Source organism: Oncorhynchus masou, chromosome 13 (assembly GCF_036934945.1).
Source record: "Oncorhynchus masou masou isolate Uvic2021 chromosome 13, UVic_Omas_1.1, whole genome shotgun sequence".
NCBI lineage: Eukaryota > Metazoa > Chordata > Actinopteri > Salmoniformes > Salmonidae > Oncorhynchus > Oncorhynchus masou.
Window position 1 is genome coordinate 36,761,497 of NC_088224.1, and position 70,642 is coordinate 36,832,138.

A 70,642-nucleotide genomic window follows, 5' to 3' on the forward strand; every position below is an offset into this window, starting at 1 on the left:
GCATTTGGAAAGTATGTAGACCTCTTGACCTTTGCCACATTTTGTTGTGTTACCCTTATTCTAAAATGGATTCAATTGTTCCCCCCTCAACTACACACAATACCCCATAATGACAAAGCAAAAATGTATTTATTTTTTAATTAAAAGATATTGCATTTAACATAAGTATTCAGACCCTTCACTCAGTACTTTGTTGAAACACCTTTGGCAGTGATTATAGCCTAGAGTCTTGGGTATGATGCTACAAGTTTGGCACACCTGTATTTTAGGAGTTTTTCCCATTCTTCTCTGCAGATCCTCTCAAGCTCTGTCAGGTTGCATGGGGAGCGTCGCTGCACAGCTATTTTCAGGTCTCTCCAGAGATGTTTGATTTGGCTCAAGTCCAGGCTCTGGCTGGGCCACTCAAGGACATTCAGGAACTTGTCCCGTAGCCATCCCTGCATTGTCTTGGCTGTGTGCTTAGGGTCGGTGTCCTGTTGGAAGGTGAACCTCTGCCCCAGTCAGGTATTTGGGGCTCTGGAGCAGGTTTCATCAAGGATCTCTCTGTACTTTACTCTGTTCATCTTTCCCCTCAATCCTGACTAGTCTCCCAGTCCCAGCCGTCCAGCAAAGTTTGGTGGTTCCAAACAATTTAAGAATGATGGAGGCCACTGTGTTCTTCAAATAAAAAAATCTAATCAAACGTTATTTGTCACGTGCCGAATACAACAACTGTAGACCTTACCGTGAAATGCTTACTTACAAGCCCTTAACCAACAGTGCAGTTCAAGAAGAGTTAAGAAAATAAATTCAAGTAAAAAATAATAAAAAGTAACACAAAATAACAAGAACAAGACTATATACAGGGGGTACCGATACAGAGTCAGTGTGCGGGGTGCAGGTTAGTTGAGGTAATTTGTACATGTAGGTAGGGGTGACGTGACTATGCATAGATAATAAACAGCAAGTATCAGCAGTGTACAAAACAAATGGAGGGGTAGGGGTGTCAATATGTATAGTCTGGTGGCCATTTGATTAATTGTTCAGCAGTCTTATGGCTTGGGGGTAGAAGCTGTAAAGGAGACTTTTGGTCCTAGACTTGGCGCTTTGGTACCACTTGCTGTGCGGTAGCAGAGAAAACAGTCTGACTTGGATGACTGGAGTTTCTGACAATTTTATGGGCTTTCTACTGACACCGCCTATTATATAGGTCCTGGATGGCAGGAAGCTTGGCCCCAGTGATGTACTGGGCCGTATGCACTACCCTCTGTAGCGCCTTACGGTCAGATGCCGAGCAGTTGCCATACCAGGCGGTGATGCAACCGGTCAGGATGCTCTCAATGGTGCAGCTGTAGAACGTTTTGAGGATCTGGGGACCCATGCCAAATCTTTTCAGTCCCTTGAGGGGGAAAAGGTTTTGTCATGCCCTCTTCACGACTGTCTTGGTGTGTTTGGACCATGATAGTTTGTTGGTGATGTGGACACCAAGGAACTTGAAACTCTCGACCCAATCCACTACAGCCCCGTCGATGTTAATGAGGGCCTGTTCGGCCCGCCTTTTCCTGTAGTCCACGATCAGCTCCTTTGTCTTGCTCACATTGAGGTAGAGGTTGTTGTCCTGAACCCACACTGCCAGTTCTCTGACCTCCTCCCTATTGTCTCATCATTGTCGGTGATCCGGCCTACCACTGTTGTGTCGTCAGCAAACTTAATGATGGTGTTGGAGTTGTGTTTGGCCACAGTCGTGGGTGAACAGGGAGTACAGGAGGGGACTAAGTACACACCACTGAGGGGCCCTCGTGTTGAGGATCAGCGTGGCGGATGTGTTGTTACTTACCCTTACCACCTGGGGGCGGCCCGTCAGGAAGTCCAGGATCCAGTTGCAGAAGGAGGTGTTTAAGTCCCAAGGTCCTTATCTTAATGATGAGCTTCATGGGCACTATGGTGTTGAACACCTTTTCAACATGTAGCATTTCACTATCCCTCGGTTGATAAGAAACCGTCACTAGTCGTGGTGGCTCTACTACCATTCCTTCTTCCCCGACACTCGTTCCTTCTAATCTTTTCACTGCCTCCATATAAGAGAGACGCTGGACGCTCCTTACCCTCGCCACCTCATTCATCTCCATCATAACAGAGAGACTCTTCATCAAAGAACAGTAGCAAGGAAGAAGTGAAATTTTTTCCGTCCACCGTACAGGTCAGTCACCATGCACCAACCACTTTATTTCTTGCTCCACACCAGAAATAACCCCCTTGATAGGCACCCTGTTACAAAAATCCACGCAGGAAACATTCCACTCCAATAACTTTTTGAGTCTTAACACGCTTATTCTGCTCTGCAGACACACAAATCAAAAACCACTTCTTGTGACTCACCGACTCACACTTTCTTCCAACACATCCCAGATATTCCTGGATATGTTAAACAGATTTCCCAAGTAGCATTGATCCTAAACCCTGACTGGTGGTTTATTTTTTTCCAACATAGCTTTACTTCTCATGGCATTACTTCTCCCTTTGCCACTTGTAAACCCACCAATTCTCACTTTCTGTACCTTTAGCTTCACTCGACTCACTAGCAGTTTCAATCATTTCCTAGCAGTTTCCGCCATTTCCGTCTACAACCAATGTCTAAGTCTCCCGCTCCAACAAAGAGCCACTTTCCTTCCTCTGATATGCACTGTCAACTGTGGGACTTATATAGACAGGTGTGTGCCTTTCCAAATCATGTCCTATCAATTGAATTTACCACAGGTCGACTAGAATTAAGTTGTAGAAACATCTTACGGACAATGAATGGGAACAGGATGCACCTGAGCTCAATTTCGAGTCTCATAGCAATGGGTCTGAATACTTATGTAAATAAGGTTTTTCAGTTCCTGTTTTTGCTTTGTCATTAATGAGGGGAAAAAAATATTTAATCAATTTTAGGATAAGGCTGTGCCGTAACAAAATGTGGAAAAGTCAAGGGGTCTGAATACTGTATGCACTGTATATATCAAGTTCGCAAGGCATATGAACTAAAAGGTTATAATGCAAACGACGCAATTATCACAACACAGGTTGTAACATGGCTTTTCTTTCTGGCTTGGCTTCCCCAGTGATTTTACCCACGCACCGCAACTGTCCTTGAAAGAAATTATATTAAAAGGATGAATGACTTTTAACAAGTATCAAATCTGATTTCATTCATCACATGCTTCATTGAAACAGATGTAGACTAACAGTGAAATGCTTGCGGGCCCTTCCCAACAATGTAAATAGAAAAGGTAATAACACGTAATAATACAAGCTATAATAAATACATAATGAGTGATAACTTGACTAAATACAGGGGTACCATTACCGAGTCGATGTGCAGGGGTACGAGGTAATTCAGGTAGATACAGTTGAAGTCAGAAGTTTACATACACTTAGGTTGGAGTCATTAAAACTCGTTTTTTGAACGACTCCACAAATTTCTTGTTAACAAACTATAGGAAAAGGTAAGATTTAACTTCCTGACTGATGTCTTGAGATGTTGCTTCAATATATCCACAGAATTTTCCTCCCTCATGAAGCCATCTATTTTGTGAAGTGCACCAGTCCCTCCTGCAGCAAAGCACCCCCACAAAATGATGCTGCCACCCCCATGCTTCACGATTGGGATGGTGTTCTTTGGCTTGCAAGCCTCCCCCTTTTTCCTCCAAACACAACAATGGTCATTATGGACAAACAGTTACAGTTTGTTTCATCAGACCAGAGGACAATTCTCCAAAAAGTTCAATCTTTGTCCCCATGTGCAAACAATAGTCTGGCTTTTTTATGGCAGTTTTGGAGCATTGACTTCTTCCTTACTTAGCGATCTTTCTGGTTATGTCGATATAGGACTCGTTTTACTGTGGATATAGATACTTTTGTACCTGTTTCCTCCAGCGTCTTCACAAGGTCCTTTGCTGTTGTCCTGGGATTGATTTGCACTTTTCGAACCAAAGGACGTTCATCTCTAGGAGACAGAACACGTCTTCTTCCTGGGCGGTATGATGGCTGCGTGGTCCCATGGTGTTTATACTTGCGTACTATTGTTTGTACAGATGAATGTGGTACCTTCAGGCGTTTGGAAATTGCTCCCAAGGATGAACCAGACTTGTGGAGGTCTACAATTGTTTTTCTGAGGTCTTGGCTGATTTCTTTTGATTTTCCCAAGATGTCAAGCAAGGGGGAACTAAGTTTGAAGGTAGGCCTATACATCCACATGTACACCTCCAATTGACTCAAATTATGTCAATTAGCCTATCAGAAGCTTTTAAAGCCATGACATCATTTCCTGGAATTTTCCAAGCTGTTTAAAGGCACAGTCAACTTAGTGTATGTAAACTTCTGACCCACTGGAATTGTGATACAGTGAGTTATGAGTGAAATAATCTGTAAACAATTTTTGGAAAAATTACTTGTGTCATGCACTTAGTAGATGTCCTGACCGACTTGCCAAAACTATAGTTTGTTAAACAAGAAATTTGTGGAGTGGTTGAAAAACAAGTAAGGTATCAAGGGACTATCCTCTCAGTCACCAGTGCCATATGTTAGGTAATGGTCCAGCCAGGGTATATGAGGTCATCTTCTGAATGGAATGTAGGTACCTCGTATCTGAAAAGTCTTAATCTGAAAAGTTTTCATTTGAAAACAGGGTCCCTACCAAATGTGTTCCTGACATGGATGTAATTGTTGTTGTCTGGCGCCCTCCACTGTATGAAGTAGGCTAAGTAGGTTACTGTATGTCCAAATTCACAGATAAGTCACTCTCAGAACCATCTCTGGTATGTCTCGAGAGCATATCCAAATGCACAAAACTAGTAGGAAGTATTTACTACTGTCATCATTCTAACAGCATTGTTTGGAAAGTCACTCTGCACGGGTCCCACCTGGTTCAGATCTGTACTCACAGAGATCATTAAACGTGGCCTAGCCCTAGTGTGAATGGCCTCTTATTTGCCAATCAATCTGGCAGAACCCTATTGCTGCCCTGTACAGTATCTAGAAAAGCCAAGCAGAGGTGGTTCTTCAAGAAAGATAGTCATGCAAAACAGGAACCTATTTCGACTCTGTTAAAAAATGGAACCGTGGAAAGGGAGAGGGAGGACCCACAGAACAGGTTTTCCTTTGATGAAGATGGAGCCCTGCGGAACCTCAATCTGCATCCAGGGGTCTCTGGAGAGAACCTGTGTAATGGGGAAACGGCAGCTAAAGTAACAGTGTTGACAGGTAGAGCTTTCCAAATAGCATTTTATCTATTTAATTGTCCGTGTTTTATTTTAACACTGACATTTTCATTTAATTAAAAGATCAGGCTCAACAATCAACTTCATCACTTCCTAGTAAAAAGCAGTGAGAGAAAGCGTTGGGGGAACCACACTTTAGAGACCCTTCTAATGCCATTCCCCTTTCATTTAAATGCCATGCTTATGCCTGACTTGATTATTAATTTATTTTTGCAAACCCAGATCACCTCAACATCCAGAATACCACTACTGTTTTGAAAACAGGTAACACACAGCAACACTATGCAATTCTTATCACAAGTATGAAAGTAACACTGTGAAAGTAAATTCCATGACCTATATTCTTCACCATATATTTTCAGATGTTGTTGGGAGAGATACAGTGCCTTGCGAAAGTATTCGGCCCCCTTGAACTTTGCGACCTTTTGCCACATTTCAGGCTTCAAACATAAAGATATAAAACTGTATTTTTTTGTGAAGAATCAACAACAAGTGGGACACAATCATGAAGTGGAACGACATTTATTGGATATTTCAAACTTTTTTAACAAATCAAAAACTGAAAAATAGGGCGTGCAAAATTATTCAGCCCACTTAAGTTAATACTTTGTAGCGCCAACTTTTTCTGTGATTACAGCTGTAAGTCGCTTGGGGTATGTCTCTATCAGTTTTGCACATCGAGAGACTGACATTTTTTCCCATTCCTCCTTGCAAAACAGCTTGAGCTCAGTGAGGTTGGATGGAGAGCATTTGTGAACAGCAGTTTTCAGTTCTTTCCACAGATTCTCGATTGGATTCAGGTCTGGACTTTGACTTGGCCATTCTAACACCTGGATATGTTTATTTTTGAACCATTCCATTGTAGATTTTGCTTTATGTTTTGGATCATTGTCTTGTTGGAAGACAAATCTCCGTCCCAGTCTCAGGTCTTTTGACTCCATCAGGTTTTCTTCCAGAATGGTCCTGTATTTGGCTCCATCCATCTTCCCATCAATTTTAACCATCTTCCCTGTTCCTGCTGAAGAAAAGCAGGCCCAAACCATGATGCTGCCACCACCATGTTTGACAGTGGGGATGGTGTGTTCAGGGTGATGAGCTGTGTTGCTTTTACGCCAAACATAACGTTTTGCATTGTTGCCAAAAAGTTCAATTTTGGTTTCATCTGACCAGAGCACCTTCTTCCACATGTTTGGTGTGTCTCCCAGGTGGCTTGTGGCAAACTTTAAACAACACTTTTTATGGATATCTTTAAGAAATGTCTTTCTTCTTGCAACTCTTCCATAAAGGCCAGATGTGTGCAATATACGACTGATTGTTGTCCTATGGACAGAGTCTCCCACCTCAGCTGTAGATCTCTGCAGTTCATCCAGAGTGATCATGGGCCTCTTGGCTGCATCTCTGATCAGTCTTCTCCTTGTATGAGCTGAAAGTTTAGAGGGGCGGCCAGGTCTTGGTAGATTTGCAGTGGTCTGATACTCCTTCCATTTCAATATTATCGCTTGCACAGTGCTCCTTGGGATGTTTAAAGCTTGGGAAATCTTTTTGTATCCAAATCCGGCTTTAAACTTCTTCACAACAGTATCTCGGACCTGCCTGGTGTGTTCCTTGTTCTTCATGATGCTCTCTGCGCTTTTAACGGACCTCTGAGACTATCACAGTGCAGGTGCATTTATACGGAGACTTGATTACACACAGGTGGATTGTATTTATCATCATTAGTCATTTAGGTCAACATTGGATCATTCAGAGATCCTCACTGAACTTCTGGAGAGAGTTTGCTGCACTGAAAGTAAAGGGGCTGAATAATTTTGCACGCCCAATTCTTCAGTTTTTGATTTGTTAAAAAAGTTTGAAATATCCAATAAATGTCGTTCCACTTCATGATTGTGTCCCACTTGTTGTTGATTCTTCACAAAAATACAGTTTTATATCTTTATGTTTGAAGCCTGAAATGTGGCAAAAGGTCGCAAAGTTCAAGGGGGCCGAATACTTTCGCAAGGCACTGTAAGGACCTACAAATGGTAGGTTGTCCACAGACATTCAGACACAGATTAGACTGAATGAAAAGTATATCAAATCTCTGTTTTTGCTCTTTGTGAAACTAAAATGGCAGTGTGTGAGGGTCTAGATAAACAAGAACATAAGTGCCACCCAGCTTTATGTTTTCCGTTAGCAACCCTCCGTGCTGTGCTCACTACAGAGAGCATGAACTTTCGACCTGCTATCTTTAATACAGGTGACATTTTCACATATTGAATTGTGCTGTTGTCTTTCAGTTGTGGTGATGAAAGCTGTCGTTGGACTATGCGTCGTGGTGCATTTGGCTGGAATACTGGGCCTTTTGCTGATTGAACAGGAAGAAAGAATTACAGTACAGGTAAAAATGTCTAAAAACTCTGTTACATTATGTACCTCTAATGTTGTTTGTACAAGCTTTTATGTCCATATTAAGATATTACGTTGGCCTATGTGGTCATGCAACAACCTTTTTACAAACATGTGATACGATCACCTTATTTCCTATAGTGAGAGGACACAAGCAGGAAGGAGCTCCAGACTAGGTGCTTGTCAAATCTAGGTAAAGAACACTGTCTAATTGTTTGCTACCAGAAAAGTCCCAAAAGTAGGGTTTGTGTGAAAACAAGTTATATTTTCATATTTTGTCTTATATGGTCTGAGATCACACAGGGTGATGGGGAAGAAGTGAGTGCAAATGAATACATCTCATTGTAAACTGAAAGCATTGCTGAAATGAATGTTTGTGTCTCAGGGCCCTTCTCATGTGGAAGACACTGAGGTTCAGTTTGCATCTCTGGGTCGGCAGAACTGGAGGGAACAGGGTACAGGGAGACCTGCATCATGTCATCTATTCCGCTGTGGTCACTGCTAGACCAGCATTCCAGGGTTTGAAGAGAATAACACATTGATTTGACGGTTTGACTCCTTAACAGACAGTTCGTATCTTATTTAGTTTTATTACAGTACAACTACATTTTACAAAAGTTGCTCTGTAATAATATAGTACATTTATTTCTGCCTTTCAAGGTATCCAAGATATGATTATTTTATCCAACGAATTCTATATCCTGTTGCCTTAAAATGTTTTTATTGAGATTCTTTGGAGAACATTAACAATAATTATTACATTAGCCTTTTCAACATTTACAGAGACACACATACATGCATGAATCAAAATACAATCTTATTTCCATCAAGAATGGATATTCCAAGAACCATGTCAGAAGTACATGTGATGTATCATGTGCCTGTGTGAACACATTGGGCCACTGTTGCATAGGTGACATCCCCCTGGGCCAATCCTGGCACTCGCTGATCAGCGGGGCGGGCCTTACCAATGCGCTTCAGACTGGCATATTGCAGACCCACTTCCTGTGAAAAACATATCCTTCATGATTAGAGATGAAATATTACCATCATGCAATCCAAACCTCTCGGCCGTACATTTACAGTTAGATAAGGTTTAGTCCTACCTGTTATGACTCAATCATTTACAGAAGTACTTTTACCTTGAGACTTGAATTCCTGTTCACACGGGTGTTGCACAAACATGTTGTTTTACCTGAAAGAGGGAACAATTTAGTTTTAAAGGGGCAATCTGCAGTTCAAACTATAAGAAAAAGGTAACCCCACCACTGCTTTGGTAAATAGGTGAGCAATGGGTCTGGAGAGATGGAACCACTCAAATTCATAGGCAGAGCTACGGATGCAAGGACTGACCATCCATGAGATCAAAATATATTTTCATCATGTTTTGAGGATATACCGTGTTTGTTACAATTACAGTGTTTATAAGCATTGGAGTAAAACAATCTTATATTTGGGGTTTTGATGGGGTAGGACAGTTGAACTAAGCACATGAGGCATTTATAAGTGATATTCTTCAATAATCAATGGCGACATATTGTTACTTTTAAAAGTAAAAAAATGCATGAATCAACTGCAGATTTGCAATAGACTAACTTTGGTTTTGGAGCATAATGTCTCTTTAAGTAAACTTGTCAAACTTCTGATACGCTCAAAGTATTAACTATTTGATTGTGTTTACATTTACCATTCAACCAAAGCAAGAATGGGAATTACCAAGATTTGCACATTATCTTTCTATGCTTACAATACACTGTCTTACTTGCCTTTCTTGTCACTGCAGCAGAAAGTGAATGCAAAGTTAAAATTGCTCTCCACAGCTCAGTCTATGTATAGAAAGTACAAGAGCAGACACCGTTGTGCTGATCACACGGGAAGGATTTTTTCATTCAGATTTACGAGTTTTTCTGCCTTCTTGCTCTCACTATGCCAAACGTAAATCTCATCTTGGAGGCTCTGTCTACTGTCTTGGGTTGCAGGGTGGAATCAGCCACCATGGGAACACTTTCACTAACCCCACAGGACTTTGTCAATGTGGTCGCACTAAAGGAGTTCAACTCCCAAGAGGGCCTTCTAGAGCTGTAATACCCAAGTTTGTAGACATTTTCTTTACCACGTGCCTTAGATTTACCAGATGCTTTTCCATTCCACAAACCACTCTGTGAATGTGAATGAGTTCCTTGATTCTAGGTATGACTACGACTTTACAAATGTTAAGGATGGGGAAACAATGTTTACTCGGGGGAAATGAGCTGTACGTCAGACCCTGTGGCTGGAACCACATTGCCCTGAAGGTTTTTAACAAATACAGGGATGGAGATGGATGGTTGGGGACCGGAGACGAGGCTTGGCCAGTGTCCTTCTACAGACCTGCTATGGACAGATCCCAGGGCATCATCAGGAATGATGGAGATGGTGCTACTTTAGGAAGAGGAGTCTACTCAACACCGGACATTAACATAGCTGAGTAGTTCTCCAAGAGATTCACGTCCAAAGTAGATAACAAAACCTACAAGGTGGTGCTACAGAATAGGATCAACCCCCAGTAACAGAGAGAGAGTTACTGGCTGGTCTATGTGCCTGAGGAATCATCTCCGGTTCAAGAGCGCTATTGTGGAAAACTACACCCATCCATATGGTCTGCTGCTTAAGGAAGTGTTGTAAATCCATTAAGACAATGTTTGAAAGATAAGTAAATAAGTTGATCAGAAAATGAAGAGATGTATCATCAGATCAATACTATACATTTCTATATCAACTAAGTAACCAGGTTTATTTGTTTTAGTCATAGGATTAGCATAAGATTGAGTTTTTTTCCAGTGTAAATATAGCCTTTTACCTGACAGGCTACTATTATGGATGTGTGTTCAAGGGTAATAAAATTACCTAAAATAAGAGCGCATTTTTTATTTACATTATAATTTATTTCCAGTGACCCTGCCTTATCTAACCACATATTTTAAATCAGTTATCCTGTCTGGGAACAGGGTTCCGCTAGATGACACTCCCGGGACAACATGTTACACAATACATGTATGTTTTGTTCGATCAAGTTCATATTTATATCCAAAAACCTCAGTTTACATTTGGCTTTGCCTCCAAAACATCCCGTGAATTTGCACAGAGCCACATCAATTTACAGAAATACTCACAATAAACTTCGACAAATTATACAATTATTATGTACAGAATTATAGACATACTTCTCCTTAATGCAACCGCTTTGTCAGATTTCAAAAAGCAAACCATGCAATAATCTGAGTACGGCGCTCAGAGACCAAAACAAGCAAAACAGATATCCGCCATGTTGTGTAGTCAACAGAAGTCAGAATAGCATTATAAATATTCACTTACCTTTGATGATCTTCATCAGAATGCACCAAAGAAATCCCAGTTCCACAATAAATGTTTGTTCAGTTCGATAAAGTACATCATTTATGTCCAAATACCTCCTTGTTGTTCACGCCTTGAGTTCACAAATCCAAATTCATGATTCGCGATCACTAGGTCCAGATGACAAGTCAAAAAGTTCCGTTACAGTCTGTAGAAACATGTCAAACGATGTATAGAATCAATCTTTAGGATGTTTTTAACATAAATCTTCAATAATGTTTCAACCGGAGAATTCCTTTGTCTGTAGAAATGCAATTGAATGCAAGCTAACTCTCACATGAACGTGCTCTGACAGACCACTGACTCAAAGAGCCCTCATTCCTCCATCCTTCACAGTAGAAGCATCAAACAAGGTTCTAAAGACTGTTGACATCTAGTGGAAGCCTTAGGAAGTGCAATATGACCAATATCCCACTGTATCTTTGATAGGCAATGAGTTGAAAACCTACAAACCTCAGATTTCCCACTTCCTGGTTGGATTTTTTCTCAGGTTTTCGCCTGCCATATGAGTTATGTTATACTCACAGACATCATTCAAACAGTTTTAGAAACTTCAGAGTCTTTTCTACCCAAATATACCAATAATATGCATATATTAGCAACTGGAACTGAGTAGCAGGCAGTTTACTCTGGGCATGCTTTTCATCCAAATGTGAAAATGCTGCCCCCTATCCCAAACAGGTTATTTTGGTAAAAGTGTGCTTTTTAAGTACATATAACTTCACTATTGAAAAGCTGTAGTCACAGCATCAATATTGGATAATGCTACCTAGTTGTATTCTTGTGGTATTCCTTTTCCATTTGTTTACTTATATGAACAATTAGCCTCATGATAATTAGTTAGTGTTTTTATTAGTAGTCCACACTGAACAAAAATATAAACGCAACATGCAACAATATCAAAGTAGACACCCACTAGCCAAAATTGCCTTCGCATAGAATTGATCAGACTATTGATTGTGGCCTTCGGAATGTTGTCCCACTCCTCTTAAATGACTGGGCGAAGGTTGGAAATTGGCGGGTACTGGAACACACTGTCATACACACCGATCCAGCGCATACCAAACCAGCTCAATGAGTGACAGGTCTGGTGAGTATGCATGTCATGGAAGAACTGGGACATTTTCAGCTTCCAAGAATTGTGTAGAGATCTTTGCGACATGGGGCAGTGCACTATCATGCTGAAATATGAGGTGATGGTAGCGGATGAATGGCATGACTATGGGCCTCAGGATCTCATCACGGCATCCCTGTGGATTCAAATTGCCATCGATAAAATGCAATTGTGTTTGTTGTCCGTAGCTTATGCCTGATCAAACCGGGGTTCATCCTTGAAGATCATACTTCTCCAGCATGCTAGTGGACATTGAAAGTGAGCATATGTACACTGACGTTGGTTACCTGCAGTCAGGTCAAGACTCTGGTGAGGACGGAGATGAACTTCCCTGAGACGGTTTCTGACAGTTGTGCAGAAATTCTTCAGTTGTGCAAACCACAGTTTCATCAGGTGTCTGGTGGCTGGTCTCAGACGATTCCGCAGGTGAAGAAGCCTGATGTGGACACCCTGGTCTGGCGTAGTTACAAGTGATCTGCGGTTGTGAGGCCAGTTGGACATACTGCCACATTCTCTAAAATGTTGTTAGAGGCGGCTTATGGTAGAGAAATTAACATTCAATTATCTGGCAAGAGCTCTAGTGGACATTCCTTCAGTCAGCATGCCAATTGCACGCTTCTTCAAAACTTGAGACATCTCTGGCATTGTGTTGTGACAAAACTGAAAATATTACAGTGGCCTTTTATTGTCCCCAGCACAAGCTGCACCTGTGTAATGATCATGCTGTTTAATAAGCTCCTGGATATGCCACACCTGTCAGGTGGATGGACTATATTGGCGAAGGAGAAATGGTCACAAACAGGGATCTTAACAAATTTGTGCACAAAATTTGAGAGAAATAAGCTTTTTGTGCATTTGGAAAATTTCTGGGATCTTTTATTTCTTTTAGTTGTGTCAAAATGACTGGATGTCCTTTGAGAGGTGTCCAATGCTTGATACACACGGCAAACTCTTGCATGTGGAAAAACCCAGCAGCGTTGCAGTTCTTAACACAAACTGGTGTACCTGGCATGTACTACCATACATTTACATTTACATTACATTTAAGTCATTTAGCAGACGTTCAAAGGCACTTAAATCGTTTTGCCATGCCCATTCACTCTCTGAATGACACATATACACAATCCATGTCTCAAGGCTTAAAAATCTTTACTTAACCTGTCTCCTCCCCTTCATCAGCAGGGATTGAAGTGTATTTAACAAGTGACATCAATAAGGGATAGTTTTCATCTGGATTCACCTGATCAGTATGTCATGGAAAAAACAGGTGTTCATAATGTTTTGTACACTTGTGTGTATAGTCTGTAATAACCGGACAGTTTATTAGGTACACCACCCATTCACGAGAATGGATCGCTCCTACAGACAGTGGGTCATGTGGCCGTGGCTTGCTATATAAAGCAGGCATACAGGAATCGAGGCATTCAGTTACTGTTCATTTGAACGTTAGAATGGGCAAAACAAGTGACCTAAGCGACTTTGAGCGTGGTATGATTGTTGGTGCCAGGAACAACAGATCAAGTATCTTAGAAACGGCCGCCCTCCTGGGCATTTCACGCATGACAGAGTCTAGGGTTAAATGAGAAGGGTGCAAGAAACAAAAACATCCAGTCAGCGACAGTCCTGTGGGCGAAAACAGCTCTTTGATGAGAGAGGTCGAAGGAGAATGGCAGACCCTAGACCCACTCTAGTTTGCATACCGCCCCATCAGATCCACAGAAAACTTGGTTGCCTCTGCCAGGAGGCTGACACTTGGCTGCAAGTGGAACTTCCAGCGGGACAATAACCCCAAGCACACATCAAAATCCTCAAAGAAGTGGTTAATTGACCACAAATCAACATTTTCGGACTTGAACCCCATTGAAAACCTGTGGTTTGAATTGAAGAGGGCCGTCCATAAGCGCAGACGAAGGATATCAAGGATCTGGAAAGATTCTGTATGGAGGAATGGTCTAAGATTCCTCCTGATGTGTTCTCCAATCGGATAAATATTTTAGAAAAAGGCTCTGAGTCATTATGCTCGCAAGGGTAGGGTGATGGTGTGTTGTAAACAGGGGTGCCAATAATTTTGACTCCTATCTTTTTAAGAATTTTGGTATTACTTGCTAAAGAAAATCTCTTTCTCTAAAATAATATACAGTGGCAAGAAAAAGTATGTGAACCCTTTGGAAATACCTGGATTTCTGCATAAATTGGTCATAAAATTGAACCTGATCTTCATCTAGGTCACAACAATAAACAAACACAGTCTGCTTAAACTAATAACAAACAATTATACATTTTCATGTCTTTATTGAACACACCGTGTAAACATTCACAGTGCAGGTTGGGGAAAGTATTTGGTTGACCCTCCTTTGGCATATGCTTCTGTTTGATGCACTGATGAGAAATAAGTGCAAACTTTCCTCTATAAATATAGGGCGGCAAGCCAAGGAATTGCAGAAAGCTCACCTGACCGGAAACAGAGTCCAAAGAGACAGAGGGTGCCAAACAGGACTGAGACTGGAGCAACACAGGCCAGGAGAGTCCAACACGACACCAATTCCCTCTCTGCCACCTCTGCATCTGGAACACAAACCACACAGCGGTTACCACACACCAGCCCAGGGATAGGGTTGCTGTGGGAGGAGAGCTGAGCAGAAACAGAAACCTCAAACAAATCAAATCAAAATCAAATCAAATTTGATTGGTTAGCAGACGTTATTGCGAGTGTAGCGAAATGCTTATGCTTCTATGTCCGACCGTACAGCAGTAATATCAACAATTCCACAACAAAACCTAATACACACAATCTAGGAAATGGATTGGAATAAGAATATATAAATATAAAAATATATGGATGAGCAGTGACAGAGCGGCTAAGATGCGATAGATAGAAGAGATAGTGTAGGATTCAGTATACAGTCTATACATACAGTATGAGATGAGTAATGCCAGATATGTTAACATTCTTAAAGTGGCGTAATTAAAGTGACTAGTGTTCCATGTATTAAAGTGTCCAATGATATCAAGTCTGTAAGTAGGCATCCGCCTCTCTGTGCTAGTGGTGGCTGTTTAATAATCTGATGGCCTTGAGATAGAATCTGTTTTTCAATCTCTCGGTCCCAGCTTTGATGCACCTGTACTGACCTTGCCTTCTGGATAGAAGCAGGGTGAACAGGCAGTGGCTCGGGTGGTTATTGTCCTTGATGATCTTTTTTGCCTTCCTGTGACATCGGGTGTTGTAGGTGTCCTAGAGGGCAGATAGTTTGCCCCGGTGATATGTTGTGCAGACCGCACCACCCTCTGGAGAGCCCTGTGGTTGTGGGTGGTGCTGTTGCCATTTCAGATTGTCGGTGATATGTACACCAAGGAATTTAAAACTTTTCACCTTCTCCACTGCTGTCCTGTCGATGTGGATAGTGGGGTGCTCCCTTTACTGTTTCCTGAAGTCCATGAGCATCTCTTTTGTCTTGCTGACATTGAGTGAGAGGTTATTTTCCTGACACCACATTCCGAGAGCCTTCCCCTCCTCCCTGTAGGCTGTCTCGCCGTTGTTGGTAATCAAGTTGTGTCATCTGCAAACTTGATGATTGAGTTGAAGGCGTGCATAGCCACGCAGTTGTGGGTGAACAGGGAGTACAGGAGGGAGCTGAGAACGCACCCTTGTCGGGCCCTAGTGTTGAGGATCAGCGGAGTGGAGATGTTGTTTCCTACCTTCATCACCTGGGGTTGGCCCGTCAGGAAGTCCAGAACCCAATTGCACAGGGCGGGGTCGAGACCCAGGGTCTCAAGCTTAATGATGAGTTTGGAGGTTACTATGGTGTCGAATGCTGAGCTGGAGTCAATGAACAGCATTCTTACATAGGTATTCCTCTTGTCCAGATGGGATAGGGCAGTGTGCAGTGTGATGGCGATTGCATTGTCTGTGGACCTATTGTGGCGGTAAGCAAATGGGAGTGGGTCCAGTGTGTCAGGTAGGGTGGAGGTGATATAGTCCTTGACTAGTTTCTCAAAGCACTTCATGATGACCAAAGTGAGTGCTACGGGGCAATAGTAATTTAGTTCAGTTACCTTTGCTTTCTTGGGAACAGGAACAATGGTGGCCATCTTGAAGCATGTGGGGATTGCGAGTGTTAACACGTTTAAATGTTTTACTCACGTTGGCCACGGAGGAGAGCCCACAGTCTTTGGTAGTGGGCCGCGTCGGTGGCACTGTATTGTCCTCAAAGTGGGCAAAGAAGGTGTTTAGTTTGTCTGGAAGCAGGATGTCAATGTCTGCGATGGGGCTAGTGTTCTGTTTGTAATCCATGATTGTCTGTAGACCCTGCCACATATGTCTCATGTTTGAGCCGTTGAATTGCGACTCCACTTTGTCTCTATACTGACACTTTGCTTATTTGATTGCCTTATGGAGGGAATAACTACACTGTTTGTATTCAGCCATATTCCCAGTCGCCTTGCCATGATTAAATGCGGTGGAACGTGCTTTCAGTTTAGCGCGAATGCTGCCATTCATCCACGGTTTCTGGTTAGGGAAGGTATTAATTGTCACAGTGGGTACAATATCTCCTACACACTTCCTGATAAACCCGCTCACCGAGACAGCGTATACATCCATGTTATTCTCTGAGGCTCCCCTGAACATATCCCAGTCCATATCCCAGTGATTGAAACAATCTCGAAGCGTGGAATCCGATTGGTCAGACCAGCGTTGGATAGACCTAAGTACGGGCGCTTCCTAATTTAGTTTCTGCCTATAGGAAGGGAGCAACAAGATGGAGTCATGGTCAGATTTGCCAAAAGGAGGGTGGGGGAGGACCTTGTATGCGTCGCGGAAGTTAGCGTTGCAATGGTCGAGCGTGTTACTTGCTCGTGAACTGCATTCGATATGCTGATAGAATTTAGGTAGCCTTGTTCTCAATTTAGCTTTGTTAAAACTCCCAGCTACAATAAATGCAGCCTCAGGATATATGGTTTCCAGTTTGCATAAAGTCCAGTGAAGTTCCTTGAGGCTCGTCTTTGTATCGGCTTGAGGGGGGATATACACGGCTGTGACAATAACCGAGGAGAGTTCTCTTGGGAGATAATAAGGTCTGCATTTGATTGTGAGGAATTCTAGGTCAGGTGAACAAAAGGACTTGAGTTCCTGTATGTTGTTTACGATTACACTACGGGTCGTTAATCATGAAACATACACCCCCGTCCTTCTTCTTACTGGAGAGATGTTTATTCCTGTCAGCGCGAAGCACTGAAAATCCCGTTGGCTGTACTGACTCCGACAGCATATCCCAAGCTAGCCATGTTTCTGTGAAACAGAGTATGTTTACAATCCCAGAAATCTCTTCGGAAAGCAACTCTTGCCCTGATTTCGTCAACTTTGTTAACTAGGGACTGGACATTAGTGAGTAATATACTCGGAAGCGGTGGGTGGTGTGCGCGCCTCCAAAGGCTAACTAGAAGACCGCTTCGGCACCCTCTTCTCCGGCGACGTTGTTTTGGGTCAGCATCTGGAATCAGTTCAAATGCCCTAGGAGGTGCAGACAAAGAATCTGCTTTGGAAAAGCTGCATTCCTGGTAGTAGTGCTGGTTGTGCTGGTAAGTTGACGTCTCTCTGATATCCAATAGTTCTTCCAGGCTGTATGTAATAACACTTAAGGATTTCTAGGCTAACAATTTCTGGGATAACGACCTCTTTAATTTTTCCACATTTTGTTACGTTACAGCCTTACTCTAAAATTGATTAAATTGTTTTTTCCCCCTGATCAATCTGACTTGCCTAGTTAAAAAAAGGTTACTTTTTTTGTTAATACATCTACACACAATACCCCATAATGACAAAGCAATTTACGTTTACAAATGTGTAAAGAATAAAAAACTGAAATATCACATTTACAGAAGTATTCAGAACCTTTACTCAGTACTTTGTTTGAAGCACCTTTGGCAGTGATTACAGCCTTGAGTCATCTTTGATATGACGCTACAATCTTGACACACCTGTATTTGAGGAGTTTCTCCCATTTTCAGGTCTCCCCAGTGTTCAAGTTCCAGTCCAAGCTTTGCCTGGCCACTCAAGGACATTCAGAGACTTGTCCCGAAGCCACTCCTGCATTGTCTTGGCTATGAGCTTCGGTTTGTTGTCCTGTTGGAAGGCGAGCCTTAGCCCCAGTCTGAGGTCCTGAGAGCTCTGGAGTAGGTTCTCATCAAGGATCTCTCTGTACTTTGCTCCGTTCATCTTTCCCTCGATCCTGACTAGTCTTCCAGTCCCTGCTGCTGAAAAACATACCAACAGCATGATGCTGCCACCACCATGCTTTACCGTAGGGATGGTGACAAGTTTCCTCCAGATGTGACGCTTGGCATTCAGGCCAAAGATTTCAATCTTGGTTTCATCAGACCAGAGAATCGTGTTTCTCATGATCTGAGAGTCTTTAGGTGCCTTTTGGCAAACTCCAAGCGTGCTATCATGTGCCTTTTGCTGAGGAGTGACTTCGGTCTGGCCACTCTACCATAAAGGCCTGATTGGTGGAGTGCTGCAGAGATGGTTGTCCTTCTGGAAGGTTCTCCCATCTCCAACATAGAAATTCTGGAGCTCTGTCAGAGTGACCATCGGGTTCTTGGTCACCTCCCTGACCAAGGCCTTTCTCCCCAATTGCTTAGATTGGCTGGGCAGTCAGCTCTAGGAAGAGTCTTGGTGGTTCCAAACTTCTTCCCTTTAAGAATGATGGAGGCCACTGTGTTCTTGGGGACCTTCAATGCTGCAGAATTGTTTTGGTACCCTTCCCCAGATCTGTGCCTTGACAAAATCCTGTGGACAATTCCTTCGAACTCAGGGCTTGGTTTTTGCTCTGACATGCACTGTCAACTGTGTGACCTTATATAGACAGGTGTGTGCCTTTACAAATAAATTCTAATCAATTGAATTTACCACAGGTGGTTTTCGACTTGTCATTATGGGGTATTGTATGTAGCTTGATGAGGGAAAATGTATTTAATCCACTTTAGAATAAGGCTGTAACGTAACAAAATGTGGAAAAAGTGAAGCGGTCTGAATACTTTCCGAATGCACCGTATGTTACCCACAAGTTCAACTGTCTTTTTTTGGCCCTCCGTGTGGTCTCATGTTTAACATCAAAGTATTTTTCTCTTGAAAAACTTACATGGAACACTGGACTGCATCGACTTTTTAAAATATTTTTGACCATATGGCCAACTCTACTTCTATAATGGTCACCTGCACAGAGCACTTTCAGTATGATGAATAACATCCCAAACATTTTCCTGAAAAGTTATTGTAATATGGAATCACATATTCAGATATCTGAATATATACTGAACACAAATATAAACGCAACATGCAACAATTTAAAAGATTTTACTGAGTTTAAGTTCATATTAGGAAATCAGTAAAATTTTCTGGGATCTTTTATTTCAGCTCATAAAACCAACATTTTACATGTTGCACTTATATTTTTGTTCAGAATACAGTACATACATACATTTTTTTTATATATATCTGAATACCCTGTGCACCTGGTTACATGACCTCTGTATAAGTAACGCAAGGTTTTGAGACTTCATTATAAAGGTATCTATTCAGTACACTAAAGACAAGCTAATGCATTTCTTAGACTGGGCAAAATACATATTTGACTAATATAATGATGACCAGCAACATACCTGTAAAAGTCAGGCGGATGCCTTTTCCAAATTGCACTGTCCCATTGTAGCGACCAGCACAGTAGTACAATCCCAAATCTGCTTCTGTCACCACAATGATCTCCAAACTGTTGTTTTCCTTTGTGTCAAATTGATCTGTGTCTTTCTCATAAATAATTTCTGCAGTATTTTGAAAACGCGATTGCCTGGTAACAGTTATAAGGGTGACAAGTTCCTCTGAGCGCATTTGGAACCAGATTATTTCTCTGCTGTTTGTGAGGTTGCACGACAAGGAAGCTTTTTGTCCAGCCTGAACAAAATGGACCACAGTTGATGCGGACAGAAAGTGTAGTCCAGAAACATCTAGAAAAGAACAGGAAATAGCTTATTGAATACATTTGCAAACTATCTATCAGTGCTGGCTGGTGGGAGACGTGCTCATTGTAATGGCTGGATTGGAGTAAATGAAATGGTATCAAACTTATCAGACATATGGAAACCTCATTGACACGTTCTGTCAATTCCATTCCAGCCATTACAATGAGCTCGTCCTCGTGTAGCCCCGTCCACTAGCATCCTCTGCTATCTATCTATCTATCTATCTATCTATCTATCTATCTATCTATCTATCTATCTATCTATCTATCTATCTATCTATCTATCTATCTATCTATCTATCTATCTATCTATCTATCTATTTATCTATCTATCTATCTATCTAGTATCAGTACCTACATGTCTGTCTTTCTATCAATCAATCAGTCAGTCAGTCAGTCTCACCATCCATCCATCCATCCATCCATCCATCCATCCATCCATCAATATACTTACAAAAGAAAATGAGCAGGTAGACACATTTCCCCATAATCGCATGATATTTCACCCCTGAAGATGGCATTCTATTCATTACTAGACAACCCTAGTTAATGTACTATAGAGAAAGCCTATTGTACAGTATATGGTAATGGATTAAATGGGGAAATGCTTATGTACCCGAGAAAGACCACCACATTTGACCTTGTTTGCGTCTGAGGCTGAGCTGCGGTTTTGGACAATGTAGCTTGCTAAGGCTTAGGTTGTGTTTCCTGCAAAGTTCCACATACTTAAAATGGAAATACTCAGTGATTAGTAATGAAATAATTTTCCCCTTAGGTTTCGTTTCTGGTAGCTCAGATGACGCGGCTGGGGCTTGCACTGCCTTGCTTGCTGCCGCTGCTCAGGCTCACAACTTGGAAGTTCAAGGAGTCAACCAACTAGCAGCCTGTTGCAATGAAAATGCATGGCATAGACCGAGACCGGTAAGACACACATATGTATTTAATTTTAATTGGCATATTATTTAGCAAATAATCTAAAGAATTCTTAGAGTGAAATAGAAAATAGAAAATAGAAAAAATGCATTTGTATCTGCAGTCTGATTGATACTGTTTAACTGCTTCTAGACTATTCTTATTCACTGTGCTGCGCTAGGCTATGTGCTCACATCGTGCAACTAATTTAACCGAGGAGATGTGTGCATTTCTTGGTGTATGTCATCATGTGTGGACACGTTTGTTTACTAGAGGAGATGCCTGGTTCCTTTGAACCGCAATATTCATTTAGTTTCGTTTTCAGAGCAGGGCTCCCAGCCAGTCTCAATAGAGACTCAATTGAAACTCAATCGTTCTATTTTGGAAACGCCTGCAGGAGGCAAAACGAAACTGATTTCACATCAAGTGCCAAATATGCTACTGAGGTTTAAACTTTACAAATATTTGAGATCATTTTGCAGTATATGAAAGTAAAACATATTTCGTTTTTTTCTAATTGTGGCTTTTGTTGAACAGTTTTTGCATAATGATATAATATAATGATATGGCTGTGCATCAAGGGGTGAATTTCGACACGAGTTATGCACGCATAAATGGAACATAATTCCCTTTTTATGTACGTTTCTCTCTATGCTATTCTGACCTTGAATTTAAGCATGAGAATAGCATGTTTTTCACCCCCCATTTCATAAATGAATGTGTGGCGGAGGTGTCTACAGATATGCTGCTGACAGTGTTGGTCCCATGTTTCATGAGCTGAAATAAAAGATACCAGAAATGTTTCATATGCACAAAAAGCTTTTTTCTCTCAAATGTTGTGCACAAATGTGTTTACATCCCTGTTAGTGAGCGTTTCTCCTTTGCCATGATAATCCATCCACCTGAAAGGTGTGGCACAATTGCATGGTACTGGTACTGTGTGTATATATATTTTTTTATTTCATGAAATCCTCTTATCAGTCTTCTTCCTTTTCTTTTTAGACATGTTATACATCTTCATTGTCTGTGGATTGTGGGCTTTGTGTGCTGTGTTGGTGAGTATAAATTAACTCTAGCCACAATTAGAACTTGTGGATAGAGTACATAATAATAATAACATAACAAAAATACATATGATTTTCAAGACATTTGTTCCAACTCTCTCCTACAGCCTCCTCCTCCCTGCCCTCTGGCCCTCTCTCCATCTCTTCCCCTGTTGGAAGCCAAGCCGTCCTTCCTTGCAAATGGGAGTCCCAGCGAGACAACGTCCCAGTTTGCCACGTCCTATGGCAGACACCCGATGCGCCCGTGTTTGAGCAAAATGGGGAGCAACGGTGGCAGGCCAGCGAGTTTGAGGGATGGCTGGAGGTACCTGGGGAAAGGCTTTGGGAGGGCGACTGCTCTCTGATCTTGCGCGATGTGCAGTTTGGGGATGTGGGGCTTTACAAGAGCTTCATGGTGGTCGACAGGAGGAGGAAAAGGCGGGTGTTCATCCAGAGTGTTCACCTCTCAGTCTATGGTAAGGGTAGAGATCTGCAGGTCAGACCTCAGCTGAAATAGTTGTTTTATATCGCTAGCCTCATCTCTCCTTATTCTCTACAGACCATAAGTCCAAGCTGTCAATGGGCATGGGTGAAGACCTGGTCCTGACACTCCACACTCCCCAGGCCATGAAAGTGGTCTTCCAAGGGAGGAACAGCACAGAGTGGAAGGTCCTGTGGATGAGGGGTGACGGGAAGGTCAACGGGGGTCGTCTTGAGGAGGCTGAAGGGGTGGTGGTCCTCCGAGGGTTAAGGATGGACAACTCTGGGACTTATAAAGTGTTGGATTCCCATGGGCTTTCCGTGAGCACTGTGAAACTCACAGTGGAAGGTAATAAAATGGCCTCAAATGCTAATGTGTAAACTTTGCTTATTTTTTTGTGATGTATCTGTAAACGCGTGCAACCGATGCTAACATTTTGTATCCCACAGAAGTTGCTAAAACTCAAAAGATTATCCACACCCAGGACAAACCTGTAGGTAAGAGACTGAAGTAAATAAAATAAATAATTGAGATGACTTATTCAAGGCAAGTATACCAAGTCCATGACAGTGTAGAAGGCTGATGGGCAATAATAGTACATGTTGAACAAATTCTCTCCATCTTCTCCGTCTCTCTAGGTAAATCGACTGTTTACAGGTCCTCCTCTCTGCTCATCGTTTTTGTCCTGCTGATCAGTCCTCTGATTCAACATCTCCTCTAACAAGGTTTAAACCTTTTTGGGCTAGTTTCCCAGAACCAAATAAACAACCCCCTATACTAAAAAGCACTTTCATCCATTGAAAGTGATTTTTGGTCTATAGGCATAGAGGGAAGACATACTGGGCCTGTGGTTGCCTGAAAGCAGCATGTGGCCATCTTGGTATGTTGTTAGGGACCACCTGCTGTGTGGTTGTGTGCGGTGGTCATCTTCCCCAATTCAACATGTACAGTCTGTGACACCCTTGGGCCATGTAAGCCAATCAGAGTGGCGTAGTGCTTCCCCCTCGCCAAAGTGAAATATAACAAAGGCTAATAAAATGTTGGTTGTAGTCTGGGCAGTGGGTTCCAGTGCACCTTTTACCTCAAATTAAATATGGTTGAGCCAGTTTCCTGGACGCAGTGTAATTATAGTCCTTGACTAAAAAGCATGCCCAAAGGAGAATCTCTTTGGAAAGTGGTTGTTTGACTATGTTTCATCTGGGTCCGTAAACCTGGCCAATTGTGTTCAGGGTGATGCCCTCTTTCTCTGCTACTGTCACATTGAGTTCTCACTGTATAGCCTACTATTGTATTCTACAGAGTTTGGGTCAATCCAATTCAGTAACAATTAAAAGTTGCAATGATCTCATTCTCTTTAAATCCTCCTAAAACTTTGTTTCTTCACTCCACATCATTAAAGCTGGAATCCTTAGTTGCTAAATGAATGATACACCCATTAATTCTTGAAGAATATAACGCCTATGTATATATCAGAACCCCAAATGCATGCTTGTTTTACTCCAATGTTAGTAAAGACTGCAAATGTTAAACCTGTAATTTTGATATCATGGACGGTCAGTCCTTGGCTCCATAGCTCTGTCTATGGATTTGAGTGGTTACATTTCTCCAGGTTCATCCCTTATCTTTTTACCAAAACACAGGTGGGTGGCTGCTTTATTGTTTCATTTAAGGATTCTCGCTTCAATGGGTTTGATTTGTACAAAGAAAAACCTGAGAGCACAATGTTCGGTGTTTGTAAATATTAAATTACTCCTATGATAGTAATATACACGGAACAAAAATATAAATGCAACAATCAAAGATTTTACTGAGTTACAATTCATATTAGGAAATCAATTCATTAGGCCCAAATCTAGGGATTTCACATGACTAGGCAAGGGCACAGCCATGAAACCAACATTTGTATGAGCATTATATACACAAAATAATGTATATAATACAATCAAATGAAAGTGTGAGTTGTTTGTGTTCAATTTTATAACAGCAAAGTAATCTTAATTGATGTTAAATACAGCATTGGAAATGACAGCCATGTGATGGTCCTTTCCAGCCTTGCGAGTATATTACACTTAAATTAATACATTCCAATATGTTATCATCTACAGTTACAGTATATACACATCAGAACACAACAGGGGCCCAGGAGATGCCAATCCCTCCCCTTTCCTGCTCTTCCCTCTCAAACTCATAATAAACTAGGGGTGCACAGCTCTGAGAGCCGTAGTGTTTGGTGGTTTTGGCCCTTGCCTTTTAACAAGCCTGGATTATACTTGGGAAACCAGGTGACTTCACGCATAAACCAGTAATTGTTCAATTATGTGATGAGCCAAAACAAGCACAACTCGAGTTGTGCACCCCTGAATGGAATAGACCATCTACCCCATTTCTTCTGACAGCCTTTGATTTCTATAATCTCTCCTGTCAATCCCCATAACCACTGAACCTTCCCTCATCCTATTTCTGTCTCTTTATCCCCTCCCAATAAAACAAAGAACCCAGCACCCATGAAAGAAAAGGTAGCACTTACTACACCTTACCCATTGACATTGGTAAATTCATAAACAACAGGTTCCCACGCGCAATACAGTCTTTAAATTAGTGGAGTGATGTCACGAACAAAGGGATATACTCTTTCACTTGTTTCCAATCAGCCATGTCAGATTTTGAGCTCCTTCATTTAATCCATCACATCATTCCTAAGTCTAGTCTTGGAGTGTCCAGTTAGAAGTTGGGCTTGTGTTTCTTGACTTCGACCATGAGGTGGTGCAGGTTGATGAGCTCAGAGCGCACGGCCAGGCTGCGAAAGGTGGGCTGGGCCAGTACCTTGTGGAAGCCATGGTAGTACTGGATCAGCTGAGTGAGCGCTCCCTGGAGGATAGGAGGACAACAGTCAAAAGTTGAATAATAAGTCCCAGAGAAAGAAAAAAAACAATAACAGCCCGTGGCTCACAGTTGCCTAAATATACAAAAAAAAAGTTTTTAATTGTACATATGTCGATTTATGGGACCCCTTTTGGCTCAAGAGCACCCCTAGGGGCAAACGTTCTGTATAGCCTTTAATTACATACAATTATATTACTGGTTTTTAGAACATGTTTTTGGTCAGTGCATCCGTTAGAGAAAGCACCGAGGGCAGTACCTGAATGATGCCAGTGCCGTTCTTGAAGTTGGTGAAGGACCTCATGACGTCCTGACTCAGAGCCTCCACAGACTGTTTCCATGTGCTGGAGAAACCCCTGACCAGCTGGGTGATCCGGGCTGAGAGAAAAAGATTGAAAGAAAGAAAGGGGGGATGAAAAAGGGTCGGAAGAAGAAAACAATATACATTTAGAGATGGGAGGCATGGGTGTGAAAAGGTGTGGGAGAAATGTCAGACAATTGTTATGGTGGAAAGTCAAGCAACAAGCTGTGTCACAGGAGAGTAGAAACAAACAGTCCAAACAGTAGAGGTAAATAAACAATGAGTCAGGACGGGGGGGAGTAGAAGTAAAGAGAAGGTTACCGCGGAAACGGACACAGTCTTAGGTTTCATTTATTCGCACCAAATACAAGAAGTGAAAGACAAAAAAAACTGTGCAGATACAAACGGGTAAAAAGAGTGTGCAGGTGAGGTTGGAAGCCCAAAAGGGCTGATATGAAAACCACATCACAAATGTAAGTAAAAAAAAAAAAAAAAAAAAGGGCTCAATCACTTTCAACAAAAGCATATTAATTATAATTGTACATGATATACTCAGTATACAAAAACAATGTGTGTGTGTGTTCCTGCACATGTGAGAGTTAGGCTACATAGAGGGGGTTATTGGGTAGTTTGGTTCATCAGGCAGACCCCCAGTTGTCACTTGGAAGTTATTGAGGGATGATGATATTTTGGCAATCTGAAGATAAGAATTCCAGAGTACGGTACCTCTGTATCCGATAGAGAATTAACTCTGTGAGGTGCAACAATGGGGAGGATGAAGGTTATCACAGTGTCTTGGGGTATATAGATGGAATTCAGAATTAACCAGGAAGAATCCATTGAAGGTTTTAGGTAAACTGTCTGGGAGGTATGAGTATTTGTAGACGAAAGTGCATAATTGGGTAAATTCATGCCGTAAAGCCAGGAAATTAAAGGAGGTGACTAGTCTTGAAGATGTTATGAGTCATTTGTGTAGGTATTACAGTAAATGAGATATTGGTACAGATTTCAGTACTTTGCTACAGACAAATTGAATATGATCTTTCCAGGATAACTTTTCATCAATTATAAATCGGAGGAATCTAGTGGATGTGACTTGTTCAACTTCATTCCCGCCAATTGAGATTCTGGCTCTTATTTTACAATATATGTCTTATTCTTACTCGTGAATACAATTAAGTAGGATGTTGTTTTACATTGAAATATTATTTATTTATCTGGAACCATTCAGAAAATGTGGCCATACCTGAGTTGGTCTCATTAATTAGTGAATCAAAATTCTTGTGTGATAAAATCAAATTGGTATGATCAGCAAAGAGAAGGGGAAGTATGGTAGAAGACCCAGCAGTAAAGTCATTGATATCGATTAGGAATAACAAAGGTCCAATTATTGAACCCTGTGTCACACCACATGATATCTTGGACCTGGTAAATGCACAGGCATTTGCATAAACACATGTATCTCTATCATAAACATAACCAATTATATGTACAGTTGAAGTCAGAAGTTTACATACACCTTAGTGTACATACACCATACACACATTTTCACAACTCCTGACATTTAATCCTAGTCAAATTTCCCTGTCTTGGGTCAGTTAGGATCACCATTTTATTTTAAGAATGTGAAATGTCAGAATAATAGTGGATATTTATTTCAGCTTTTATTTCTTTCATCACATTCCAAGTGGGTCAGAAGTTTACATGCACTCAATTAGTATTTGGTGGCATTTCCTTTAAAATTGTTTAACTTGGGTCAAACGTTTAAGGTAGCCTTCCACAAGCTTCCCACAATACGTTGGGTGAATTTTGGCCCATTCCTCCTGAGAGAGCTGGTGCAACTGAGTCAGATTTGCAGGCCTCATTTCTCACACACGCTTTTTCAGTTCTGCCCACAAATTTTCTATAGGATTGAGGTCAGGGCTTTGTGATGGCCAATCCAATACCTTGACTTTGTTGTCCTCAAGCCATTTTACCACAACTTTGGAAGTATGCTTGGGGTCATTGTCCATTTGGAAGACTCATTTGCAACCAAGCTTTAACTTCCTGACTGATGTCTTGAGATGTTGCTTCAATATATCCACAGAATTGTCCTTTCTCGTGATGCCATATTTTGTGAAGTGCACCAGTCCCTCCTGTAGCAAAGTACCCCCACAACATGATGCTGATACCCCAGTGCTTCACTGTTGGGATGGTGTTCTTCGGCTTGCAAGCCTCCCCCTTTTTCCTCCAAACATAACGATGGTCATTATGACCAAACAGTTCTATTTTTGTTTCATCAGACCAGCGGACATTTCTCCAAAAAGTACAATCTTTGTCCCCACGTGCAGTTGCAAACCGTAGTCTGGCTTTTTTTAATGGTGGTTTTGGTGCAGTGGTTTCTTCCTTGCTGAGCGGCCTTTCAGGTTATGTCGATATAGGACTCTGTGGATATAGATACTTTTGTACCGGTTTCCTCCAGCATCTTCACAAGATCCTTTGCTGTTGTTCTGGGATTGATTTGCACATTTCGCACCAAAGTACGTTCATCTCTAGGAGACAGAACGCCTCTCCTTCCTAGGCGGTATGACGGCTGCGTGGTCCCATGGTGTTTATACTAGCGTACTATTGTTTGTACAGATGAACGTGGTACCATCAGGTGTTTGGAAATTGCTCCCAAGGATGAAGCAGACTTGTGGAGGTCTACCATTTTTTCCCCCTGAGTTCTTAGCTGATTTCTTTTGATTTCCCCATGATGTCAAGCAATTTCAAGGTAGGCCTTGAAATACATCCACAGGTACACCTCCAATTGACTCAAATGATGTCAATAAGCCTATCAGAAGCTTCTAAAGCATGACAATTTTAAGGAATTTTCCAAGCTGTTTAAAGGCACAGTCAACTTAGTGTATGTAAACTTCTGACCAACTGGAATTCTGATACAGGGAATTATAAATTAAATAATCTGTCTGTAAACAATTGTTGGGAAAATGACTTGTGTCATGCACAAAGTAGATGTCCTGACCGACTTGCCAAAACTATAGTTTGTTAACAAGAAATTTGTGAAGTGGTTGAAAAACTACTTTTAAGGACTCCAAACTAAGTGTATGTAAACTTCCGACTTCAACTGTATAATCATGAAAACATTCGGCAAACATTTCCATTATAAAAAGGGTCTGCATCCTTTCTCTATACTCACCTTCGTCATTCTTTAGTCTATCCAGCTGACCTTTCTCCGTCAGCGCCTCGCTCTCCTTCACAAATGCTATCATGCCACCAAAGGGAGAGGACAGAATCTCCTCAATAAACTCCTGATGAAAGAGGGGAACATTTCATTGGAGTAAATACTTTGAGTAAACCGACTATCTGTGAATCTGGCACACATGACAAAACTCAATATCCCAGAATCCCTGTGCAGGTTTACCTGGCTCCTGGCCTGGAGGAGCTGTTGGAAGCCCTCAACCTCTTTACTGTCATCAGCTGCCCTCTCCTATGATATGGAGAAAAAGAGAGGAAAACAGCATGCCATCTTTCAATTCTGTATATTCACAAGACACAGTCTAGCGGTTAAGAGCATTGGCCCAGTAACCCAAAGGTCGCTGGTTCGAAACCCAGAGCCGACGAGGTGATAAATCTACTGATGTGCACTTGAGGAAGGCACCTAATTGCTCCTGTAAATCACTCTGGATAAGAGAGTCTGCTAAATGACTAACATTTTAATGTAAATAACTGAATGAAGAAGTAATTTCAGGTGGGTAAATAAGTGAATCGTTCATGTTTATGGTTTTAAACTTGTGTTATTCTCACCATGAGTACACTGAGCATCATGTCATAGTTGTTGATGAGGAAGATGAGCTGGTCCCTGCGTGAAGGGAACTCTGCAGCCATCTTCAGGACAAAGTTCTCCACTTCAACCTGAAAATACCAGTGTTAGCTATATCAAATCACACAAAGCACTATAGCAAATGTTTATGCTAATTGTAGGATCCCAACTATTTACACTGTCTTACTGTTTTTTAAATTATTGTTTAGTTGTGTACCTGAAGTTGGCCAAGGAGGGTGTGGGTTCGCTCGCTGGTGAATGTCTGGTTAATGCTGACTATGGCAGAAGAGAACTCTGCATATCTGCGTGTGATCTGAAACACAACTGGTGTCAACAACTGTCTGGTATTATTAGATATTGATACATAAAACACTTGTATTCATACATAATGTGGTCTGGTGTCCAGCACGCCCAGTTTTTGAGGATCCGTGTTGCGGATGCTCTGAATGTTCATCTCCAGGATAAGCTCAAACCTGGGCCACAGCAGTTCCAGCACCGCATCCCAGTACCTGGCAACCCACGGAGAAACAATTACATAGGCATCAAGGGTGGATTTCTGAGTTAAGATGTGTGTTTTCATTGAACGAATCTGTATCGAATCCATTGACGTCAATATGTGATTTTCATTTGACGTTTTAGTCGTTTAGCAGACGGCGTAAATTAGTGAGTGAATTTTCATACTTTTTTGTACTGGTCCCCCGTGGGAATTGAACCCACAACCCTGACATTGCAAGCACCATGCTCTACCAACTGAGCCACTCAGGACCATCATCATGAAACAAATTACATTAACATGTCAGGCCCCAATTGTTACATTTTACAGTACATACAGTAAAAAGACTACTGTATCATAAGTTAACAATTCGGACTTTCCCCTTACTTATAGCATATACACTCACCGGACAGTTTATTAGGTAAACCGATCTAGTACGGGGTTGGACCCCCCTTTGCCTCCAGAAAAGCTTAAATTATTTGGGGGGTGGATTCTACAAGGGACCTAACTCATGCCAGGGAAAAAATCCCTCACCAGTATACTACCGCCACCAGCCTGTACCAGGCAGGATGGGTCCATGGACTCATGTTGCTTACGCCAAATCCTGACTCTGCCATCAGCATGACGCAAAACGAACCATGATTCGTCGGACCAGGTGATGTTTTTCCACTCCTCAATTGTCCAGTGTTGGTGATGGCGTTGCCCACTGGAGCTGCTTCTTCTCGTTTTTAGCTGATATGAGTGGAACCCAGTGTGATCGTCTGCTGCAGTAGCCCATCTGTGACAAGGACCGAGTTGTGCGTTCTGGGATGCCGTTCTGCACACCACTGTTGTGCTGTGCCGTTATGTCTGTTTGTGGCCTGTTAGCTTGCACGATTCTTACCATTCTCCTTCGACATCTCTCATCAACAAGCTGTTTTCATCCACAGGACTGCCGCTGACTGGATGTTTTTTGTTTGTCGCACCATTCTCGGTAAACCCTAGACACTGTCGTGAGTGAAAAGCCCAGGAGGGCAACCGTTTCTGAGTTTTCTGGATCCGGCGCGCTTGCCACCGACGATCATACCACGCTCACAGTCACTTAGGTCACTCGTTTTGCCCATTCTAATGTTCAATCAAACAGTAACCGAATGCCTCGATTCCTGTATGCCTGCTTTATATAGCAAGCCACGGCCACGTGGCTCACTGTCTTCGGGAGCGATCCATTTTCCTGAACGGGGTACCTAATAAACTGTAGGGTAAGTGTATAGCATACTGCTGGATAAGTCTACAGAATTATGCTCCAAGTTAACAGTGTATGGAGTTTTTGCACTGATTGAGTACTACTAACTTGTCCAGGGCTGGGATGGTCCTCTTGTTTGTGATGGCTCTGAAACGCAGGATGATGTGGATACACAGGAACACGGCGATGCTGTCGTAGCAGTCCGACACATAGGTGGACATGCTCTTCTGCAGGGGAAAGAAAAGAGGATGAGAGGGAAAGGTGGGTATAGGTACATTAGAGAAGGAGTTAGTCATATCATAAGAGACCATCATCATGATCAGTTCACAAAAAAGAAGGTCCTCCATCGTTAAAAAGCTCTTATGCCTTTACCATCGTTTTGTTTTTTACAGAAATGCTTTAGTGAAAAAGTTTCTTGTACCAGGAACAAGCTGAGCGTCTTTCCCATGACGCTGTTGAAGAGGTCCAGCGCAGAATTTCCAGCCACCATGAAGAAGTCAGACAGGAAGAGGAACTCTCGACAGCCGTTGTCCAAGAGGGCATAGTGCTGACTGCGGAACAGCGTCTCATAGGGATACTGAGAGGGGACGAAGAAGGCTGGTTGGGTGACTTGATATTCTACATCAATGTTAATATTAGAACTGGAGTCCACATGCTTTTCTGCGAAGCGTTGCGTTTAACTGTCAATCTGTGGTCTGAGTTCTGCCGTTGTGCATTCCTTTAAGATGTGTGTGTGTGGTGACAAGACGGTAGTGAGAGAAGCACAGGTGTGTTGGAGCAGTACAGCTTAACGCTATCTAGACGTTTCGGGTTGGCTTTGTGTCTTCACCTCACAACCTTATACTCTATGCATGTTCAAATGATTTCAGAGTAGTGCTAAACATCTTATAATTAAAAGGTAGGTTCATTTCATTCAAAATGTCTGTTACTCTCGAGCAGTTGTATGTGGCATAGTTTGGAGGGGTTGTACAGCGCTGCCAGTGGTCTCACCCTGCAGTCCCCTCTCTGGGCAGTGTGGGGGATGAGGATGGGCCCCTCCAGCTCAGCAGGGCTCAGCACGGCCCCCCGCTGGCCCAGGGTGAAGATGGTGTTCCTGCTCTTCAGGGAGGGCTTGGAGAAGAAACCTTTCTTGGCCGTGTCTTCCACTCCCATCAAGTCATCTTTGTCTGCCACCTCTTCATACTGTCAACAGAGAAAGAGGTTACGCGAACAGTATTAAAATAGTATCAGCTAATTTGACTGATATGACACTCGACATGGTTGAAAATGTACCATCAAACACAACATAGCCCTTGCTGTACATTATAACAGCAAGCTGTTCCAGAACAATTCACAGTGACAACCTAAATTAAGGTACTGTATATTGAGCCTATCAACCAAGAGAAGGCATTTTAACTCCTTCACTCCCTTAGCACCTGTGCCATTCGCTCACCTGTACTTTGAGGAGCCTGCCGCTGTACGACTTGAAGTAACTGTAGTAGATCTTACTCATGGTGTCCACATATTCATCCCTGATCTCCTTGGCCACTGTCCTTTCGTTTGCCAAGAGGAACTGATAGAAAAACCTAAAGTACGAAGAAACACTTAATATTTTGGTAGATACATGATTGTTGTGTTGCTTTTTAGTCTGTTTGAAGGTATCCAAACATGTGGAAGGTTTTGAAGCCCGTTATAAGCCTATATTTACCTGTACTTGAGGAGGGTGTTCTGGGGGATTTGATAGTTGGTCATGGGCTTTCTGAAGGAATAAATCTTCTGCAGGATAAATTCTCGGATCTTTGTGACAGCCTGTGGAACAAAATAAAAGGCAGTTTTATACACAATATCTTTGCTCCGTTACCTTCCACACCGTTATTCCTCGCTTACATCTCCTTCTCCTCTTCCCATCCCATTCTATTTCTCTCCCTCCCTGTATCTTCACCTTGATTTTGAGGCGGTCCACAATATCCTGGATGTCAGAGCAGGCCAAAGTCTCTCTGAAGCTGAGCTCTTTGGCAAAGTTGATCTTGTTGTTGAGCTCATGGAGCTGCTCAAGAAACTCCTGCTCTGTCACCGGGCTCTCCAAGATTACCCTGCAGACCGGACAACATGTGGGGAACAGTTCTTAGAACACATGCTTACCCGTAGGAACACTTACAACATCGTAGAGACCATCAAGTGCATTCCTCAGACATCAATATGACATATGGTCTCCCTTTAAAACTATACAGGTACATGTATCGTTACAAATCTGTCTAAAACGCTAAAACACACACTCCCTTACTGGATCATAGCTCCGGGCACCACCAGCTCATCCACCAGTTGGCTGAGGTGGCTGCGTACGGCCTGCCTGTTCTTCAGCCGCATGTTCATGCTGACCGACTGCTGCTGCAGAGTCTGGATCTCACTGCTGATGGACGAGAGGTCACTCTGGAAGCCGCTCAGCATGCCCTCCATTCGCTGGAGAGAGAGAGGGGAAAGGTGGGGATAGAGAGAGAGAGAGATAGAGAGAGAGGACAGGTGGGGATAGAGAAAGAGAGAGAAAGGTGGGGATAGAGAGAGAGAGAGAGACAGGGGAAAGGTGGGGATATATATATATAGAGAGAGAGAGCGAGAGAGGAAAGGTGGGGATATAGAGAGAGAGAGAGAGAGAGGAAAGGGGGATATAGAGAGAGAGAGAGAGAGAGAGAGAGAGAGAGGAAAGGTGGGGATAGAGAGACAGAGAGAGAAAGAGAGAGAAAGAGAGAGCAAGAAAGAGGGGGGAGAAAATAGATTTGTCAATGGCTTCGTTACATATTTTCGCCAGGAAATTGCAAAAGCATTCTTTCAAACAACTGCACATGCAAAAATGTTGACCCATTTAGAATGGACTTATGAAGCCACTTGATACACTTTTGATTGAGTAAATCATCCACTCACCTCCAGTATGGAGTCACAGGCTGTGATCTGGTTGTGCAGAGAGGCAATATTCTGGCTCTCCTTGATATCTGACACAAGCTTGGTCAAAGATTACCTATCAGGGTGAACTACTGTATCTATCAGGAATTACCATATATAAAGCACTAATTCTTTCACACAATCATTCAAGACATTAATGGATACAGTCTTTGATGGAAGCTTGTTCAATCCGTTGGAGTTCATCCTCCACTTGTTTAGAGTATTGCCGGAGGTCAACTCCCTGAAAGAAACAGAGATTCAGGTGAAAGGAAACCATCCGTTGATGGAACGTAGCCTTATATACAATCTGTAAAATGAAAACTAACCCGAAAATAAAATTGAAACTGAAAAGTGTTGATGTTTAGGACCACGCATGGTGCAGCCGTGGTACCACGATCTTACCGTTTTCAACGCCTCCTTCACCAAGTCATCTTCAAGATTAGCCTGTATGTGAACTGGTGGGTGAAGTAAAGGAAAGTAGCTAGTTTAATCTCCATAAAGGTACGTTCTTACATTCATCCAAGACACTGAACTAATTAGCTAAATTACTATTTGGCTATGAACACATTTTTCCAGATGATATGACCATTACTTCATTGAAAAGTCAATAATGCTGAAGGACTTACTGTCCACCTCATCCAAGATGAACTCATCTGTGGTCAAGTCCAAGTCACCCAGGTTGAGCGGGGCCATGGCATCTGTGTCAGGCTTCATCTGTTGAAGAACGACAGTAAATTGACATGGCTTTGATGTACTTTGTAAAGGAAGATAGAACAATTCAGCTAGCAAGCTAGCTACTCCATTCATACGAGTAAAGACTTCGCTAGCTACTTAAATAGGCCTTTTCAATTGCTTTCTATTTTTTCCACCTCTGAGGCCCAGACCCTAAAAGGTCTAGGGCTCTACTCTGACTTGGGGCCAATGGGGACTTCCAGGAGCGGGATGAAATATCTGACCCTGTATCAGTGGATAAGGGAACTTCTACCCATCTGTTTATTGGGTTGTTTTGGGGTACAGATAGTTCAGCCTGATTGTAGCGTTGGTCCATTGATGACCCTTAGTGTGTGTCAGACAGAGATATATGCAACATGGACAAGAAAGCAACACATGTCTGTAATCGTGTGTGTTAAAGAATGTTATTGTATTTATTTTGTTCTAAGCAGGTTTGCTAGCTCTGGTCCAGGAACGTCGCACTGGACCATAGCTTTAAACATAATAGCAATAAATCCGTGACTGGCTAGCTAGCCTTGCATCTCTGAATGATGCAGACGACGACGACAGCAAACACTACAGGTAATGTAAATCACCAGAAATGTAGCTGGTTAGAGATAGACAACAGTAGCTTGGCTAACGAGACAGATCAGACGATGATCTAGTTCGCTAGCTACGTAAGTTGTGCTGGTGTTGTCAATGTAATGAACACAGAGAGCAATAGAAGTGGAACAGTCCAGTTATCAAAAACATATATGGTATGCAAGAATCATTAGCTAACGTCACCTCATCTTGTAAATATGCCATGGAATTCGCCGTTGAGTGGACAGTTGTGTTTACATCGGACATAGCAGCAGTCATTGCTCTATCCGCCATAGCTTCCAAACCTAAAAAAAAAAACTACAAAGGTAGTGTGCTCTTCCCCAATGTCCCCGGGATACGTGAGGAAAAACAATAAGTAAAGATCATTTTGAAATTAGTTGAAAATAAATGTATGTTGAATACAATTATTAGACAAATATACACAATCTTAAAGGTAATGTATATTGTATTTATTGGTATATTGTTTTAAACGCTATCTTTTAAATATTGTATCTCTATCTTGCACTGACCCTACGCACACTCACGAGACCTCAAATACACACCATATACACACTCACTCACTCACACACACTTCGTTATTGTGTATTTTATTCCTCTTGAGTTAGTTACTATATATTTTATTCCTCTTATATATATACATATATATATATATATATATATATATATATAGTAACTAACTCAAGAGGAATAAAATACACAATAATGGAGCTATATATAGGGAGTACCAGATCAGTGCGCAGAGGTACGAGATACTTATGTACATGACAAATAATGACAAATAAAATAAAAATTATATATAATTATATAATTATATATATAAATTATATATATATATAAAAATATATCATTTTTATTTTATTTGTTTTTTACTCTGCATCGTTGGGAAAAGTTCGTAAGCAAGAATTTCACTGTAAAGTCTACACCAGTTGTATCCGGCGCATGTGATAAATACAATTTGATTTGTTCTCAGACGGACACGTTTTGCGGATGGAACCACTTCCTCTGTGAACTCTCGAAACGAACGCAAAAGCCCTCGCGAGAGCCTTGGAATTTCCTCTTTGAACGGAACCTGCTTCCAAGATGGTGAGTGCTGAATTGGGCTACAAAATTATTCTAAATATCTGCGTTCATCGTCGCTTTTAGGGTCATTCTGTACACTGGACAACGATGGTGAGATTGTTAAGATTGTTTTTGAGAGCTTTTAGCATGTATTTATTATATTGAAGTTGCATATATTGATGCAAATGAACAGCTAACTGCCAATGCTAAATTGCATATTCCGCGCTGACACTGCTGCATGGAGGTACAGGTTTTGTCAGTATAGGCTTTGGTTGTGGTCTTTTATTCTCAAAATATAGATTGTAGTAACCCTCACTTTTACACACTAGTTTGTTTGTGTGGTTGGTATTAGCCAATCAGTTTTCAGCCATTCTTGTCAACTAGTTTTGGTAATCTCATTGCTACTCAATGTTGGCTTATTTGTTAATGTTAGTAAGAACTTGTTCATGAGTTAAAAGTATCTAAAGTCAGTCCATGTCACTACGGTAGCCATGTGAAGGCTGAGATTTGAACTCAACATTTTTACACTACATGTTTGCTAGTTTATTCCAGGCGCTGGTTGTGGAAATACAAATTATTAATGCAGAACGACAAATTAACGAAGGACAATGTACCTAGCAAAGTAAAAATATCTATTGACCGTGTTTTGTTCTGTTATTTCTCTGCAGTCTCTGGTCATTCCTGAGAAGTTCCAGCACATTCTTCGTGTTCTCAACACGAACATTGATGGTAGGAGGAAGATTGCCTTCGCCATCACAGCAATCAAGGTAGACTTGTTCAGAATGTCTTTCTCAGAACCAGGTAGCGATGTCTGCACCGTTGGCAATTGTGGGAATGAACCTAAGTAATGTTTCAAATTTGTCCTTCCTACACAGGGTGTTGGCAGACGATATGCCCATGTTGTCCTGAGGAAGGCTGATATCGACCTCAGCAAGCGGGCTGGAGAACTGACCGATGATGAGGTGAGGAATACATGGGGCTGTTGTGTACATACAACTGTCATGTTTAGAGAAACAGTATGTATTGGAGGGGCTGAGGCTGGAATTCAAACAACACTGTGCTGGTTGATTGAATCCCAACCTTGCACTCCCTTCATGGATTATCATGCATCAATCACTGTGGGGTATTGTGATAGGCCCAGTCATCTGCAAACTCAGTCTGCATTGATTAGTTTATTTTTCTACCTAGCATCTCACTAATGTTGATGTATACATGCATTTGTCCCCAGGTCGAGAGGGTAGTGACAATTATGCAGAATCCTCGCCAGTACAAAATCCCTGACTGGTTCCTCAACAGACAGAAGGATGTAAAGGATGGCAAGTACAGTCAGGTATGTGAATGCAGCAGACTTGCGATGTCTGGTGACTCATTTCTAAATTGGAACTAAACTATTTGAGTTAGTTGACATCCCATCTATGGTTTGTCAATACAAATTGAGTCATTGCTGAAAGCTAAATGTACATTTGTCTTAGAGTCCAGTCTTACAATGGTCCTTGTTTGTGTGTTATAGGTCCTTGCTAACGGTCTGGATAACAAGCTGAGAGAGGATCTTGAGAGGCTGAAGAAGATCAGGGCTCACCGTGGTCTCAGGCATTTCTGGGGGTAAGCGTTACGTCCAGCTATATAGGTTTATTTTATGACCATGGCTGTGAACCCACTCAGAAGGATTTGGGATCTGCAAAAATAAGCACCCACTAAATTCTACATTTTTTTAAATATTGCTTTTGTGTGTTCTAGATTTAATGAAAAGGGGAAATCCCATTTTTCAGCTAAAGGGCTGGTTTCCCAGACAGACTTAGTTCCAGATTGTTTACTAGGGCACATAGAAAATGAAAACAAGTGTTTGTTATTGGATGAGTCAACTCCCTATTTTTGGACAACTTCTTAACCTTTTGTGTTTGGACTGAAAGGCACTTTCAAGACTCTTTCAATATGCTTGCAAGCCATGCCAGGAAGCTGGCCCTAAATGCTCTGTAAATGGTGTTTAGATGTTATATCTAGAATGCATTATTAGCCAACTTATTCTGTAGTCAATTGCAGTCAAACTCAAAATGTGCACAGGTTCCTTGAGTAAGTGCATAGGCATACCTATGTTATGGTATAATGGTACGCATATTCCACTTCTGCTGTCAATGTGTTCAGATCATTTTCTGTGTTTGTCCTACTAACCTACTACTAAATCTCATTAGTATGGGATTTCTCAAGTTGACTTCCTGGATGCATTTGTACTGACTGACTGTCTCTCTCTCTTTCAGTCTGCGTGTGCGTGGCCAGCACACTAAGACCACCGGTCGTCGTGGTCGCACTGTTGGTGTGTCCAAGAAGAAGTAAACTGTCTCCCTGTTCCCCATGTGTCAATAAATGCCACAGTTCACACATTTGGCTGTTTGCTCATTTCTTCATACTGAGTTGTTTTGGTGTGGTTGTTGGAGTTATGTAGTTGACTCAGAACAGAGCCTCGGTCAGTGGCAGTTTTGTCTGTCTTTGCTCCCATGTAGGTAGTTTGTCACTTGATGTCCAGAGACTACACTCACCTGGGCCACATTCTGTAAGCAAAGGTGGGAATGTCATGAATGAAACTCATGTAATTTCTTATTCTACAATGTCCGGTATGTCAAATTATCTGAATGTTACACACTGTTGTGCCCAAGTCTGAATCGATCCCCAATTAGATGGGACTGAACACAAGCACTGTAAACAGACCTCACGGCCAGGAATGGAAAAGGCGGTGTATAGTTGATATGTGGTATACTTTTGAAAAGTTTGTAAAGGGGACTGGAGTGATGGTCAAAGTCCTAGGTTGTTACAACCTAGTGCATGGAGTGCTGTACTGTCCACCTTGGTGTTATACATGATCATATTCTCATAACCAAGTTTCATTTTGATGATTTATTACAGAGTTGAGTAAAGATGAGGTCAATTTACTACACTATAAATGCAACATTTAGTTTGGGTAGCCGGTCCTGTGTGGCTCAGTCGGTAGAGCATGGCGCTTGCAACGCCAAGCGTCGTGGGTTCGATTCCCGCTGGGACCACCCATATGTAAAAGTAGTGGCCCCAGCCGACTTGTAAGTCGCTTTGGACAAAAGCGTCTGCCAAAATGGGATATATTATATATATTATTTTTCATGGGCTGAATTAAAAAAAAAAAAGCACATTTCTGTTTTATAAAACCCTACTGATTGGCTGTACCTAGCTACCAAGTGGGTGGGCCTATGTCCACCCATGACTGAACCCTGCCCAGTCATGTGAAATCCTTAGGTTAGGGCCTAATTCATTTATTTCAATTAACTTTTATATGAACTGTAACTCATATTTTCCTTCAGTATGAACTCACACTATTCTGAGAGTATAGAGACCCCTTGACTTAATCTGCATTTAGTTATGTGACAGCTTTATACTAAAATGGATTAAATAGCCCCCCCCCCTCTACACCTCATAATGATGAAGCAAAAACAGGATTGAGAAAGCTTGTCATTGACTGCAGCTCAGCGTTCAACACCATAGTGCCCACAAAGATCATCACTAAGCTAAAGGACCCTGGGACTAAACACCCTCTGCAACTGGACTTCTGGACATGCCGCCCTCAGGTGGTAAGGGTAGGTAACATCTGTCACGCTGATCCTCAACACATGGGCCCCTCAGGTGTGTGCTCGGTCTCCTGTACTCCCTGTTCACTCGTGATTGCATGGCCAGGCACAACTCCAATGCCATTAATTTTGCTGATGACAACAGTGGTAGGCCTGATCACTGAACTATGAGACAGCCTATAGGGAGGTCAGAGACCTGGCTGAGTGGTGCCAGTACAACCTCTCCCTCCCTCAATGTGATCAAAACAAAGGAGATGATTGTGGACTTAGGAAAAGGAAGACCAAGTATGCCCCCATTCTCATCGACGGGGCTGTAGTGGAGCAGGTTGAGAGCTTCAAGTTTCTTGGTGTCCACATCACGAAGAAACCATCATGGTCCAAACACACCAAGACAGTCTTGAAGAGGGCACGACAAAGCCTATTCACCATCAGAAAAATGATTTGGCATGGATCTTCAAAGTTATACAGCTGCACAATCGAGAGCTTCGTGACTGGTTTCATCACTGCCTGGTATGGCAACTGCTCGGCCTCCGACCGCAAGGCACTACAGAGGGTAGTGCGTATGGCCCAGTGCATAACTGGGGCAAGCGTGCCACCCAGGACCTCTATACCAGGCGGCGTCAGAGGAAGGCTCTAAAAATGATCAGACTCCAGTCACCCTAGTCATACTGTTCTCTCTGCTAATGCACGGCAAGCGGTACCGGAGCGCCAAGTCCAAAAGACTTAACAGCTTCTACCCCCAAGCCATAAGACTCCTGAACAGCTTATCAAATGGCTACCCAGACTATTTGCATTTCCCCCCTCCTTTTACACTGCTGCTACTCTGTTATCTATGCATAGTCACTTTATCTCTGCCTACATGTACATATTACCTCGACTAACCGGTGCCCGCACACATTGACTCTGTACCCGGTAACCCCTGTATATAGTCTTGCTATTGTTATTTTACTGCGGCGCTTTCAGTATTTGCAACTCATTTTATCTTATCTACTTTTTACACAATTATTTTGTTGTCGGCGCATGTGGCAAATACAATATGATTTGAAATATCACATTTAGATAATTCTTCAGACCCTTTACTCAAGTACTTTGTTGAAGCACCTTTGGCAGCGATAATAGCCTCAGGTCTTCTTGGGTATGACGCTACAAGCTTGGCACTTCTGTATTTGGGGAGTTTCTCCCATTCTTTTCTGCAGATCCTCTCAAGCTCTGTCAGGTTGAATGGGGAGCGTCGCGCTTGGCATTCAGACTAGAGAATCTTGTTTCTCATGGTCAGAGTCCTTTAGGTGCATTTTGGCAAACTCCAAGCGGGCTGTCACGTGCCTTATACTGAGGAATTTCTTCCATCTGGCCACTTTACCATAAAGACCTGATTGGTGGAGTGCTGCAGAGATGGTTGTCCTTCTGGAAGGTCCTCCCATTTCTACAGAAAATCTGGATATATGTCAGTGACCATGGGGTTCACCAAGACCCTTCTCCCCCGATTACTCAGTTTAGCTGGGTGTCCAGCTCCAGGAAGAGTCTTGGTGGTTCCAAACTTCTTCAATTTAAGAATGATGGAGGCCACTGTGTTCTTGGGGAGCTTCCATGCTGCAGACATTTTTTGGTACCCTTACCCAGATCTGTGCCTTGACACAATCCTGTCTCAAGAGCTCTACGGTCAATTCCTTTGACCTCATGGCTTGGTTTTTGCTGTCATGCACGGTCAACTGTAGGTCCTTATATAGACAGGCATGTGCCTTTCCAAATCATGTCCAATCAATTGAGTTTACCAAGGATCAATGGAAACAGGATGCACCTGAGCTCAATTGAGTTTCATAGCAAAGGGTCTGAATACTTTTGTAAATAAGGTTTATTTTTATTTTGTATAAACGAGCAAAAAAAACTTCACTTTGTCATTATAGGGTATTTTGTGTAAATTGATGAGTATAAGTTTCTCTCTATCCATTTTTGAATAAGGCTGTAACAACAAAAATGTGGGGAAAGTCAAGTGGTCTGAATACTTTCAAAATGCGCTGTATGTAAAATGTCATAACACCACAGCACCAGTTTCTTACCAACGCAATCCTGGCCTTTTTTTATTGTGCTGAATGGATCAAGAGGAATTGCAATACAAACAAGCTGAGTAACAGTTCAAAGTGGGATATATTGCCTTAATTGTACAAAGATCATAGAAAAACTGAGGTAAGAAAACCCATTATATGCCAGCAGAACATACACTGAGTATACAAAACAATAACACCTCTTTCCATGAGACTATCCAGGTGAAAGTTATTATCCCTTATTGATGTTACTTGTTAAATCCACTTCAGTGTAGATGACAGGGAGGAGGTTAAAGAAGGATTTTTAAGCCTTGAAACATGGATTGTATGGGTAAGACAAGATTTAAGTACCTTTGAACGGGGTATGGTAGTAGGTGCCAGGTGCACCGGTTTGGGTCAAGAACGCTCAACAGTTTCCTGTGTGTCTCAAGAATGGAAACATTGGGAGTCAACATGGGCCAGCATCCCTTTGGGGGGTGTTCCTAATGTTTAGTATACTCGGTGTATAAAGTGCATCAGGTAAGACTTAATAAAGGAAGTGAAAGCTAGCATTAGGAAAAAGCCCTGTGGACCCTATGGGTCCAAGCTTAGGATAAATCACATTAACTAGCTCAATTCCACCAACCGTTGCTACTTGATATCCTCAATAAGCGGCATAGTGCATCAGTGATGTCTTAAAGAAATTAAATATGACATAAATAGTTACAATCATTAACTAATTTCAAAGCAAGCTGAATTCAGTATAGAAAAGTCCCAATCTACTGCTATATAGCAGTATATTCTTGCATAATATTCAATTCAACCATCCTCTATGACCTCTGGTCATCCCAAGTCTGTCTCAAAGGGAAAAGGGGGTTAATCTCTACAACATTTTCCAATGTACACTACCGGTCAAAAGTTTTATAACACTTACTCATTCAAGGGTTTTTCTTTATTTTCTACTTTGTAGAATAATAGTGAAGACATCAAAACACACATGGATCATGTAGGAAACAAAAAAGTGTTAAACAAATCAAAATATAATTTGTATTTGAGATTCTTCAAATAGCCACCATTTGCTTTGACAGCTTTGCACACTCTTGGCATTCTCTCAACCAGCTTCATGAGGTAGTCACCTGGAATGCATTTCAATTAACAGGTGTACCTTCTTAAAAGTACATTTTCCTTCTTAATGTGTTTGACCCAATTAGTTGTGTTGTGTCAAGGTAGGGGTGGTATACAGAAGATGGTACTTTGGCCGCCTTTCGTTCCAGTTCTCTGCTGCCTGTGACTGGAACGAAGTTGGAGACTTATCCCCCTCACCTACTTCAAACATCTGCTATCTGAGCAGCTAACCGATCGCTGCAGCTGTACATAGTCTAACGGTAAATAGCCCACCCATTTTTACCTCCCTCATCCCCATACTGTTTTTATTTATTTACTTTTCTGCTCTTTTGCACACCAATATCTCTACATGACCATCTGGTCATTTTTCACTCCAGTGTTAATCTGCAAAATTGTAATTATTCGCCTACCTCCTCATGCCTTTTACACACAATGTATATAGACTCTTTTTCTACTGTGTTATTGACTTGTTAATTGTTTACTCCATGTGTAACTGTGTTGTCTGTTCACACTGCTATGCTTTATCTTGGCCAGGTCGCAGTTGCAAATGAGAACTTGTTCTCAACTAGCCTACCTGGTTAAATAAAGGTGAAATAAATAAAAAAAATAGCCCTAAGTCCATATTATGGCAAGAACAACTCAAAATCAGCAAAGCGACAGTCCATTATTACTTTAAGACAAAGGTTTGTCAATACGGGAAATTTCAAGAACTTTGTTTCTTCAAATGCAGTCACAACAACCAAACGCTATGATGAATCTGGCTCTCATGAGGACCGCCACAGGAATGGATGACCAAGAGTTACCTTTGCTGCAGAGGATACGTTCATTAGTTACCAGCCTCAGAAAATAAATGCTTCACAGAGTTCAAGTAACAGACCGATCTCAACATAAACTGTTCAGAGAAGACTGTGTGAATCAGGCCTTCATGGTCGATTTGCTGAAATAAACCACTATTAAAGGATACCAATATTAAGAGACTTGCTTGGGCCAAGAAACACGAGCAATGGACATTAGACCGGTGGAATTTTGTCCTTTGGTCTGGAGTCCAAATTGGAGATTTTTGTTTCCAACCGCCGTGTCTTTGTAAGATGCAGTGGGTGAACATATGATCTCCACATTTGTGGTTCCCACCGTGAAGCATGGAGGAGGTGTGATGTTGTGGGGGTGCTTTGCTGGTGACACTGTCAGTGATTTATTTAGAATTCAAGTCACACTTAACCAGCATGGCTACCACAGCATTCTGCAGTGATACGCCATCCCATCTGGTTTGCACTTAGTGGGACTATAATTTTCTTTTCAACAGTACAATGACCCAACACACCTCCAGGCTATGTAAGGGCTATTTTAGAGGAGAGTCATGGAGTGCTGCATCAGATGACCTGGCCTCCACAATCTTCTGACCTCAACCAAATTGAGATGGTTTGGGATGAGTCGGACCGCAGAGTGAAGGAAAAGCAGTCAACAAGTGCTCAGCATATGTAGGAACTCCTTCAAGACTGTTTGAAAAACATTCCAGATGAAGCTGGTTGAGAGAATGCCACGAGTGCAAAGCTGTCAAGGCAAAGGGTGGCTATTTGAAGAATCTCAACTATAAAATATACTGTATTTTGATTTGTTTATCACTTTTGTGGTTACTACATGATTCCACATGTCATTTCATAGTTTTGATCTCTTCACTATTATTCTACAATGTAGAAAAGAGTCAAAATAAATAAAAACCCTTGAATGAGTAGGTATTCTAAAACTTTTGGCCGGTAGTGTAAAATCCTCACACTGATCTGAAATGATGTATCAACAAAATCTGGCAGTCCTGATGCAAGGTCAAGCAACACTTGGTGGTCTGAAGGAAGGCTGGACTACGTAGGTGTTGCCTGTCGGTGTGCACACCGGTCCAGACAGCATTTTAAGTCAACCATTCGATTAAGGAAAAAATTTGTAGGAATTGCAAAAACAACTTCATACTCAGGTTTGATTAGAAGCTACGGAGGATAAAAACAGAATAACTTCAGATTCTGAGGTCAAAGTTGAAGACCTTCAATCTATGGAATGTTCCAAATGACTACCTTAGAAGCAGCTACACGCCACACACAGAAATCTGTCAGAGACAGCGAGTGATAACGGCTGAAGAGGGAGGACTCCTGTCCTCCTCACCCCTCTTTGGGCTGTGGGGACTTCTGCTGCGGTGGCTGTGATGGTTGAAGAGGTTGGTCCTTGGTGGGGGCATAGTAAAGCTCCAGAGGCTTTCTGACCTTCCAGTACTTCTCATTCACCAGCTCTAAAGTCAGGGAGCCGTTCAGAGTCTGAGAAAGAGGTACAGAGAAACGTGAGGGAGAAGAACAAGTCAAAGGGAATGGTAGGAAGGAAAAAATAAAGCAATGGATGAGGATAAAAGTAGAGTTTAAAAGGAGGGAGATTGGAAAAAAATTTAGACGTGTGACAGAGGTATGAGAACGGATAATAGTCATTGATAATAGCTCCCATCCTGAAAAAAAAGAGAACGGATAAGCTTGTGTACTCACAGAGAACTGGCCCCCTGATGTGGTGATGTAGATGGTATATTGCTTCTCACTGACGTTCTTCAGGCTGGCCCCTCCTCCTGCTGATTTCTCTCCTTTAGCCCCCGCCTCCACTCCCTCTTTCCCCTTCTCCATCGCTGCATCGGATTGGCTGTCTCTTTGCCTCTCCTCCAGAGCGATACGCAGAGCCAGGTACTTAGACAGGTGGTCCACTGTGGCGTTGGCTGTGGTCTTCACATATCTGAGACAGGAACGAGGAGTGACAAAAACAAAACTATTAAAAAAGACCCTTCAGGAATACATTCCGAATTGAAATTACCATCATTTGAGAAGTCATAACAGAACACCTCACAGCCCCCCCTCCCTCCACCACACACAGCCCTCACCTGGTCTGGCTGTAGTCCTGTGTGTTGACCAGCAGGGGGTGCGGACGGAAAACCAGCTCTATCTCTGAGCCAGGGCCCTCTTTGTGGTGCCGGAGCGGGGCCGTGGGGCTGCCCCCATCCACCTCCGGGCCTGACTCATCTGACACCCTGGGCCGCTTAGGGTTCCGGCTGGGCCCGGCCTCAGAGGGTGTGTGGCTCGGGGGGAGGGGCGCGTGGGAAGGCGCAGAGTCGTGGGAGAGGTGTGACCGTGCATCCCCGTTGTCCTCGCCGCCGCTGAAGGTGGTGTTGTCGCTCTCCTGCGCCGGTTTGCGCACTCGCTGGGCTCTGGGGCGTCAAGGGTGAGCAGAGCGAGAGAGGCCATTTTAAACTTCGAATCCTTAATAAAGTAGGAACTTTCCTTGACTTGTGCAGTCAGTGTTGTTTGTTTGTCTACATACTAAGTCTGACAACTCTCTCCTAATTCCAAGAATCTTACAACTGGGATTTCTGGGAAACCTATAAACGCTACCCCAATCCTCCCTCATCTCCTACCTGTGCAGAGCCTGCATGCGCAGCCCCTCCTCAATGCTGGAGCTGAGGGCCTGCTTGTTGTGCAGCCGGTTGAGTCTCTCCAGCACCCGGTCCTGGTGGGCCTCGTACTCGTCGCGGCTGGGGTAGATCTTGGAGATGAGGGCGTCAAAGTTGGAGTCGCGGCGGAGCGAGCGTCTCGACACAAGCTTCTTTCGGCACGTGGGGCATTCCTTGTTCCTGAGGAGGAAAGGACAGAGAGCGAGTTAAAAATACGCTTTTATAAAGTATCTTTAGTATGGAGGTTCTCCTCAGATTTATACGAGGGCACAGTCCGGAGTAGCGAGAATATAGTCATCCTCAAATAGTCACACAGTTGTGTGTGTCACTCACCCTGATCGGAGTGCAGTGACGATGCAGTCGGAGCAGAAGCGGTGCAGGCACTCCTTGGTGGTCATTGTGTTCTTCAACATGTCCAGACAGATGGGGCACATCAGCTCACTGTGGAGGCTCCGGGGGGACACCGCTATCTCTGTGCCGTCCATGATCGCCTCCTACAGGCAGGGAGGGGAATGTGTCAGACAATACAGGCACATATAAGTCTATGATGGCCCATCCATGTTCTTCTTGGGTCAGCGTTAAACTGATTGACCATGGTCACAGTTCCTTACACAGATTTTTGTTATGAGAAACTATAAAAAACACTTCTGTTTCTGGGAATGCAATACAATTAAATCACTTTTCACCGGGATGCATTTGTAACTATTCCTATGTGGAATGTGGCTGTCATTACCTGTGGGCTCCTGTGCAGTTCATACAAGCTCAGCTCCCACGTCTTACTGGGGTTTTGGATGTTGACTGGAGTCGCCATTTTGTGTTTTATAGACCCCTCCCTATGGAAACATGTTTAAGATATATGTTAAACATTATATGTCGTTTTAGGTAATTAGGCCTACATAGTCTGATGAGAGATGAGCTGTGTAAAGGTTAGATTGCAGTTGATTGCGTTACATCACTTTGACAGTTTGTAACCTGAGCAACCCAGTTTGACAGCTGTCAAAACAAGTGATGAATGAGACTTAAGTCAGCCTGTGTACGCAAATAATTATGCCGTAAAAAAAAAAAAAAAAAAAAAAAAAGGGATTTTTTGTTGTTGGGAGAATTGGGTTTCGCTAGCTAACGTTTGTTGTTCTAAAAACAGTAAAATGTCTAAGGCAATGCAGTTAGCGAGCCTAACCACATCTCATTGCACCCTCCTCCTTTGACATTTCATGCACATTGAGCGAGGTTGCGTGCATTATACGTCCTCCTTTGTTGTATCGTAGCTACTTTGGTAAATAACTTATCTTGTCACAATTGCATACATGGAGCAAACTGTCAGACTTCGGTAGAATCGTAATGTCACACGATCATCATGCTATCTATCCATGTGTCGCTAGCTTGCTTCGGTAGAAACAAAAAAGTGACTTGCAGTCTAGCTAGTTATGGGGTCTAGCTAGCATAGCTAGTGGCTACTTACCAAAAGGAATTTGACGGACAGCTGCCCGGTGACGCAAGCCCACGCAGCACAACTAGCTAGCTTGCTACGAACACCAGATTGTAACGAAACAGTTTCAAGCTCGTGCCACTATGACCACCGTGTGACGGGATTCTTTTCCATCACGATGTATGTTGGGGGAGGGGGTGATACTATCGCTATTTTTCATCCAGAATGACAATAATTATTCAAAGACGACAGGTTTGGAAACCCTCTGTAGCCATCGTTCTCTTTTTTTTCGCCGGATGTGTGGAAGCAACTTGATTTCCCTTGCAAAATAGTTCCGTTTGTTAGCTACCCCTGGTGGCTATTTGGGGTATTGCACGCAACAACAAAAACTTTCCAGGGGAGCTTGTTCTCTTGTATTGAGGTAAATTGCAAATACCGTATCAGCACAATATTTCTAAGAAACATTTATACACTTTTAAAGTGTGTCTGTCCAATGCTGATAAAGTGCACTTGAACACATTGAAACCCACAACGTTTGGGGGGAGAGAGAGAAAAATCATAGGGGGGAAAGAGGAGGAGAGAAAGGAAGGGGAGATTGGAAAGCTTAAAACCCTAGGCCTATATGTATTGTCTATTTGTAGTTGAACTCTGGGTTGAATTGAAACAATAGCCGCTGATTACTTTGCAAATGCTATATAGGCCTAAATAGTATAGATGCTATATGACTTATAACGTATGGTTACATTTTAGTTGCTCTGTTAAACCTACCCTTTGGAATTATTTCCATAGAAACAGTGAATATATTTAGTTATTAAGAGATCTCTCAATAATCATTCTTATGATAGCACATTGTTAGTCCGGTGACAAATATAAAATCTCAGCAGGACTTGGTTAAAACCCAGGATGGGAGACCAAATGAAAAGCTGTAGATACTGTCGATCAACTCTCCAGTAAGCCTGGTCTCATAGACTAGACATAACATAGTAAATGTATATCCGAGATGCTCAAAATAGTATGATATGTTACTTTTGGTATGGTTATATACAGTTAAAGTCAGAAGTTTACATACACCTTAGCCAAATAGATTTAAACTCAATTTCTGACATTTAATCCTAGATCACCACTTTATTTTAAGTATGTGAAATGTCAGAATAGTAGAAATAGTAGAAAGAATGATTTATTGCAGCTTTGAATTCTTTCATCATATTCCCAGTGGGTCAGAAGTTTACATGCACTCAATTAGTATTTGGTAGCATTGCCTTTAAATTGTTTAACTTGGGTCAATCGTTTTGGGTAGCCGTCCACAAGCTTCCCACAATACTTTGGGTGATTTTTGGCCCATTCCTCCTGACCGAGCTGGTGTAACTGAGTCAGGTTTGTAGGCCTCCTTGCTCGCACACTCTTTATCAGTTCTGTCCACAAATGTTCTATAGGATTGGTGTCAGGGCTTTGTGATGGCCAATCCAATACCTTGACTTTGTTGTCCTTAAGTCATTTTGCCACAACTTTGGAAGTACGCTTGGGGTCATTGTCCATTTGGAAGACCCATTTGCAACCGAGCTTTAACTTCCTGACTGATGCCTTGAGATATTGCTTCAATATATCCACAGTTGTCCTTTCCCATGATGCCATCTATTTTGTGAAGTGCATCAGTTTTGTGAAGTGCACCAGTTCATCAGACCAGAGGACATTTCTCCAAAAAGTACGATCTTTGTCCCTATGTGCAGTTGCAAACCGTAGTCTGACTTTTGTATGGTGGTTTTAGAGCAGTGGCTTCTTCCTTGCTGAGCGACCTTTCAGGTTATGTCGATATAGGACTCGTTTTACTGTGGATATAGATACTTTTGTACCTGTTTCCTCCAACATCTTCACAAGGTCCTTTGCTGTTGTTCTGGGATTGATTTGCACTTTTCGCACCAGAGTACGTTCATCTCTAGGAGACAGAACGCCTCTCCTTCCTGAGCGGTATGATGGCTGCGTGGTCCCATGGTGTTTATACTTGCGTACTATTGTTTGTACAGATAAACGTGGTACCTTCAGGCATTTGGAAATTGCTCGCAAGGATGAACCAGAATTGTGGAGGTCTACAATTTTTTTCTGAAGACTTGGCTGATTTCTTTTTATTTTCCCATGATGTAAAGCAAAGAGGCACTGAGTTTGAAGGTAGGCCTTGAAATACATCCACAGGTACACCTCCAATTGACTCAAATGATGTCAATTAGTCTATCAATTAGTCTATTCTGGAATTTCCTAAGCTGTTTAAAGGCACAGTCAACTTAGTGTATGTAAACTTCTGACCCACTGGAATTGTGAAGTGAAATAAATTATAAGTGAAATAATCTGTCTGTAAACAATTGTTGTAAAAATTACTTGTGTCATGCACAAAGTAGATGTCCTAACTACTTGCCAAGTCTATAGTTTGTTATCAAGAAATTTGTGGAGTGGTTGAAAAACAAGTTTTAATGACTCCAGCCTAAGTGTATGTAAACGTCCGACTTCAACTGTAAGACAGATGGTTAATTATGCAAAAACGAAAGTAAGGTGGTTGGTCAGGGTGGATGGGTGGACATATAATGCGAAGGAATAACAACCTAAAGGTTGCTAGTTCGATTTCCGTCATGGACAACTAAAGCATTTTAGCTAATTATGAACTTTTTAACTACTTACTTATTTTTCGATACTCTGCAACTATTCAGCATGTTGCTAACCCTAACCCTAACCTTAACCCTTTACCTAACTCCTAAACGTAACAACCTTAACCCTAACCTTAACCCTAACCTTAACCCTAACTTTACCCTTTACCTAACTCCTAAACATAACAACCTTAACCCTAACCTTAACCCTAACCTTAACCCTAACTTTAACCCTTATACCTAACTCCTAAACGTAACAACCCTAACCCTAACCCTTATACCTAACTCCTAAACGTAACAACCCTAACCCTAACCTTAACCCTAACTTTAACCCTTATACCTAACTCCTAAACGTAACAACCCTAACCCTAACCTTAACCCCAACTTTAACCCTTATACCTAACTCCTAAACGTAACAACCCTAACCCTAAACTTAACCCTAACTTTAACCCTTATACCTAACTCCTAAACGTAACAACCCTAACCCTAAACTTAACCCTAACTTTAACCCTTATACCTAACTCCTAAACGTAACAACCCTAACCCTAACCTTAACCCTAACTTTAACCCTTATACCTAACTCCTAAACGTAACAAACCTAACCCTAACCCTTATACCTAACTCCTAAACGTAACAACCTTAACCCTAACCTTAACCCCAACTTTAACCCTTATACCTAACTCCTAAACGTAACAACCCTAACCCTAAACTTAACCCTAACTTTAACCCTTATACCTAACTCCTAAACGTAACAACCTTAACCCTAACCTTAACCCTAACTTTAACCCTTATACCTAACTCCTAAACGTAACAACCTTAACCCTAACCCAAGGGTGAAAGTAAGGCGGTACGGTCCGGTACAGCGTCCCGGCAAAAAAAATAGTGTACCTATAAAACGTGAGCCTATTGCAATTAATACAACATGCCCAAAAAACTATAGGCTACTACACAGTTATTTAACATTACTGCATGTCTGCCACGTGAAACATCTTCAAATGAACAACTATGCTCCATATTGCATTGTGGTTGGAGGAGAACACTTACATTTTGTAAAGGCGGAGATGAGAGGCCGAGACGCTGGAGGTCAATTCGGAGTCTGAGGCCTGCGTGGACAACAGTGGATGCATCAATTCAGGCTACAAGTGTAGGCCTAATGACAATTGCAGAATGTCATTACAATACATGTTGGTATTTGTAACCGGTGTCTCTTTCCATTCATCAAATTGCAGCTGCACAGTGCACTGTTGGAGGTACTGTTGGAGGAAAGCTACGCTTTCCCTAAAGTGAATTGAATTAAATTGCTAAAATTCTTTAGCTTAATTAGCTTACTCCTGTCTATACAGAAAAAAATCAAATCACTCAAAATAGGCTACTATTCCAGAATGTATGATTTGTCCATAGAGTAATATTAGCTTCTTTAAAAAAAACCCGCTGTGGAATGTTTTAATTTGGGCAGCGTGCTCTGCAAATATCGAATAGATGATTGTTGAGTTGCGAATGTCAGTGAAAAGCAGAAAGACCCAGAAAGGCATATCGCAATATTTAAATATACAATCGCGGAACAACTGTTTGGAAAGCAAATGGCTGTTTCTGTAAAGAGATGACAATGAAACGACTCCATTCTGTCTTTTAGTCAGGCTATCAATATTTTCTACTTAAATGAGCAAACAGTAGACCACCATATTGGCACTAGCAGAGAACCTCGGCCATATCCCCGGTGAGTGTGCACATTCACTGTCTTTGTCATTGGGTCAGTGCCACTTTGATTTGTTTTTGAGCATTCATTTCTTCCTCCAGGTTAGTTAGATGTCATATTGTATTTGTGTCTCCCCTTTTTGTAGGCCAATTAAATGGATCCGCCAACATTGTTTTTATTGACCTGTTTGCAAGTGTCAGCAGAGTAGGCTACCCTGTCATTTTTGTAGTATAAAAAAAATGTGTGTGCGCACTTGGGTGTCCTGTACCGGTAAGAAATGTAATCTACTTTCACCCCTAACCCCTAGCCTAGCTAATGTTATCCATATCATCCCTTTTGCAAATTCGAAACATATAATACAAATTGTAATTCCTAACATATCATATGAAACGGGTGATGGACTTCCACAAATTAGTACATACCATAGGAAACGTAACATATCAAACTAAATGGAGTGTCATTTACAGTACATACAGAATAATACAAAATGCTCTGAGACCAGGTTGCAGGAGATGCAGCCCAGCCTATAGTTTTCTGATAGTGGATATAATTTTGTTTCAAAGGTAAAAATTAAACACATTTTATACAAGGTTTGTTTATGTTGAAAATTCATACAATGATGACATAATCCTGTGGCAGAATTTCCACAAGAATGTTACGGTACAATACGTTGACAAATTACATTGAAACAACGTTGATTCAACCAGTTTGTGCCCAGTGGGGAGACAGCCTCAGCAGAAGACACAGCGAACACACACATTGGGAAACTATAGGCTGAACCTGACTTAATTTGGCTGAGCTGTTTCCTGTGGTTTTCTTCAAACTGATCATAGATTAGCTGGAAGAGGTTTGACTAAGAAATAGATGCTAAAAGACCTATAACAACATGTACCAGTTTTTTCCACTCTTCAGTCCACTCTTCACACAGCAGGCTTACAGATCAGTGGAGCCCCATGTTGAAACAGACATGATACCTGCATTTTTACTGATGATCCTGTACTGGAGCACAGGTAGGATTGTATTAAACCTAAACCTGTGTTGGCAAATGTAGGACTGTGTTATCCTACCTCTGTAGTTCATGTATTTTCATTATCTTGTTCACTGAATGCCAATACTATCAACGCACATAGCCAAAATGTACTCATGATTAGATGGTTTTAAGCATAACATTTTTTTACAGGATATTGATTGTGGGAAATGTGTCTAGATTAGTGGCATTAAAAAGCATACACACACACACACACACACACACACACACACACACACACACACACACACACACACACACACACACACACACACACACACACACACAATTACTGACACTACGCTCTTAGAAAAAAGGATCCAAAAGGGTTATTAAGCTGTCCTCATAGGAGATCCCTTTTTTTGGCTCCAGGTAAAACCCTTTTGGGTTCCATGTAGAACCCTCTGTGGAAAGGGTTCTACATGGAAACCAAAAGGGTTCTACCTGGAAGCAAAAGGGTTCTACCTGGGAACTAACTAATTAAAAGAGTTATTCAAAGGGTTATCCTACGGGGACAGCAGAAGGACACTTTTAGGTTATAGGTAGCACCTTTCTTTCTAAGTGTGTACTGCTGATAAAATAACTCCGGCTCAAAATGTGTCCTCACCAAACATTGCATTTCCCTCCCTGGTGTTTACAGTTGAAGGTCAATTCAGCGTGGTGAATGGGACCAGCTCCTGTGCTGGAGGAGCAGATGGGTTTTTATTTGGACACTGGAGGTCTTTATGTGGCAATTATTGGGCCATGTAAGATGCTAACATTGTGTGTAGAAAGATGGGCTGTGGGAATGTTGTAGCTGCACTTGGCATACCTCATTTTGGAGAGGCAATGGAAGGATACCAAATAGGATTTATTGCTTGCTCACCACTGGATTCTACTCTTGAGAAGTGTGACTTCGCCTTTACTGCAGACGATGGTTGTCGTAATTATGCTAATGTGTCCGTTCAGGTAAGATTGATAGGGATTGTGTCTAACTATTCCCCAGGTCATTGCTGCAAATGAGAACGTGTTCTCAGTCAACTTACCTGGTAAAATACCGGATAAATAGAGAAGTTAAGGGTAAAGGCAATCAGTCTCTTCTTCTGGACTGTGACACCTCAGTGAGAAAAAGTCAAACCTGCTTACCTGGTAATGCTGTTGGACTCACCTGCTCAGGTAAGACTTTGTTTATCAGTCAGTCAGTCAATCACTCACTCACTTTTTTTCTCTCACCTGGAGTGAATATGAGAAGTATTTAAAGGGTCCAAAAGTATTTGAAGAGTTTATTTCTAAAGTGCTATATCCACAACAACAAAATATATTAATAGATTTTAGGTTTGTATGAAAATGTTTGTTTTTTTTGCAAAATGCTTTATATCCATTGTTTGGCTGGAATTTAATGTTTGTATACTGTATATTTGACTGTGATATGTGGTTGTTTCACCTAGCAATCTTAAGATAACTGTAAGTCGCTCTGGATAAGAACATCGGCTAAATGACTAAACTGTTAAATTTAAATGTCTTACAAACAGATCTCATATTACTGAATGTAATCATTTTTTAAGCCGAGCAGTACTACCTATTTCTCTGGGAGTGAGGTGGATATACTGTATAGCGTTTTGCGCAAAAAAAAACAGGATTATTTGTCTCTCTGAAATGAAACCATTAAGTGATAGATTTAAAACAAATACATCTCAATTAGCAGATTTGGTTCCTTTGAAGTTGTGGGAACATACAGTTTTGGTTTCCCAACGAAACCATACGTTTCCTGACTGGTAAAACTGAACGTTTTGTAAACGTTCTGACCACAGAAGTAAAGAAAATTGCCTGTCATGGGAAAATAAAGTACCAGCCAAAAGGTTGGACACACCTACTCATTCAAGTGTTTGTTTTTTATTATTTTTTTTAATTTTTTTTACAATTTTCTTACATTGTAGACCGACTATTCCCAAACTGGGGTATGCGCAATGCCGTGGGGGATACGCCAAATAAAATTGTGATTCACATTTTCAAACAGTCCATTTAGATTTTCCAATGGGGATAAACATTTGGGTGATGTTTTTTTCTCGCCTGAGTAACCTCGTTTCACTGTCAAAAATACAATTAAACCATCTAGTGTTCAGCGAAATTAAATTTAATGTGGCACTGACCTAACAATGATAAAGAGTGAATATGCGCACTCGCCTAGAATATGGCTGATGCTGGTGCCAAAAAAGCTGTACTGTTCAATCAATTAAGTTGAGCATTTTGAAAACTATAAAAGACTGATTAGTCTTTTCATTGTCTTCACTTTATAGCAATAGCCCTTTGCTTTCCAAATTATGAATTGTCAACAATCATCTATGTGGCAATTTGTGCTGATGTTTTACGGGCTCCTAACCAATTGTGTTATTGTGTGTGTTTTTGTATTTGTAACTTATTTTGTACATAATGTTTCTGCCACCGAAGCTTACGGACAATGTCAAATGTGATATAGCGAAGCACCTGAGTGAACTGGGTGCGCAATCGCGCAGTTAATTTAACGAAACGGACGACACAAACCAACTGGATTTGTTATCTCTTTCATGCCCTGCCTCCAGTCGACTTACCAATATATGAACAAGAGAGCCTCATCGAAATTGCAACAAGCGGTTCTGTGAAAATGGATTTAATCAGAGGCCACTGCCAGATTTCTGGATAGGGCTGCGCTCAGAATATCCTTCCTTTGTAAATCGCGCTGTTAAGACACTGATGCTCTTTGCATCCACGTACCTATGTGAGAGTGGATTCTCGGCCCTCACTAGCATGACAACTAAATACAGGCACAGACTGTGGGTGGAAAATTATTTAAATGACTGAGACTCTCTTCAATACAACCCAACATTGCAGAGTTATGTGCATCATTTCAAGCACACCTTTCTCATTATCCTGTGGTGAGTTATTCACAATTTGTGATGAATAAATAAGGTTTTACATGTAAGATGGCTAAATAAAGAGCAAAATTATTGATTATTATTTGTGCCCTGGTCCTATAAGAGCTCTTTGTCACTTCCCACAAGCCGGGTTGTGACAAAAACGTACACTCATTCTTATGTTTAATAAATGGATCGTATAGTGTGTGTGTGTGACAGGCTTACAATGATGGCAAAAAACAACATATGAGACTGTGCTGACCCTGGTACGCAGCTGGAGGTTGAATGTTTGAAGGGGTATGGGACTATAAAAAGTTTGAAAACCACTGTTGTAGAATAATAGTGAAGACTATATTTTAGATTTTAAATTCTTCAAAGTAGCCACCCTTTGCCTTGATGTCACCTTTGGACACTTCGAATTCTCTCAAACAGATTTGCCTGGAATGCTTTTCCAACAGTCTTGAAGGAGTTCCCACATATGCTGAGCACTTGTTGGCTGCTTTTCCTTCACTCTGCGGTCCAACTCATCCTAAACCATCTCAATTGGTTTGAGGTCGGGTGACTGTGGAGGCCAGGTCATCTGATGCAGCACTCCATCACTCTCCTTCTTGGTAAAATAGCCCTTACACAGCCTGGAGGTGTGTTGGGTCATTGTCATGTTGAAAAACAAATGATAGTCCCACTAAGCGCAAACCAGATGGGATGGCGTATCACTGCAGAATGCTGTGGTAGCCATGCTGGTTAAGTGTGCCTTGAATTCTAAGTAAATCACAAACAGTGTCACCAGCAAATCACCCCCACACCATCACACCTCCTCCATGCTTCACGGTGGGAACCACACATGCGGAGATCATCGGTTCACCTACTCTGCGTCTCACAAAGAAATGGAGGTTGGAACTAAAAATCTCAAGTTTGGACATCAGACCAAAGGACAGATTTCCACCGGTCTCATGTCCATTGCTCGTGTTTCTTGACCCAAGCAAGTCTCTTTGTCTTAATGGTGTCCTTTAGTAGTGGTTTCTTTGCAGCAATTCAACCATGAAGGCCTGATTCACGTCGTCTCCTCTGAACAGTTGATGTTTAGATGTGTCTGTTACTTGAACTCTGTGAAGCATTTATTTGGGCTTCAATTTCTTAGGATGGTAACTCTAATGAACGTATCATCTGCAGCAGAGGTAACTCTGGGTCTTCCTTTCCTATGGCGGTCATAGCGCTTGATGGTTTTTGCGACTGCACTTGAAGAAACTCAAAGTTTGTGACATTTTCCAGATTGACTGACCCTCATGTCTTAAAGTAATGATGGACTGTTATTTCTCTTTGCTTATTTGAGCTGCTCTTGCTATAATATGGACTTGGTCTTTTACCAAATGATGCTATCTTCTGTATACCACCCCTATCTTGTCACAACACAACTGATTGGCTCAAATGCATCGAGAAGGAAAGAAATTCCACAAATTTACTTTTAACAAGTCACAGCTATGAATTGAAATGCATTCCAGATGACTACCTCATGAAGCTGATTGTCACGTTCTGACCTTTATTTCCTTTGTTTTGTCTTTATTTAGTATGGTCAGGGCGTGAGTTGGGGTGGGCAGTCTATGTTTGTGTTTCTATGATTTGGGGATTTCTATGTTTCGGCCTAGTATGATTCTCAATCAGAGGCAGGTGTCATTAGTTGTCTCTGATTGAGAATCATACTTAGGTAGCCTGGGTTTCGCTGTGTGTTTGTGGGTGTTTGTTTCCGTGTCTTTCACCACACAGTACTGTTTTGGGTTTCGTTCAGTCCATATTTATTGCTTTTTGTATTCAGTTGTTCATGTGTACTATTTCTTATTAAAAGAACCATGGACACTTACCACGCCGCATATTGGTCCTCCGATCCTTCTCGCCTCTCCTCTTCGGAAGAAGAGGAGGAAATCACTTACACTGATTGAGAGAATGCCAAGAGTGTGCAAAGCTGTCATCAAGACAAAGGGTGGCTGCTTTGAAGAATATATTTTATATAAATATATATTTTGATTGTATAACACTTTTAATGATTACTACATGATTCCATATGTGTTATTTCATAGTTTTGATGTCTTCACCATTATTTTACAATGTAAAAATAGTCAAATTAAAGAAACTCTGGAATGAGTAGGTGTGTCCAAACTTTTGACTGGTACTATTCTACAATGTATAAAATTGTAAAAATAAAGAGAAACTTTCACTGGTACTGTACATTTTTAGGTTTCCGGGAGGTTCTGAGATCATTTTACTAATCAAATCAAATCAAATTTTATTTGTCACATACACATGGTTAGCAGATGTTAATGCGAGTGTAGCGAAATGCTTGTGCTTCTAGTTCCGACAATGCAGTAATAACCAACAAGTAATCAACTAACAAATCCTAAACTACTGTCTTTTACACAGTGTAAGGGGATAATGAATATGTACATAAGGATATATGAATGAGTGATGGTACAGAGCAGCATAGGCAAGATACAGTAGATGGTATCGAGTACAGTATATACATATGAGATGAGTATGTAAACAAAGTGGCATAGTTAAAGTGGCTAGTGATACATGTATTACATAAGGATGCAGTCGATGATATAGAGTACAGTATATACGTATGCATATGAGAAGAATAATGTAGGGTAAGTAACATTATATAAGGTAGCATTGTTTAAAGTGGCTAGTGATATATTTACATCATTTCCCATCAATTCCCATTATTAAAGTGGCTGGAGTTGAGTCAGTGTCAGTGTGTTGGCAGCAGCCACTCAATGTTAGTGATGGCTGTTTAACAGTCTGATGGCCTTGAGATAGAAGCTGTTTTTCAGTCTCTCGGTCCCAGCTTTGATGCACCTGTACTGACCTCGCCTTCTGGATGATAGCGGGGTGAACAGGCAGTGGCTCGGGTGGTTGATGTCCTTAATGATCTTTATGGCCTTCCTGTAACATCGGGTGGTGTAGGTGTCCTGGAGGGCAGGTAGTTTGCCCCCGGTGATGCGTTGTGCAGACCTCACTACCCTCTGGAGAGCCTTACGGTTGAGGGCGGAGCAGTTGCCGTACCAGGCGGTGATACAGCCCGCCAGGATGCTCTCGATTGTGCATCTGTAGAAGTTTGTGAGTGCTTTTGGTGACAAGCCGAATTTCTTCAGCCTCCTGAGGTCGAAGAGGCGCTGCTGCGCCTTCTTCACGATGCTGTCTGTGTGAGTGGACCAATTCAGTTTGTCTGTGATGTGTATGCCGAGGAACTTAAAACTTGCTACTCTCTCCACTACTGTTCCATCGATGTGGATAGGAGGGTGTTCCCTCTGCTGTTTCCTGAAGTCCACAATCATCTCCTTAGTTTTGTTGACGTTGAGTGTGAGTTTATTTTCCTGACACCACACTCCGAGGGCCCTCACCTCCTCCCTGTAGGCCGTCTCGTCGTTGTTGGTAATCAAGCCTACCACTGTTGTGTCGTCCGCAAACTTGATGATTGAGTTGGAGGCGTGCGTGGCCACGCAGTCGTGGGTGAACAGGGAGTACAGGAGAGGGCTCAGAACGCACCCTTGTGGGGCCCCAGTGTTGAGGATCAGCGGGGAGGAGATGTTGTTACCTACCCTCACCACCTGGGGGCGGCCCGTCAGGAAGTCCAGTACCCAGTTGCACAGGGCGGGGTCGAGACCCAGGGTCTCGAGCTTGATGACGAGCTTGGAGGGTACTATGGTGTTGAATGCCGAGCTGTAGTCGATGAACAGCATTCTCACATAGGTATTCCTCTTCCTGAAAGGTTTCATTAACCTTCTGAGAACGGAAATTATAGGTTATTTTGAGGTTTTTGAATAACTTAAAACTTTCACTGACTGTTTAAACAAGACTTTTAATAACACTGCTAGCTCATTTTGGGTTTACTGTTTTGAACTCCAAGCATAGATAGGACACATGGAAATTAATTTTCTTAGGCATTAATCATGCAAACACATGTATTGTTTTGTGTGGAATGGCGTTAGTGAGAAGCTGTTCATTTTATCCTGTTGAAACTGACTCTATTTCAAGGAAACAAGCACTCATTAAGATCAGATGTGGCCAATTAATTGACAACACAGGGAACAGAATGTATATGTATTTAAATAACATTCTTACAACGTTCTTTGAACATTACTAATGTTTTCTTGTGGTTTTTATGAAACGTTTTTATTAATGATCTCAGAACATAACTTTAAATAGAATGAGGAAACCTGAAGAAAACATTGTCCTGAATTACTGACATTCCCACAGAAGAACATTGTTTCTTAACGTTCTCTAAACTGTTTGAGAACATTCCCAGTGTCAAACCAGTTGGAGAACGTTCCTAGAACATGACCAAAATTAGAACGAAGTGTAACCATGTTTTAACTTTTAGGAATCATTCTGTTAAAGTAATGAAATGAAACGTTAATTTTGTCAAGTTCCTTAAATGTGATGAGAATGTCCAAAAGGCAATCAACTATCCTGCACCATTCACAGAAAGTTGTGGGAAGGTCTAAGCATAGGACAACCACGCTCTCACCAAGCTCTAAGAAACCTATGGTTCTCAGAACGTTATGTACTAGCTGGGATGACTGTCATAGAACATCCCCATATCATGATTAGATCATGAAAAACCCACCAACCAAGGATATTTATGCCTCTCACTTTCTCACTCATCATTATTCACTCTGTCACGTCTTGACCTGTCAGTCAGGAGCCGCCAGAGCCGCCCGTCAGTCAGGAGCCGCCAGAGTCGCCCGTCAGTCAGGAGCCACCCGTCAATCAGGAGCCGCCAGAGCCGCCCGTCACTCCTGAGCGGCCAGGGCCGCCCTTCACTCTGGCGCTGCCAGAGTCTCCAGCCTGTCCGGCGCTGCCAGAGTCTCCCGCCTATTCGGGGCCCACTATAAGGGTCCTCAGTCCGGGGTCAGCGGCAAGGGTCGCCGCTCCAAAGGTGCCACCTAAGTGGGCCAAGACTAGGGTGGAGTGGGGTCCACGTCCCGCGCCAGAGCCGCCACCGCGGACAGATGCCCACCCAGACCCTCTCCTATGGGTTTAGGTTTTGCGGCCTGAGTCCGCACCTTTTTTGGGGGGGAACACGGGGAGATTGGTGGAGTCAGGCGATAGACCTGAGCCAACTCCCGTGCTTACCGGGAGAGGCGTAGTACTGGTCAGGCACGGTGTTATGCGGTCAAGCGCACTGTGTCGCCAGTACGCGCTCATAGTCCGGAGCGCTATAGGCCAGCCCCCGCAAGTGCCATGCATCCAGCCAGGGCGTGTTATGCCAACTCAGCATGTTTGGTCTCCGATACGCCGTTTCGGCCCAGGGTATCTTGCGATGGCGCTGCGTGCTGTGTCTCCAGGGCGCTGGGAGGGTGCAGTTCGCCTGCACTCTGGAGGGTCCGGGCTAAAGTGGTCATCCAGCCTGGAGGAGTGGTGCCAAGGCTGCGCACCAGAGCTCCAGTGCTCCCCCATAGCCCGGTCCATCCGGTGCCTCTTCCATGCACCATGCCTCCTGTAGGTCTCCCCAGCCTGGTGGGTCCTATGGCAGCCCCACGCACCAGGCTGTCTCTCCGTCTCCTCCCTCCAGGTTCTCCCGCCTGTCTGGCGCCTCCAGAGTCTTCCTCCTGTCCGAAGCCGCCAGAGCCGCCTGTCAGTCAGGAGCCGCCAGAGCCGTCCGTCATTCAGGAGCCAGCAGAGCCGCCCGTCAGTCAGGAGCCACCCGTCAGTCAGGAGCCGCCAGAGCCGCCCGTCAGTCAGGAGCGGCCAGAGCCGTCCGTCAGTCAGGAGCTGCCCGTCAGTCAGGAGCGGCCTGAGCCGCCCGTCAGTCAGGTGCCACCCGTCAGTCAGGAGCCGCCAGAGCCGCCCGTCAGTCAGGAGCCGCCCGTCAGTCAGGTGCCACCCGTCAGTCAGGAGCCGCCAGAGCCGCCCGTCAGTCAGGAGCCGCCAGAGCCGTCCGTCAGTCAGGAGCTGCCCGTCAGTCAGGAGCGGCCTGAGCCGCCCGTCAGTCAGGTGCCACCCGTCAGTCAGGAGCCGCCAGAGCCGCCCGTCAGTCAGGAGCCGCCAGAGTCGCCCGTCAGTCAGGAGCCACCCGTCAATCAGGAGCCGCCAGATGCGCCCGTCAGTCAGGAGCCGCCAGAGCCGTCCGTCAGTCAGGAGCTGCCCGTCAATCAGGAGCCGCCAGAGTCGCCCGTCAGTCAGGAGCCACCCGTCAATCAGGAGCCGCCAGAGCCACCCGTCAGTCAGGAGCCGCCAGAGCCGCCCGTCAGTCAGGAGCCGCCAGAGCCGTCCGTCAGTCAGGAGCTGCCCGTCAGTCAGGAGCGGCCTGAGCCGCCCGTCAGTCAGGTGCCACCCGTCAGTCAGGAGCCGCCAGAGCCGCCCGTCAGTCAGGAGCCGCCAGAGTCGCCCGTCAGTCAGGAGCCACCCGTCAGTCAGGAGCCACCAGAGCCGCTCGTGACTCCGGAGCGGCCAGAGCCGCCCTTCACTCTGGCGCTGCCAGAGTCTCCCGCCTGTCCTGCACTGCCAGAGTCTCCCGCCTGTCCGGCGCTGTCAGAGTCTCCCGCCTGTCCTGCACTGCCAGAGTCTCCCGCCTGTCCGGCGCTGCCAGAGTCTCCCGCCTATCCGGCGCTGCCAGAGTCTCCCGCCTGTCCGGCGATGCCAGAGTCTCCCGCCTATTCGGGGCCCGCTATAAGGGTCCCCAGTCCGGGGTCGGCAGCAAGGGTCGCCGCTCCAAAGGCGCCACCTAAGTGGGCCAAGACTAAGGTGGAGTGGGGTCCACGTCCCGCGCCAGAGCCGCCACCGCGAATAGATACCCACCCAGACCCTCTCCTATGGGTTTAGGTTTTGCGGCCGGAGTCCGCACCTTTTGGGGGGGTACTATCACGTCCTGATCTTAGTTCCTTTTTAATGTCTCTATTTTATTTTGGTCAACGAGTGAGTTGGGGTGGGCATTCTATGTTTTGTGTTCTATGTTTTCTATTTCTATGTGTTCGGCCTGGTTCCCAATCAGAGGAGCTGGCAATCATTGTCTCTGATTGAGAACTATACTTAGGTAGCCTGTTCCCACCTGGTGTTTGTGGGTAGTTGTTTTCTGTTTTGTGTATTGCACCTTGCAGATCTGTTTGTTTGTCGTTTTTTGTTCAAGTATTCGTATTGATTAAAAGGTATTATGAATACTTACCACACTGCACACTGGGGTCCTGTGTGGCTCAGTCGGTAGAGCATGGCGCTTGCAACGCCAAGCGTCGTGGGTTCGATTCCCGCTGGGACCACCCATATGTAAAAGTAGTGGCCCCAGCCGACTTGTAAGTCGCTTTGGACAAAAGCGTCTGCTAAATGGGATATATTATTATTATTATTATTGCACCTTGGTCTTCTCCTTCTCCCGACGACATTCGTTACACACTCATCATTCATGATTATCTGTAATCATGGTAGCATCCATATTAATGTAGAAGTGTTTCGAATCATATTCTATATTTATTTACAATAAAAGTGGCTCCAAAATTACACAATACATTATTTACCATTAATTGCTATTGGGCACAATAATCTGAAACACAACCAAAACCTAACTGCAAATGAATCGAATACATTTGTAGAGTTACAAGCTTGATGTAGTCATTGCATGCTGGGAATATGGGACCAAATACTAAACTTTTGACAACATTAATACACAAGTGAATTTGACCAAATACTTTCGGTTCCCTTAAAGTGGACTATGTGCAAAAAGTGCTGTAATTTCTAAACGGTTCAACCGATATGGATGAAAATGCCCTCAAATTAAAGCTCAGTGTGCACTTTAACCTCGTTGTCATTGTATTATTTTAGAAGTGCTGGAGCACAGAGCCTAAACATCCAAAAATGTGTCAATGTCCAAAAAACGTTTGGACTTCGCTGTAGGGGTGTTTTGTTGGTGAGAATACAGTGGGGGAAAAAAGTATTTAGTCAGCCACCAATTGTGCAAGTTCTCCCACTTAAAAAGATGAGAGAGGCCTGTAATTTCCATCATAGGTACACTTCAACTATGACAGACAATGACATTAGACAAAAAAATCCAGGAAATCACATTGTAGGAATTTTAATGAATTTATTAGCAAATTATCATACCCTGACTCCAACATAACCCAGACTCAGCCAGCTATCAATCACTCTGCTGCCTTCCTCTTTCTCACTGCAGATGACTCCCACCAAGGGAACTACAGCTGTGTTTATGAGATTTATGTTTTTTCTCATAACTTCTCCTCCGAGAGTGATCTCCTCTCCCTCACTGTCACAGGTAACTGAACATGAACCATACTTGGAACTTTGACATTAACAGATTTTCCACGAATGAATCTGATGCTTGGCAATCCACTAATTAAATGTGTTTCTGCTGTAGCCTCTCCTCTGACAGCTTTCATCATCAGACTGGTTGTTGTACTTCAGATGTCACTGACAGCCAACACTGCCATCTATCTGTACATCAAGGTAAAGACATTAAAAAGTGACAAGTCAGGTGAACAAAATTAATATTTTAGAAGTCTTGGTTTAGTCATTGAAAAAATCAGTTGGATTGTATTTTACCTGGGATTTGTTTTTATATCACTGACTCTTGGTGTGTGTTTTCTTAGACCACCAGGAGGCGAGGGGAAGGGGTGAATTTGGAGATGGTTTCTCTGAGGACCAGAGCTGAAGCCGGACCCGGAGAGAGCAGCCCAGGTGACAGACTAGGGTGAAGTTGAAAAGTCTAAGTGTCCATGGGACATCCAACTCTGACCTCACCCCATTGAAGTTGAAATGTAAAATGTTTGAAATGCAGTTGAAGTCATTTCAAATGTATAAAGGTTAGGATAATGGTTAGGGTAGGGTTTAGGGTAGGGTAAGCGTCCCAAGATTCCCCGATAGCACGAACTAAAGTTGACCGTAGAGACGCTGAACTTAGGTCCGTTTTTTGTTTTCCAGATACCATGGGACTGGTGTAGACCTGATGGGATTTGAATCCAAACCCAATTAAATTAAATGAGTGTTAAGTTTCTATTGGTTGTGCTATGGCTGCACTTGCTCTTTATTTTATTATTATCATCATGTTTTAACGGAGTTATGTGATTCTTCTCATGTTATTTCATAAACAAATGCTCACTACAGTACTATTATTGTTTGCCCAGAGAGTGCTATTGGTGCAATGTAGAATAACACATTTCATAAATAAAGGTTTTGTGTCACTCCAACTGCATTGTTGTCATAATTGGTGCCAGACGTACGAGTTGGCAAGTGCACAGTTAGCATTAGCCTAGCTTAGCTGAGCCATGTGATCATTATGTCAGTGTCGGGCTAGGTTGCCCCGAGGTGCTGCTCTAATTATCGGCCACCAGCTGTCTCCACTGCTCCCCTCTAAGCCCCACTCGACTTGAGTGGTCGCTTGTGCTTAAACCTGGGTAGCCAACTGACCCGCTCAAGATACAATACCTAAATCCGAATCTTAGTCAGGTTACATCTGTGTTACTGTAGATATCCGTCTTAGTGTGCCTGTTTTGAATTCAACTCTTCAGATGAATAACAAACACACTTAATTGTATTCGTGTAAAGCATTTTGATTCCAATGCATATATAGCTACTAATTAAAAAAAACAGAAAAAGTCACCAACTAATTTGACAAGTGTTTATTTAAGTGAAAGACTTGATAATACATGTAACATGGAAGCTCATAGTTACGAACACAGCATTTATTACAGGACTTGTTTTGAATAACGGACATTACTTTCCTGTGCTCACTCAAAACTTCCACTCCTTCAGCCTGGGTTAGACCCACATATCGCAGCCAATCTCTCTTCAGGAAATATTAGTGGCTTCATTGACACCAGCTCAGAGCAGTGAAGAGTGAAGAGTGAAGAGAAAACCCTCACAAAACGAGTGGTAGAAACCCCATCAGAGGACACATTCTGTCCACAGAATCCAATCATGGCTTCAGAGAGCTCAATAACCATGGTGATAGTGACTTAACAACTGTGTGTGTGAGTGAGCGAGCGAGTAAGTGAGAGAGAGAGAGCATTGTGCCCCCGTGTTCCTGTGATTTTTTGCTATTACAAGCAAAATGTGGTCAATAAGCATCTGCATTCAGAAATTGTGTTATTTGTGTGGGTCAGTGCAAATAGTAAATGTGTGGGTGGGTTTGAATTTGTGTGTGTGTGTGTGTGTGTGTGTGTGTGTGTGTGTGTGTGTGTTTTGTAGTGTTTGCGCGTACATCTCTGTGTGTGTGCGCGGGGGTGTGTGTGAAAGCTCTGCATTAAGGATTAGCCCCAGTGTGTGTCCACCCGTGATTAGCCTGGTCAGTGGGCCTGTTGTGCATTCACTCAGGCCATTAGCATATTAATGCTGCCTCCCTCTTGATCTCTCTCGCTCTCTGCCTCTCTCTTTCCCCCTCGCTCTTTCTCTTTTCTTTCTATACATATTGCCCCGAGTCTCACTCGAACTTCCTCCCTGACCATTTTTCTCTCAACTTCATTATTTTGCACTCTCCCTCTCTCTATGTACTCTTAGAAAAAAAGGTGCTATCTAGAACCAAAAAGGATTCCTCGGCTGTCCCCATAGGAGAATCCTTTGAAGATCCCCTGTTGGTTTCAGGTAGAACCCTTTTTGGTTCCATGTACAACCCTTTCCACAGAGGGTTCAACATGGAACCCAAAATAGTTCTACCTGGAACCAAAAATAGTTATCGTTTGGGGACAGCTGTAGACCCGTTTTGAACCCTATTTTCTAAGAGTGTGTACTGGGTTTGGGCCTGTCAGGACTTTATCCATTTTTTCTCTTTCTCTAGTCTTTCCCTCCAAAAATATAATCTTGCCCTCTATTCCTCCTTCTTCTTTCTCTTCCGAAATCTCTCCCTCCCTGATAATCCCCCTCTCTCGCCCCAAGCCCCCTCTCTCCCCACCTTCTCCAAATCCTTTACTTTCGCTCTCGTTTTCCCTATTCTTCCGTAGCCTGACCCCTGAACTTTGTCAAACACAGGCAAATGCAAAAACACACACACACACACACACACACACACACACACACACACACACACACACACACACACACACACACACACACACACACACACACACACACACACACACACACTTCAATTCATTCAATCAAATTTCCTCTCACTCTCTCCCCGTTCCTGCTAGAAGTGCGTATCTTTTTAGGACCTTGTCTAAATAGCTGTGAAAGAAAAAGCAACCTAGAAAACAAGGACCGAAGTGCAAACCGGACACATTCAACTGTACTTAACATGATAAGTGCTATTCATCTCTCCATCTCATGACTTCAGCCTCCAAGTAGACTCAACCTCTTGTTCTGGCTCTTAGCCGCCACCGTGAGCCACATTTAGAAGCTGGAGGATGGTAGAGGTGAAAATAAGTATGCAGAAAAAGCCCAGTGTGGTAAAAAGAAAAAATAACACATTGGCCATTTACACCAAAATGTTTCCTTCTGTCCCTTCCATGTCTGCATTACCGGAGATTTCCGGAGGTCAGGGGCGTGATGTCCATCCACAACTCCTGGTTTCATGGAGGCAGACACAAGAATTGCGTTTGGACAATCAGCTCCGGACCCCCTGGGTCAGCACATAGCAGGGATGGATGGGCGGACGTTTGGATAGACAGAGGACACAGAGAAACGTGTAGGGAAGTTCAGGCCTCTGAACAACTAACTCATCCACCCTTTCTGTGTGTACGTGACATAATGATGAACGCAGGGCGGCATCCCAAGGCAGCAGTAACGTGACCAATACAAAAGCAGTCCCCATTGTCACACAGATCAAAGAGACAAAAGCTCCCTATGATAACTTAGTGCAGCCGAGTGTTAACACATAAGCAGCCAAGGTAAGAGCCGGAAACAAAAGTGAGAATTTGAAACAAAAGTAGCCCCCCAAACTGAATTACTCAATGCAACATTTGTCTCTCTATGTGAGCCGTCTCAAAACGAATAATATGGGCGGCTTTTGAAAGACATCAGCCATTCATTGATGCTCCATGTGCTGCTCACAACTGAAGAGCAGCGCAGCATGCCCCACAAAGAGAATTGAAGTATTTAATATTGTTAAACTTTACATTTATTTGTTTGACTAGATACTATTGAACTAAAAAGTAATCTTTAAAAGTCTTATAAAGACTTGTTTTTCTTCTGAAGTGAGAAAAAGCCCTTTCATTTTGATATTTGATTCTGGAAAACGGTGGTTAGCCTCTTATCTTTAGACATATCAAAAAGGAAATCAGTACATTTACAGTTACTTCGTCAACTTTTTCCCCCACAGAGGATGTTTAGAAGGTTCAATAAAGTTTGTTTCCTTTCCTGAACATCAGCCACTATTGGAAAATATAAGCTAGTCACCCATTTTCACCCATTCATCTTGAGAGGTCTCTTCAAAGTGGTAGTTAGCTGTTGAGTAGCAGGTAGGTTGATCCACTGTCCCGGCAAGGAATCCAACGAGTCCAACAGCTGCATCTGGTTTATGAAGTGGCTCCGTGCCACAGATACGACCTCTAGCCCTGAATTCAGCCTTAACTACTGCTCTTGTATCACAACAGGTCATAACAGGTCACTGTAGACCACCTCAAGCATGGTTGCATTCACATTGGTACAACAATGAAAGTGTACCGATGTGTCCAAGCTATGTTGAGATACATGAATGTACCTTAAAGACAAAAAAAGCAACAAGACCTAGTTGAGGCCTAAAAACCTTAAAAAGTTTGTTTTTTTAACTAAAAAAACATTGAAATAAAACCCTGTTGCTCAAAGGCGTAGAAATTCGTCCTGAAATATTTTTTTCTCTTGTCTCCCTCAGATGTGTTCTTGCTTTAGCTGTGTTGCCTTTGACGTTTGGCACACTTGTCCTACTTTAGCATCTTAACTCTTGCCTTCTCTGCTCTTGCATCCTTCTCCCTCGCGTTCTCCAACCCTTTCTGCCGTTCCTCCTTCTGTCTGTCGATTTCCTTCACTCTCCCCCTCCTCCCTCTCCCTCTCCCTACCCCCTCTCTTTCTCTCTGTTGCTCTCTCTCTCTCTCTCTCTCTCTCTCTCTCTCTCCTCATTTCATGCAGCACTGGGGTTACCTAAGAGACTGGGCCTCAATGAAGAAAATCTCTTTTGGTACAATGAACTGGGCGAGAGGCAGGGGGGAGAAGGGGGGGGGCAGGGTGGAGGGAGGGGTGGAATGAGAGGGGAAGATAGTGATGCAGATGCGGGACAGAGGAATACAAAATCCAAAATGGAATAAGTGGCTGCGCTTGTGTGATTTCACCTCAATGGTCCATTTTTCGAGGGTCACCATTGGTGCCCCTTGGTCAGCCTGTTCGGCTGAGCTGTGCTGGAAACATCTCCCACTTTTGAATGTTATGCTGTATATTTAACTAACCTCTTCCTATATCAAAGTGTTTGAAAAATATATCTATATATAAAACGTATATAAATAATATAATAATATAAAACTGAGAGATAATTTCGTTTTTCATAGTGTTGTTTTCGTCTAGGTCTATATGGCGGCATTTATACAGGTGTCCCAATTCTGATCTTTTTTCATTAATTGGTCTTTTGACCAATCAGGTCAGCTCTGAAAAATATCTGACACACAAAGATCTGAGGTGATTGGTCAAAAGACCAATTAGTGGAAAGAATATCAGAATTGGGCTGCCTGTGTAGATGCAGCCTATGAGATTTACTTTCACAAACCTAATTGTACAGATTTGTGAAATATGATGGTTTTGGAGGGATTGGACAGTTTCAATAGGAGTCATTTTGTTAGTTTACTCTGAGTTTAAGGTAAAACTGCACTGACGATCAGACTGCTTTATCCGTCCACATCAAGATGGTCACAGGCCCATTCAACACAACATAACACATTTGCCCTAGAATTAAGTGAATTTGTCCAGTACATTTTTTTTTTACATTTGTGATGCTTAATTTTCTGCAAGCACCTTATTGGTGATGTTAATGACACTATTGTTCTTTCCATTTATTTTGGACTAGCATACAAATCCCTATTGCTCCAGTCTGTCTATTTACAACTCTCCTTAAAGCCACCCTTTGCAGAATGTGAGAAAATAATATGGCTAATCAAAGTTGTTTAGCTAATAATTACAACTAACTGTTGAAGTGAAATAGGATGTTTGCGTATGTAGTTAGTCCCTATTGCGGCTTACTGCATTGACAACATGCTCTTCTTATTCCTATGTGTATTTTCTGTGCACATGCCAGGATAAATCGGAGATTGAGCGGTAA

General features: G+C 42.6%; 5 protein-coding genes across 7 annotated transcripts; 2 read left to right on the forward strand and 3 right to left on the reverse strand.

The window, feature by feature from the left end:
* Positions 1–8,228: 8,228 nt before the first annotated feature.
* Positions 8,229–20,769, reverse strand: LOC135552214 (uncharacterized). The gene is made up of 5 exons (XM_064983716.1): positions 20,602–20,769; positions 19,792–20,133; positions 14,584–14,697; positions 8,768–8,820; positions 8,229–8,630 (listed from the first exon to the last, which is right to left on the reverse strand). The coding sequence occupies exons 1-5, from the start codon at positions 20,675–20,677 to the stop codon at positions 8,499–8,501; spliced, it is 717 nt and encodes a 238-aa protein (XP_064839788.1). The 5' UTR covers positions 20,678–20,769; the 3' UTR covers positions 8,229–8,498.
* Positions 20,770–20,961: 192 nt separating this feature from the next.
* On the forward strand, positions 20,962–24,058 carry LOC135552213 (uncharacterized). Of its 2 annotated transcripts, none has more exons than XM_064983714.1 (6): positions 20,962–21,068; positions 22,062–22,114; positions 22,231–22,578; positions 22,662–22,931; positions 23,033–23,080; positions 23,222–24,058. In XM_064983714.1, the coding sequence occupies exons 1-6, from the start codon at positions 21,040–21,042 to the stop codon at positions 23,302–23,304; spliced, it is 831 nt and encodes a 276-aa protein (XP_064839786.1). In that variant the 5' UTR covers positions 20,962–21,039; the 3' UTR covers positions 23,305–24,058. The 2 variants fall into 2 exon arrangements, with proteins under 2 accessions (XP_064839786.1, XP_064839787.1); XM_064983715.1 differs by having other exon boundaries at positions 23,036–23,080.
* Positions 24,059–24,366: 308 nt separating this feature from the next.
* On the reverse strand, positions 24,367–35,805 carry vps52 (VPS52 subunit of GARP complex). The gene is made up of 19 exons (XM_064983683.1): positions 35,692–35,805; positions 34,821–34,908; positions 34,597–34,649; positions 34,360–34,435; positions 34,177–34,244; positions 33,542–33,717; positions 33,200–33,350; positions 32,966–33,066; positions 32,711–32,843; positions 32,269–32,460; positions 31,700–31,855; positions 31,387–31,505; positions 29,949–30,072; positions 29,781–29,876; positions 29,548–29,655; positions 29,165–29,230; positions 28,940–29,051; positions 25,723–25,841; positions 24,367–25,451 (listed from the first exon to the last, which is right to left on the reverse strand). The coding sequence occupies exons 1-19, from the start codon at positions 35,779–35,781 to the stop codon at positions 25,305–25,307; spliced, it is 2,175 nt and encodes a 724-aa protein (XP_064839755.1). The 5' UTR covers positions 35,782–35,805; the 3' UTR covers positions 24,367–25,304.
* Positions 35,806–36,482: 677 nt separating this feature from the next.
* Positions 36,483–38,945, forward strand: rps18 (ribosomal protein S18). 2 transcript variants are annotated; one of them, XM_064983718.1, is made up of 6 exons: positions 36,483–36,591; positions 37,236–37,334; positions 37,443–37,529; positions 37,796–37,897; positions 38,078–38,169; positions 38,823–38,945. In XM_064983718.1, the coding sequence occupies exons 1-6, from the start codon at positions 36,589–36,591 to the stop codon at positions 38,896–38,898; spliced, it is 459 nt and encodes a 152-aa protein (XP_064839790.1). In that variant the 5' UTR covers positions 36,483–36,588; the 3' UTR covers positions 38,899–38,945. The 2 variants fall into 2 exon arrangements, with proteins under 2 accessions (XP_064839790.1, XP_064839791.1); XM_064983719.1 differs by having other exon boundaries at positions 36,571–36,678.
* Positions 38,946–41,991: 3,046 nt separating this feature from the next.
* LOC135552210 (E3 ubiquitin-protein ligase RING2-A-like) lies at positions 41,992–48,491 on the reverse strand. The gene is made up of 7 exons (XM_064983707.1): positions 48,232–48,491; positions 47,506–47,605; positions 47,106–47,266; positions 46,737–46,952; positions 46,206–46,529; positions 45,823–46,060; positions 41,992–45,603 (listed from the first exon to the last, which is right to left on the reverse strand). The coding sequence occupies exons 2-7, from the start codon at positions 47,581–47,583 to the stop codon at positions 45,451–45,453; spliced, it is 1,170 nt and encodes a 389-aa protein (XP_064839779.1). The 5' UTR covers positions 47,584–47,605; positions 48,232–48,491; the 3' UTR covers positions 41,992–45,450.
* Between the last annotated feature and the right edge of the window lie 22,151 nt (positions 48,492–70,642).

Coding starts and splice junctions, on each gene's coding strand:
- LOC135552214 (XM_064983716.1), bottom strand. CDS start 20,677: ATGAATAGAATGCCATCTTCAGGGGTGAAATATCATGCGATTATGGGG. Junction 20,134..20,601: donor CTACCTGCTCATTTTCTTTT/GTAAGTATATTG, acceptor GTTCTTTTCTAG/ATGTTTCTGGACTACACTTT. Junction 8,821..14,583: donor TGGACTCTGTTTCCGGTCAG/GTGAGCTTTCTG, acceptor TCCCTCTTTCAG/GTAAAACAACATGTTTGTGC.
- LOC135552213 (XM_064983714.1), top strand. CDS start 21,040: ATGAAAATGCATGGCATAGACCGAGACCG. Junction 22,115..22,230: donor GGGCTTTGTGTGCTGTGTTG/GTGAGTATAAAT, acceptor TCTCTCCTACAG/CCTCCTCCTCCCTGCCCTCT. Junction 22,579..22,661: donor TGTTCACCTCTCAGTCTATG/GTAAGGGTAGAG, acceptor TATTCTCTACAG/ACCATAAGTCCAAGCTGTCA.
- vps52 (XM_064983683.1), bottom strand. CDS start 35,781: ATGGCGGATAGAGCAATGACTGCTGCTATGTCCGATGTAAACACAACT. Junction 34,436..34,596: donor TGAAGGAGGCGTTGAAAACG/GTAAGATCGTGG, acceptor TGTTTCTTTCAG/GGAGTTGACCTCCGGCAATA. Junction 30,073..31,386: donor ACCATCCCAGCCCTGGACAA/GTTAGTAGTACT, acceptor GTGGGTTGCCAG/GTACTGGGATGCGGTGCTGG.
- rps18 (XM_064983718.1), top strand. Junction 37,335..37,442: donor TCGCCATCACAGCAATCAAG/GTAGACTTGTTC, acceptor CTTCCTACACAG/GGTGTTGGCAGACGATATGC. Junction 38,170..38,822: donor GGTCTCAGGCATTTCTGGGG/GTAAGCGTTACG, acceptor TCTCTCTTTCAG/TCTGCGTGTGCGTGGCCAGC.
- LOC135552210 (XM_064983707.1), bottom strand. CDS start 47,583: ATGGCGACTCCAGTCAACATCCAAAACCCCAGTAAGACGTGGGAGCTG. Junction 46,530..46,736: donor CGCATGCAGGCTCTGCACAG/GTAGGAGATGAG, acceptor TTGACGCCCCAG/AGCCCAGCGAGTGCGCAAAC. Junction 45,604..45,822: donor CATCAGGGGGCCAGTTCTCT/GTGAGTACACAA, acceptor CCTCTTTCTCAG/ACTCTGAACGGCTCCCTGAC.